This window comes from Phaseolus vulgaris, chromosome 8 (genome assembly GCF_000499845.2).
Source record: "Phaseolus vulgaris cultivar G19833 chromosome 8, P. vulgaris v2.0, whole genome shotgun sequence".
Taxonomy (NCBI): domain Eukaryota; kingdom Viridiplantae; phylum Streptophyta; class Magnoliopsida; order Fabales; family Fabaceae; genus Phaseolus; species Phaseolus vulgaris.
In genome coordinates this window covers 45,366,843-45,438,931 of record NC_023752.2, presented here as the reverse complement: position 1 = coordinate 45,438,931, position 72,089 = coordinate 45,366,843, and the positions used below count along the sequence as shown (strand labels likewise).

Sequence of the window (72,089 nt, the reverse complement as noted above, 5' to 3'; positions counted from 1 at the left end):
ATTAATTAAATTTAACACATGAAGAAGCCAAATTCAAAGAGTGTTAAAGTGTTGTAGGTGTCAAAACTCAAAAATGCACTCACTAATCTTACGAGACCCCAATTTCATGGAGGAAAAAATGATGCATAGATTGTTTTATCCATTTGGTATGGTGTTAATTAGAAATAAAAAACCTTAAAAACCTCTTCATAATATAATAATAAAATAAAATATTATATAAAAATAAAATACAAACAAATTTATATACACAAAAATATATAATGAGAATCTCCTTATTTATTTTAAGAAACAAAATAAAAAATGTAATTAATGCACCAATAAGATTTAATCATCATTCATTTGTGTGCTTCAAAATAATATTAGAATGATCTTTTATTAAAATGAAAATACAAATATTTCTTTAAATTTAAAAAATAATTGTTTTCATAAAACCTTTTTCAAATCTTTTCTTTCATACAAATAAAAATAAAGACATTTTCCTAATTTCCGTTTTTCCATTATAAAATGTTTTCATGAATAAAAATAAGGGTCGTTCCAATTTTAATCTTACATTCGGAATCCTCTGTAATAAAAAAAAATCTCAGCTGAAGAACTCAGAAATAAATAATAAAAAAAAACAATAACTCAACTCAAATCAATGCCTTTATTACGACAAAAAAAAATATTCGAGTTCTTGAAGGTAAAATATACATTACAAATATGCAAAATTTGAAGTCATTTATTCAATTTTAATAAATCCAGCCATGCATGCACTATATACACAATTCATCTATCTTCGACCGAAATGTATTCACGCAAACAAACAGACACCGTGCATTAAAACAGATATTAGAGTTCACAATCAAGATCAAGAAATTCTAATGTTCATGAAAAAGCTTTATTAGAACACAACAATATAACAGATAATCATGTGTATATAGATCTAGACCAGATAAAATTTAAAACAAATAAAATACATAACAATTTCCTCCAAATAAATGAAAAAACTAGGATTTAATAGAATCTGGTAGAATTAGAACTGAAATTCATCAGGCTGATTGAAAGTTGGAGTAACCGCGAAGAGTTTCTTGCGGCGAAGGGAACTGGGGCTAGTGAGATTCAGGCGGGAAATAAAGCATGGAACCCCATTATCCTGGTTCAGGGGCTGATCATCATCTGGGGTGGGTAAGGATGGAGATGGTGGTGTTAGCAACAAGGCTTCATAGAGAGAAATTTTCGGTGTTCTTTCATTGTTTCTTGCTTTGATCTTGGAGTCCCTGATTTTGGCCAATGCTCCTGGTTTGAGATACTTGTGGAACAATCTAGGGCTTCTCCTTGGAGAGGGTGTGTTTGTGGGTGGTACCTTTGTCGTAGTCATGACTGCTGGGTGAATGATATTTCAGAACAAAGTTGAAGAAGAAGATACGAGGAGAGAATATAAATAGTGAATGAAAGGGTGTAAGAGAAGAATGAAAAGGTTCAAAAGAAGAATGAAAGGGTGTAAGAGAAGAACCAAAGGGTGTGAGGGTGTTTCAAGTAGAAAGTTTGTGGCGGGAAACAACGGTTAGTTCTTTCATGGATGAGCGCTGAGAATCTGTGTGATAGCAAATATGAGGAAAAAAGTTAATGTTTCATCGATTTCATTGTTTATATTTATTTCCTTTTTTCTAAATTCACTGAAACTTTCCTTCATAATTATTAATTGTTAATGAAATCACAAACCTAAATGTGTATCTATATTTATTTATTTTTGTAATTATCAAGATAAAAGTAATAATCAATGTAGACTGAATATGGACAAATTTTTACCCTGTTCACAAAAAATACGTATCTCTTTATATGTAAATTAATATATAAATAAAATATATATGTACTTATAATCAAATCAAAGCAAAAAAAAAGTGCAATAACTTTTGCAATTTTAAATAGAAATAAATAAAATAAGAGAATACTTTTTAATTTTATTAATTATTAATTATTAATTCTCTCTCTCTCTCTTCTTACTTTCTTTTTAAATATTCAAAAAGCAAATATATTTTTTCTATATTTTTCTTCCTCTCTTTACTATGTTTTCTTTTTGTACCTAAATATTCTCACCTCTCCTTTATCTCGGCGAAGTTCTTTTACCATATTTAGTCTGATTAAAAGTTGTTAATAGATAAAAAAAATTATCATTACCAAATTTAAAATTATACTAAATGTTATTTTACTCATCCAGTTTTTTTTTTATCAGCAATGAATTAATTAAATTAAGAAGGATACTTCAGGGGTATCCCAACCCGTATACATCGACCACATGTGTACTCCTCCTTATAGTTGGAGTAGAACAACCATAAAGTGAGTTACACTACAAAATACACACCCAAATAGATACCCAGGACTACATCAGATTCTTAGTAGCACCTACCCCAAAACGCAAAGCATGTGAGATTTGGCAAAGAGTATATCTAAACCACTAAGGGTAGTATTTAAATAGTGCACCGTCATGACAGGAAAAGTTACATTCATGGCAGCAACCACACCATCCGTCAAACCGGATACAACCCTTTATACTGCCAGCTTCCAAATCTTCACCTTTTTACTCACAACCAAAATACTGTCGCGATCCTATAGACAGTTATGTTGTAGCATCTTCTTGAGAAGCGAAGAGGACAAGAACAAAACACTTTGTAGCGAGTCACCCATATACGTTCCAACATCAACCCGAACCCGCTGATAATGTGCCATACAAAGGACTTTGTATATGTTTTCCGCAACGGACTTTAGCTTCCTATTGCTTGAGGCCAATGCCAGATGCATGAATGCTGGGTGGTGCGTGATCCAACACGTTTTGACATCAACCCAACCTGGACATACTGAGCATTCCATGAATTGGAGACAGGGTCAGTGCTGCTCTCTTGACTCTACCCCTACAGACACCCTGCGTTATGGCACACACCGCAGAGGCCATCTTGATCACTTTTTCATTTTATCACCCTTCGCAGCTCCAGGACCACAACCAATGCGAAAATCATCCCCAACATTCCTTTGTTCAACTACTCCCCCTTAGGTACCTACAACACAACAAAAACAGTATGTCCTACCCAATCCTCACTGCAGTAGTTTATCAACAGACCAAAGTTGGGTCGTGCAGCAGCCAACTCGGCGAAAGCCACGTTCACCAGCAGCCCAACCCATACCTCATCCACGCCAGCAGTCCCACATCACCCCTCACAACATCCACAATGACCAGTGGTGCTTACCATCTGAGGCATCAACTGTTGGCATGGCATCTGTATCCTCCAGGGCACTAGCAGAGGCATTTGGCCAAGGTTGCCAAGTACAAAAGGCAAAAAATGCAACCACACCATTCCGTCCCCCTGCTACAATTCGACCACCACTCCTCCCTGGACCCCTCACAAGAGCACCAATATTATATCCTCAAGGGAAGTATTGTTGTACTACAGTACAAAACCTTCTTAGGAAAAGGAACCGTTCCTGACCCCCTTTACTTATAACTCTTGATACAAGGCATTGGGTTCAAGATCCAGTCCACGAAGGAGTAATCAAACCTTTGTACCTTATGCTTCATCCATAGCCAAGATTTAAGTTGGGCTTTTTGAAACACCTCTTTTGCGTCTACTACTCTTTGCTTGAACACCACTGAGTTTCTGTGCTCCCAGATACACCTTACTATAGCTGTCCAAATACCTTTCCATACCATGTTTTGTTTGTTGTTGGCCTGGTTGAGCAGAAAGCTCTCAAAGTGGCTCTTTAGGACATTATTTTGTACATACAAAATACCAATCCACCTATGACACAGGCCCCATACGCGCAAAGCCAACCCACACTCCATAAACAGATGTTGACTCGATTCGATCTTGTCATGGCATAACACGCACATGGTAGATTCCAACACCACCCCTCTCCTACTCAAACACTCTCTAGTTGGTAGTCTATCCAACAGAGCTCTCCATGCAGTGATTATGACATTGGGAAAGGCCTTTGCCTTCCAGAGAAGCTTAAACACTTCGCTCTGAGGCACTTTACCACTCTTAGCTAAGCTCAGATATGCTGATTTCACAGTGAAGCACCCATTTTCTTCATTTCCCCACACCCGTAAATCTGGCTCCTCCCTATTAACAGTGGCCCTGGATATGTGAGTTGCAAGCTCTATTTCCAACTCCGATTCCCAATCAAATCTGTCACGCCTCCAGCTTAAGGTCCATCACCATACTGACCCTTCCCACACGCCTACCTCTTCCACCCTTTGTCCTTGATTATACGATAAGGACTGAAGTCTGGGGAATAACGTTTTGAGATTAGTGTTCCCAACCCACACATCCTCCCAGAATCGTGCTTTGTCACCCTGACCTAATTTCCATCCAATTTCTGCTTGGAACCATCCATCTCCTCCTCCCTCCCTACACACTCTATGGAGGTCCCTCCACCACCATGATTGCCTTTTCATAGGTGTTTGCACTGGCTCGCTTTCTACTCCATATTTTGACTCCAGCAGCTCCTTCCATCTCCCTCTCTCGTCCGAGAACCATCGCCATCTCCATTTGGCCAATAAGGCAAAATTAAACTTACAGATGTCTGTAAGTCCCAACCCTCCCTCCTCCTTTGATTTGCACAAGTTTTCCCAGCTTACCCATGAGATCGGCTTCTTCTCCTTCCCCCACCCCTACAGAAACCTCCTTTGGAAACTAGTGATACTCTTACAAACTGAGTTCGGCGCTCTGAACAGAGATAGGTAGTACAGAGGTACTGCAGTGAGTACAAACTTTATAACTCATATTCTCCCGGCCATGGATAAGAACCTCCCTTTCCACACATTGAGCCTAGCTTTCAGCTTGTTAAGAACTGGCTCCCAGAACTTCTTCTTCCTTGGGTTGCCTCCCACCTCAAGGCCCAGATATTTAAAAGGTACTTCCATCTGGGTGCAGTTCAAGGTCTTCGTGTAGCAAAGGAGATTATTTCTATGGACATTAATGCCTGCTAACTTTGACTTATGAAAATTAATCTTCAGCCCGGATGCTACCTCGAAGCCCCTAAGGATAGCCTTTAGGGTTGTCACGTTCCTAAAGGAGTCCTCACATACAAACAAAGTGTCATCAGCGAATTGGAGGATGCATAGCTGAAGCTCATTCCTACCAATCATAAGACCTGAGAGTAAATTAGCCTTTACTGCTTGCCTTACTAGCCCAGCCAATCCTTCAGCTACTACTAGAAAGAGAAACGGGGCTAGCGGATCTCCCTGCCTCAGCCTCCTTTTAGGTTTGAATTCTTCCGTTGGACTTCCATTGACAAGTACGGACACAGTAGCACTTTCCATACAACCTCAGATCCATCTTATCCACTTACTATGGAAGCCCATCTTATGTAGCATGTCATAGAGAAACTCCCATCGAACCGAATCGTGGGCCTTTTCAAAATCCACCTTCAGGCATAACCCACTTCTTCTGCCCTTTCTAAGATCCTCCACAACTTCATTAGCCATAAACACGCTGTCTAGGATTCCTCTATCCTTTAAGAAAGCCGATTGGCAGTCGTCAATAACCGTAGGAAGAACCTTCTTGATCCTTCCAGCCAACACCTTGGATATAATTTTGTATATGGCACTTACTAAGGATATGGGTCTATATTGGTCAAGGTGGACAAGGTTCCTTACTTTGGGCACTAATGCTATGAATGACGCATTGCACCCCTTCGGTATACAACCTGTTTCATGAAGAGGCACATCACTGCCATGACCTCCTCCTTTAAGAAGTTCCAACTCTTCTTAAGAAAATTGAAGTTGAATCCGTCGGGTCCTGGACTTTTTGAGCCTTCACATTGCCACACTGCTTCCCTTATTTCCTCCTCAGAAAACCTTTCTAACAGACACAGGTTGTCAGAAGTAGATAAGGACTTGAACTCTACCGCGTCAAGTCTTACACCTAAGTCTTTAGTCGCTTCAAATCTGTTCTGAAACAGCTTCTTTGCTTCCGCACGAACAATGCTAGGCTCCTCACTCCACAGTCCCATAACCTCCACTCCCTTCACTTCATTTCTGATTCTTCTCCATCTCAATGAAGAATGGAATTTTTTTGTACAAGAGTCCCCATTCTTGAACCAGCTAACTCTGGCCTTTTCGCGGAGGAGGGATTCAAGCTTAAAATTAGTTTCCTTTAGCCGACTGACCAATTCAACCCTTCTTAGCCTTTCTCTTTCCACTAAGGTACCATTGCAATCTTGACTATCCAAGTCCTCAATTTCCTGCAGGATCCTCCTCTTACAAGTCTCGATATTGCTAAATACTTCCCTGTTCCATACCTTTAAGTCACCCTTCAAGCATTTCATTTTTTCTTTGACCTTCGTGAACCCACTCCCCTGAACTGAGTATGAGGACCATCTGTCCTTCACCATCTCCATAAACCCTTTCTCTGACAGCCAAGCATCAATGGTTCTGAAAGGTTTAGGCCCCCAGTCCTTTTCCACAGACTTAACAACCAGTGCACAGTGGTTTGAGACTTCCCTACGTTGCACATATTGTTTACACATAGGCCATATTTGCAGCCATTCTTCAGAGACAAGCACCCTGTCTAGTCTGCTCTTTGTCGATCCTTTAGAGTTGAACCATGTGAATTTCTTGCCAACAAAAGGGAGCTCGATCAGTAGGTTTGCATCAATGAAGCAGTTGAAATCTACTATTTCGCTTGACTGGTTTTCCCTTGCCCTCACGCCTTTCCTTTCACTTTGGCTTCTTACGGCATTAAAGTCACCACAAAAGCACCAGTTCTGAACTTGGGATGCCATTTTGATACGAGTTAGCTCTCCCCACAGTGTCTTCTTCTCTCTCAGGGAGCAAGCAACGTACACATTGACCACAACACACATGCTGTTAGATTTAATGTTCTGCCCAAACACGGCTATGTACCCTTTTCCCACTTCATGACTTTCGTAAATGAAGGCGTCTGTGTGCCACATAGAGAGTAGGCTACCTCCACCATTTTCACCTTCATAGTGTACCCATCCTGCCTTATTATCCCCCATAGTGCGAAACACCTTGCATCTGAAACCTGGGTAGCCTTAGTAGACAAACAAATTCCACTACCTCTCTAGCTATGATCTGATTCAGGTACCTAGATTTTGTACTTCCCCCAACCCTCGTATGTTCAAATTTAAGATTATCATGAGGAACCATCCTTATCACCCTCCTCAACACCTTTCGCAAACTCTGTGTCTCTCTCTTCCATACAAAGGTATTCTTTGATAACTTCCTCTTCGTCCCATAAATCAGGAGATTCCACCCCAGTGCCTTGATCACAGATTCGTAGGTTACAGTTATTTATATCCCCATCCGAAATTGGAGGAGAATTCATACCTCCTCTAATGTGCGGGAGGGGTCCAGAGAGGGATTGTCTCTTACTGATTCTCTCAGACTTTCTAGGCATCGAGAACGAATCCCCCAAATCAATGAGCCCTTTCACCTTTCACTGGCGGGGTGGGGATGAAGTCAGCTCTGGGATGTGCGTCACTTCACTGTCTGTGGTGGTTCCCCCTTTAGTGTCATCACCTTTACTGGACCTTTGGGGCGCTGCTTTATCGTCCTTTGCGAGGTCCTCCCTCTTCTTTGTCACCAAGTTACTCTCCACTGGTGAGTTCCTCGTCCAAATCCCTTCAGGGGAGGCATTGCACTCTTCCTTTTGTTTGTTTCCCTCCGTTCGTGCCCCCTGAGACCCACTAGCGGGATGAGCACTACCTTCCTCGCATATAGCGAGCTCCATCATAGGCCCTGACCCACACGCACCCGCATCAACCTGCACGTGGCCTGGATTGGGAACCCGCTCCTTACCAAGTTGGGCCTCCCTTATCTATTCTTGGCCCAACCCATAACGGGTAATCGTATAGGCCAAATTGGATTCAATTTCCACCACGACTTTGGCCAGGTCAGTATAAGCATGGCTGCTTTTGCAGGCATGAGCGCATGCATTGGCAGAGAGAACCCGTAAATCAAATTCTGTTACAACCGTCTGACCCATGCATTCCTCTTCCGTGATAGGAGGATAACTTTTCCCCGGCTATCACTGCTACCTATAGGTGTTTCCTTAAAAAACGTCTTTGTCGTATGTGCTCCCTCTGTACTACGTGCCTCTGGCTGGCCGTCGTCCTCCACCCCTTTTGATCGGGAACACTCTCCTCCCCATTGCCTGAGCTCTTCCTCACAACTCTTGACCGATAACAAAGATTCTTCAATGTAAGTTTCTGATGATGAGATGCTATCAGACGAGTCATAGAGGTTACACTTACAATTACCATCATACCCAGATGGGGGCTCCTCCTCCATGACAATGTTGTACGTGTAGTCATTGATCCTCATATTCTTCATCCATGTACAACTGCGGTTCTGAAAAGTGCGTACTTGCAATCTTGCGAATTCTAGGTTTTCCCACGATAATGTAGCCATATCAATTGACACCAGCGATGACTCCTCCCCCACCACCTTATCGAAGCAGTCCTTGTTCCACAAGGAGATAGGTAAGCCATAGCACCTGGTCCAGAAAACTCTGTGATCCGCTATAGTGGTTTCCGTCCATGGTTGAGCGCTGACAAAAGACACTATCGAACCAATCTTTATTATGCAAGATCAAAGCTTCCATATCCACCCCTTCCTTTGGGGTTAATAATGCTTGGTTATCCCCCATGTACCTCGCTCGTAGCATATTCATACCCCCTTTCACAAGCTCCTTTCCCAGTTGGTCAAAACAGATAACTTCCTTGAGCTGGCCAACGACACTTCTTTTCATCTAGGACAGGGCATGCTGTTGCACTCTGGCTGCTGGTCCTCTCCACCTCTCTTTAACAACGCCTTTCACAGCTTCAACGTAGGATTTTTGGCTTTTCTTCTCCACCCATACCTCCTTCGTATTCTTCTTCCCGAGTAAGCCGTGCTCCTTCTGCTTCGCCTCCCTGTTATCCTTCTTGCTCCCCGACGCGTGGTTCCACAGATCCCTCCTCTCATAACTTTTAGGCTCCAACTGATTCCTACGGTACTTCGGTACATTCACAAAGAGCTTTCTGTTTCCAACATAGATTTGGTCTAACTCACTCTCCAAATGCCTCACATTTCTCACTGCAAAGAATCTCACGAAGCCAAACCTTCTCCCCCATTTGTTAGGTCTTCGAGCAATAAAGACTTCTTTCACCCTGACCCATCTCTGAAAAACCTTAAACGTGTCTACTTCTCCATAATCGTTTGGGAAATTAGAAAAAAAAAACGTTGTGAAGTCCTGTGATGAGTCGTGGTCACCATGCCATCTGCTGGTATTTGCTCTGTTATTAGCTCTCGTGGCAGCCATTAAGGAGAGATGAAAAGCAACGTTATTATACAAATAGCCAAGGAAAGCAATGGTTGGAGCTAATTGGCAACTATGAATGCTGCGTCATCACCTCTTCATCCTCAAGCTCTATTAAGCTCTCGATGATGATATCAGAAGCACTAGTCACAATACCGGAGAAGTTCCTACGTTTTACAGGAACAAAACATATGTATATACTGATCCAACTTCTTATTTGTTTAATATTTATAAAATACAAATTCTTAATATTATCAAAGTTTGGATTTATTCTTCTACGTACAATTGACAACTTTTTCAATTTAATTTGAATTAAGAAGTACAAAATTATAAATTTCCTAAGCATTCCCTAATGAACGTTCAAATTCCTGTTTAAAAAAGTACCCATATTTCTATACATCATCACATGAAGGATACACCTGAGAACAAAAATAATAATTTATTAAAACATGAACTTATAAATAAGAAAATCTATATAAATTATGGCTAATCCTAAAGGTATTTTCTTTTCCTCTCATGTTCTATATACATATGATGTATTTGTCTTTTGGAGGGTTTAATATAAGCATTTATCAATCTAATGCAATTCCTTCATTCTTATGAGATGGCTTATGCAATGCTTGAACATTGAGAAAAGTCATTTTAATATTATTGATAATTATATTTCTTATGATAAAAGAATTAAAAGGTTGTTTGAATGTAATAGACGTTGTGTGTTTTTCACTTATTTGGATGTTTCTATTTTTTTAGGTGTTCCTAGAACAGATTGCGGATAAGATTTGACTTAAACTTGCTTCATTGAAAAGTAAATCTCTTAGTATGATAAAAAAAATCTAATTGATTAATTTTTTTTATTCATGATTCTTTGTCATTAAATTTTCAGATTTATAAAGATCAGCTAATATATTTTAAAGAGGTTGATAGATGGACTAGAAATTTCTTTTAAACAGAATATTAATAAGCAATATCTACTTACTATTAAATGGAGTTTGTTGTCTTCTAGTAAATTTGAAGGTGTTCTTCAAGTTATGAATATACACGTTGAAAACAAATTTTATCTGCTTAGGCTTGCATATGGAATTTTTCTTATAGCCATATGTCATGGGTTGTGCTCATGAGATCTAAATTCCTAAATACCAAGTATAAAAGGTTGCTTTATATAAATCTTCTTCCATTCTGTCTAGTTTGATACAATTTTAGATAATACTCATTGGATGGTGGGGGAATAGAGAGCAAATTAAGTTTTGAAATAATAATTGGTGTTCTAATATATATATATATCTCAATTGGCTAGAGTTCCAATGAGAGAGAGGTATAAACTTTCCTGTAAATTGGGGGCAGACTCGGAATGGTAATATATCTTTAGATCTCTATTCTCTTTGCATAATATTATTCATGGATTGGATAGTATTGGTAATTTATATTCTCACTGAGTTACCTCATATTTCTTATTCGTCTTTATATGACTTATGAATACTTAGTTAGAAAGTGACGAGAGTTTTCTTCATTAATTCTCATAGTTCCTCTTATTGGATAAGGTTGATTTGGGTGAATTTCATACCTCTTATTAAGACTCTTGTTCTTTGGAAGCTTTTGCGTGATAAATTTCTTTAGATAAGGATATTCAGTTTAGAGGCATTTCCATTTGTTTTATGTGTTCTATATGCATGCAACACGGGGCACTACAAGAAACATTGACAATAGCCTCCCACAAATACGAACTCAAACGCTGGAAAGTGGAAGCTAAATGTCTTTTAGCATGGACATTGATGACTTTTTACGGTAAATGTATCGTGTTGTGAGAAGTAATAATGTGTCCCTAAGGACGAATATTGAACCCACAAGGAACAGTTGAATATTCAAGTAAAAAAATCGCTAATTATAAAGCAACATAATAAAAGTTTGTTGAAAGTTGTTGTGATGACAATGGTTAATCAGCAAACAAGTCAAAGAATTTGTTGCTTCAAGTTGGAAAAATAGGGATTGAGTTTCATCTTTCTCACTCTTTTGTATTTTGATTAGCATGGTAACATTATATCCTTTCATTGATATTGATGCCCATATAAAATTCATTTATATCAATTCCTCGGATATAAAATTATTAAGATGCTTCCTAAATATTGATTACTCGCATATTTATAAAAACAACTTAGTATTCAGATCAAACGTTGATAGCAATTAACATTTCAAGTCTATTCTTAGCACTCAAATATGTTAAGTATTATCGATTAGGTCAGAACCCTAAAAATACTTTCCAGTCAAATTTAAGACTATAGATCAAGAATTAGAAGCAAAACAATAATATCAATAATCAATTAAGAACATAATATTATATTCCGATATCACCTCAATACATAAGAGTTTAAACAAATTACTCCCAATCTCAAAAGGTAGAATTAGCCACTCATGATGACTATTACATGCAAGGATGACATGAAAAGAAGATCCAGAATGTTTCTCCTTGACGGTTGCCTCCTATAATGTTTCCCACACCTCCTATTCTACCAATTGGGTTACAAGTCACTCAATGGTGTTTTTCTCTCAATCTTGCACACTAGGGTTATGCCTCAAGCCCCCTATTTAACCTAATTTGATTGAGCTTAAGTGGATTCTCGCTCAAGCTAGATTTACTGAGTACAACGTCGATTTTGTCTAATGCTGCTGGAGCATTCTCGCTCAAGCGAGAATGGGCTCGCTTGAGCGAGATGCTCTGATGCTAAGTTGGGCTTTTTGTGAGCTTGTGCGTTCCGGGGCCTTCCAAAGCTTTCCCTTTTTAGCTTATATTATTCTCATATTGCCCAATCATCTCCATTCTCTCATAGAAACCTGAAATTAACACAAAATTTGGGAATAAATCGTTCCTATTCAAATTAAAATCATAAAATATGTAAAAATGTATAAATTCATAAATTAGGAATTATTTTATATTTATTTTAACAATTAATACTCATAAGTGCCTAATAATAAATAAATCCATTTTTTAATTAATATTCATATAATTTGGTTTATTTAGGCTTTAACTATTATTTTTGTTAATTTTGTGTTTTTAGAGTAAATGGCCTGAAGGAAGTGTCTACCTTTGTGAATGAGCCAAATATGCAAAAGTCCAAGTTGCTTCTTTGAATCAAAAAAAAAAAAAATTATGAGGAGAAGAAGAAGAAAATAAAATCTACAATATCTTAGAAACAGAATTGGAAGCAAATCATCTACAAAATACCAGAATTCTAGAAAATTGGAAATTGAGAAACTGTTAACAAAATCTAGACCAGGATATTTTCCCAAGATCCTTGGACCAAAAAAACCTATAAAAAGACACAAGCTTCAAGTAGAAAGGGGGAAATTTCATAGGGCTTTCTTAGTTTCTTTTCTTCTTTGTAATTCTTTTGTTTTGCCTCCACATGAAAGGCTAAACATTTTTGCTTGATTTCTTTGTAATTCTCCATTGAGTTGTGAGGTTTTGATCAATTAAAATTTTGTTTGTTTTTAATTCTATAGCAGTTGTTTTTATATTCTAATCTCCTGGAAAACTGGTTTTTGTGAGAGGTTGATTGAGAGTTCCAGAAGATTAAAATATTAAAACAAATGCTATAGAGAATTAAAAAAACAAAACTTTTATTGATAAAAACCTCATAACTCAAAGGGGAATTACAAAGGAATCAACCAAAAATGTTTAGTCTTCCATGTGGAGGCAAAACATAAGTATTACAAAGAAGAAAATAAAACTAGGTTTACAACGTGTTTGCTCTTATGAAATGCGATCCAAAAAGCTCCCTTTTCCTTTGAAGTATTTTTTATAATCTTCTTTTCCTTGCACAAAATCAAATTAAAAATTTGCCTTATGATATTGTTTTACAATTATAAGATGTTTCCTTTCCTGTTTAAAATTATTAAACATATATATTCATTCCCAAATAGTCTCAGATTTTATTCTTGCTTCTCTTCCAGAAGTATTCTTTCCAATTTTCTTGAGATTTGTGCATTGATTGTAATTGATTCCAACATTGCTGTGAGAGATATTGCAAAAGATTTTCTTGAATAATTTCTTCAAAAGTATATTTGCTATATTTTTGAAGGATTTTGCAAAGGAATTTTAATTGCATGATTTTTAGAGAATATCCCTGTAGAAATTTGCATTCAATTCCTTTTCTGAGATATTTGCAGGTTTAGTTCTCTAATTCTTCATTTCATATTTTTTCTACTGTTTTGATCCAAAAGAAGAAACTTAGGTTTAAACTACAAAATTAACAAAAATAATAATAAAGGCCCAAATAAACCAATTAGAAAAATATTAATTAAAACAATGGATTTATTTATTATTACATTTCAATAATTTATGATTAAATTTAATAAGTGTGAATAAAATTATGTTCATAAACTACTTCACCACTGCCACTTCGATAACAATGGAAACTACAACACACCATTAAAGGCACAAAGAAAGAAAATCAAAGACAAATTAAGATGAGATGGACAATGAATGAGAGGGAGTGTGAAATAAGAGCAAAATTCTTTACAGATTTCACCAGCCAACCACCAAAAACTCCCGCTAACGAGTTGCAACTTTGAAGAGGAAGAGAGAAAAATGAGAGCGAGGGTGAAATGAGAGCTCAATGCGAGGGTAACTGAAATTAAATGGCACAATACGAATTTGGTAAAGTTACTTTAAGCATGACGCGTTGCAGGCATTCCAGACCTTCCACTCTCCAAAATAGTATAGACTTCGCCCGATGCTTGCCAAAGCCTTCACCTTTGTTTATGAGTATTTCTTTAAAGAGTTAGACATTTCGTTTCCTTTATCTGGCTTTGAAGGTTGTATGCTCATCGTAATGAATGTGGCGCCTACCTTCTCTTCCCCGATGAAAGAAGAAGTGTTGAGCTCATCAAGTCACTGCTGAGGCCTATAAAGTGCAAGGGTCTCTTAAACATTCCTCTGGCCGAGGACCCTACGACATTCTTCATAGGTAATCGTTTGTATGAGTTGGTTTTATTTTTACATGATTTGATCATCTTTTTAATTTTCTTTGTTTCTTTTGGGAGATATCATGGGGAAAGGATTTGATCTAAAGATGTTGTGGGCGATGTCCGGAGCAGGAGCTTCAAAAGACTCTAGGGTCTCTCAAAGGGTGGTTCTCAAACGTCTGAGGATAAAATCTACAAGAGTTGACCCTAGTGTGTTAAAGAAAACAATAAAGGTGCTAGAGAACAAAATGATCCAAGTAACACCCCAAAATACCTCAACCCAAATACATTAGGTGCAAGCACATTATTTACCTTTTGCAGCTTATTGCATATTACAGCTAGCCTATTTGCTTCATCATGAGTTTCCTTGAAAGCAGCAAGCAATTGATCATAATTATCTGAATCCACAGAGAAATCACTTACTGAATCAGAGATTGACTCCTCATCCTTCATCATGAATCACAAATTGTTTTCCTCATCTTCTGTTGAAGAGCTGCTGGTTGAAGATACTTCATTTTCCTCTCATGAAATGTAAGCCCTTCTTCCCTTGCTCCTTTCAACTCTCTTGCTGGAAGATTTGTCCTTTGCTTGATTATCTGGACAATCTGTTTTGATATGCCCTGTTTTGTCACAGCCAAAGCAAGTATATTTGGAGGAATTTGAATCATTGGGTTTAGGATACCTTCTTTTCTGCTGGTTCCTATTTCTGCTTTTCTTCCTCAGGAATTTGCTGAATCTTTTTGTAAGAAGGCTGATTGTGTCATCATCTTTAGCATCTTCTTTTTCCTCCTTGATCTCATCCATTTCAGTTGCTTTCAGTGCAAGACCTTTGGGTTTTCTCTCTGTTGTTTCCTGCTCTTTGAGTCTTTTGAGCTCTAGCTCATGCTCCATTAGCTTTCCAAACAGTGCAGCAGTTCCCAGCTTTGACAGATCACGATTTCAAATATGGCAGTCACCTTTGGTTGCCAGCTTCTGTCGAGGCACTTCAATATCTTTATGTTGAGTTCCTCTCTGTCAAATTCTTTTCCCAAACCAGTGAGGTGATTCACAATATGGGTGAACCTTTTCTGCACATCAGCAATGCTCTCCTCGGGTTGCATTTTGAACAGTTCATATTCTTGGATGAGAGCATGTTTTCTTGACCTCTTCACATCTTCAGTACCCTCATGAGTCACTTATAAGACTTCCCACATCTCCTTAGCTGACTTACATTGAGATATCTTGAAGAACTCATCCATTGTCAATGCAGAGGTTATGATGTTCTTGGCCACAAGATCATGTTGAGCCTTCCTCCTTTCGGTCTCATTCCATTCTGATCTTGGCTTTACCACTTCTTCATCCTTGACAACCTGCATTGGCACATAAGGTCCATGGACCACAGCTTCCCAAATTAATGCATAAATAGATTCCATGAAAATTCTCATTCTAACTTTCCAAAATGCATAATTCATTCCATTGAACATAGGTGGTCTATTAACAGCAGATCCCTCAGCAAAAAACACATTAAACTCAAACATTATTACAAACAAACTTGATTAAAATACAAGTCCTAGCTCTTGATACCAGTTGTTGTGTTTAATAGTGCCAAAGTTCAAGAGGGGGGGTGAATTGACCTTTTAAAACTTTCTCGCAGAAACAATGTTTAACACAGTTTACAGAAAATAAATCGATTTATGTGAAAATGAACAGATTTATTTCGGCACTGTTTTTGTTTGAAAAGCGTTTATACAGCAAGGTTAATCACAAGATTATGCAGATAGATTTTCCAGATGCACACACACTGATATTAGAACGAAAACCAGTGAAACACACAACAACAAACTTCAATTTCAAGCAAGTGATTAAGATTCGATTGATAGCATGTCAATTAATTGATTAACCTTTACAATCAACCTGTTCCAGTGGCTTTTAACAAATTATGAGTGTTCTTCTTGATATCAAACAGTTTTCCAGAAATTAAGAATAGTGAATCACAGAACAGCAAGCTTCAATTTTAAGCAATTGATTAAGGTTCAATTAATAACTTTGACAATTTCTTGAGCAAGCTATCACAATCAATCTGTTCCAGTGGCTTTCAACAAATTTTATATGTTCTTATCAGAAACAAACAACTTTTCCAGAAATTAAGAACAGGATGAAACGAGCCCAGAAAAAACAGATTTATTAATGAATGAACAGATTTATTTCTTTGCTGTTTTATCAATTATGCAGAAACTTAATTGCAGAGATTGAGAGAAAATGAACACAGGGCAGTTATATTGGTTCACTCAACTGAGCTACATCCAGTCTTCACCTAAAACCAAGGTGAAATTCACTAAATCACAATACAAACAAACACAATTCCCACTGTTCTTGAAACCTATAAGAACTTAGGTACTCTTGCTGAAAAAACCTATTTCAGCTCACACACACTCTTTAAGAAAACCTATCAAGAAGAGTGTTCAACCAAACTGTTACAAGAAATGAAAAGTGAAACGACTACACCTGATTGAGGATACAAAGATCTGCCTTAAACCAGTAGGCAAGATTGCTAGAACAGTAGCAGCACCTCACACCAAGCTTTTGGAACCAAACCAAGAACAAGCACTTTGTGATTTTCGAAATCTTTGAAGAACAAATGCTAATCCTTTGTAAACTCTTAATTCTCTGCTGTAAAACTTGTTTTTGCAAATGTATGAACGATGTTTAAACTCAGAAACAAGTTTTCATTTTATAGAAAACCACCTTATAACAGAATTTTGAAAAACAGTTAAAGTTGTTATAAAATGAACAGATTGAAAATAAAATGAACATATTTATTTTCAAAAGCAGTTAGAGAATTTGTTATGTGAGGAGACTTAGTCAACCAGTCTGGTGCAGAGATAAAACTGAAAAACGTTTAAGCTAGATATGGCACCAGAGACAAAAAGAATCTATTCATTTACAGATGAACAAATTTATTTTTCAAAACGAAAGCAGAAAAGCTTAACTATTTGAAACACAGTCGTTTTGAAAGATAGAAGACTTAGTCAAAATACATGATGCACAGAATCTAATTTTCACAAGACTTAGCCAAGGCATCAGTGTAAAAATGAATCTGTTTATTTAGAAAAGAACAGATTTATTTTTATGCAGTAAACGTTTTTTTTGTAAAACATGTGATAAACAGTTTAAGAAAACTTATGCTTGTTCTTATCACATGGCCAGTGGTTATGAGGTGAGTTACTCAGCAAAAAGCCCACTCTTAGACAACCTCCAAGCACTACCTAAGACACACTTAAAGCAAAGCAAAAATACACATGAAATGTACATAGAAGTCTTCATCAAACACAATCTTGAAGGGGCAGCAACCATCTTCAACAAATAGGAGACTCAACTCACTAAACACTCTAACAGAGATTCTTTTCTTTCAAAATTCAATGTGTATTACATGAGGCAAGACACCCTTTATATAAGAGAGATTGACTTGGAGAACAAGAGTGAGAGGGGTAAGGGTGTCATTTGTGAGAAACCTTTTATAAGGTAGATCAAAGAAACCCTAAACGTATGTGCACATGTCATGAAATGTGGGCTTCACACATACCCAAATTACTAAACACACCCTACTCTAGCTTATTCTTCTTTTTGAACCCCCAAAAAGAGCCAAAATTATTTACATAAACTTGTTTTGTAAAAAGACCAGAAGAAAGAACATATGATGCTCTGGCCTATGTCCAGTTCTTCCACTGAGGTCCTTCTGATGTTTGGTGGGGCCTGGTCTTGTTGTATCACCATGTCTTCCCAAATTCCAACTGGGGTTATCTATCATCTCGTAAAAATCTCCTAGGACCATAAATCATATGGTTTTCACCAGAAGACAAGCAACCAATACATCTCAATCTACCACTAGTGCAAAATGTAGAAACAACTATTGTTTATTAAGTGCGACTTTACGATCAGACACAATTTTTAAAAATGTGGTGCCATTTTTGAAATTAAGTTCTGATCCTGCCGGCAACTCGAACGTGGAGGAATCGCTTCGTAGCACTTTCTGCCCTGTCTACGCGACTGCGTCTTCTGCAGAATCACCCTCAGAACCTTCTCTTGCTTCTCCAAACGTGACCTGCAAAACACACAGACGGCGCCTCTAGCGGCCGTTTGCACTCCGACGATCAAGTTAGTCCACAGAACCACCAAAGACTAGAAAACTAGTAGTGTGTGTGTAAGAACTCTTGCACTCTGTTTTTGTCTCTTCCCCTCACTCTCACCCTGATTCTCTCTTTTATCTCTCTTTCCCTGCTTCTGGGCATAACAGAATTCTGTTATGCTTTTCTGGCATGTGTCAGAACCCTGTTATGCTTTTCAGAGAAAGCGTACCTTCAGAATCAGCAGTGGGGAGCGTGAGAGTCTGTGCATGTCTGCGCGTCTCTGCGCTTGGCTGCGCCTGTCTGTACCTTTAGTGGTACGGAGTGCTCTTTTGTCTGGACCGCACCCCTCTCAGATGATGACACGTGGAGGCCTGCAACTCACATCTAACCACACACATGTCACTTACTGGAAGGGCTCTAGCGTTTCTCTTTGTGTGCCTAAGTTACGCCCTTGCGGAGTAACTTAGGATGTTTCTCTTATCTGGGCAGATCGCATACTCTTGGGAGAACGTCGGGTGTGGCTGGTCTAGGCACACTCACCAAACGTTGCTCTCTGCGTATACAGCTTACCCTTCGCGATGCCATGCACGTAATGGGTTGAGGGAATCACCAACCACTGACTGGTTTACTAGTTCCCTCAGGCCACTCTCATGCATGATTCCCTGAGGTGTGCTCATGCGAGATCCGTGCGTAACGCTCTCGCTGGGAACCTCATTCCCAGTTTAACTGCGTGTAACACGAGACCCCGATGGCTATACCCCGATGACTGATCAGTGTTTATCTGTTTCTCGCGTTCTGCCTTCAGGCGTTAGTCTGAGAACTGGTCTGTTGGTGGCCACTTGGCTACTGACCACCGATCACCATTCTGGATGATCTGTCCCCCGAACTCTCTGCTGCCTGATCTGTCGGTGGTCACCTGGTTACTGACCACCGATCACCTCTCTTGGCGATCGTCCCCCTGACCTCTCTGCCACCTGGTCCACGTGTCACCCTGTGAGTGGTCCACGTGGTTCTCTGATGCTGACGTCATCGACTACCGATGACCGATCGGATGACAAGCCCCCAGTCTCGAGTCGAGAACTCGTTCTCAGCGAAGAGACTAAGTGGTCGTGCCCTCAGTCCACGTGGCAAGTGGGGCCGCCTCACGTGCTGCTTCTTTAACGTTTGGACTCCCTCTCTTAATCTCGCGACACGTGGCCCCATCAACGGCCAGTGTTGTGCGTCGCTAGCGCTTCTCTTATTCAAATTGGCGCGCCCTTTCACTGTTCCTCCATCTTCTTCATTCGACTCCCAGACTCTCTGCGAACTTCTCCTCTGCGCACCCATCTTTCTTCGAGTTTTCTGCTTCAAATCTCTTGCGATCATCCAAAGGTATGGTTTTTCTTCCTCCTGGCCCTTTTTTGGTCATCTTTACCGATTGCATTTACCTTTCTCGTCATCATGCATTCATCTTCTCCTTTTCCTCTCTCTCGACCCGCGCTAGGGTTTTTTCACACTCTCACTCTGGCTCCTGCTTCTTCTTCTTCCTCTTTTCACCTGGGCATCTCCTTCTCTTTTCCCCCTCTGTTTTCACCGAAGCATTCATCATTCCCTCTTCTTCCATTGATTCTGACTTTTTCGGTTTTCCTCCATTTGCAGCTATCTCGCGATGGCTCGCTTGAAACAAACTGCGCGCATCCTTGCCTCTTCTTCTGGTGCACAGCCTTCCGCGAGTGCGCCAGCTCCACCACCGCCTGTGGCCACCTCCTTCCACGACAATGGCAGGGTCTACGAATGGGCTCCCCTGGCATTGCTCGCCGAAACCTCCACTCTACTTCCCGAGGGCCATCTCAAGTCCCTGCTAAGTCGCAATCCTGATGAGCCTTCCTGCTCCATCGAAAGGGAGAACGACTTCAACATTCAAATCCGCATCCCTCCTCGAGGGATGCCTATCTGCGCGGATGACAGGCCACCAATGGGGTGCCCTTCGTCTTTGTCTACTCCGCTATCTTCAAGAGGTTGAAGCTGCGCCTCCCTTTCACCTTCTTCGAAAAGGAGCTGATGATGGAGTTAAACGTCGCGCCCTGCCAACTCCATCCAAATGCCTGGGCCTTCATCCGGGCATTTCAAATCCTCTGCAGCTATTTCGGGCACAACGCCTCTGTGGATGTGTTCCTCTACTTCTTCGAAGCGAAGAACCCTGGGGACAGGTCTTGGGTCAGCCTGAACGGGGTTGCTGGGCGGGTGCTCCTGGGCCTGTACCAGCAATCCTTCAAAGATTGGAAGGGCAGATTCTACATGATATCTGCTACCCCTCAAAGTCCAAGTCTGCTCGAGGGGTACCCCCTCTACTAGGTTCCTGGAGTTGAGTTCAAGAAATCCAGGGACCTCGAAGCTATGGCCCCCTATGAGCGCGAGCTGTGCGGGCTGCTCCTGGGGGCCAAATACAGTTCTGCTCGTCTCATCAAAGACGAGTTCGATGTGGTGGCCTTAAAGAAGTACATAGGTAGCTCTTCCTTTCCCTCTTAGGATACCTGCACCTTTCCATGCATGCTTTTATGTGTTTTTTAACTTACTTGCATACCTTGATCATCTAACTCTTCCTTTTTCCATCTATGCAGACTCAATGTCGGGGAAAGACAGGAAGCTAGCTTTACTGGAGATTGCCAAACGTAGGGGAGCCAAGGGCACTGGCTCCTCTTCCTCTACAACTGAGCCCATCGCAGCCCCCCCACTCTCGGTCGCGCCAGCTGGAGGCCCCGAGCAAGGGAAGAAAAGGAAAAGGCTGGTGAAGGCTTCCATCTCAACTGCTGCTGCTGCTGCTTCAACTGAAGAGGAGAGCTCAGGCTCTCCTCTTGTACACCGCCAAAGGAAAAGAGGGGCAGTCGAGGGGGCCTCATCTCTCCAGCCTGGAGAGATTGAGGTGGTGGAAGTAGAGGAAGGGTCTTCCCCTCCTCCCTGCGCTCAAACTGCCTCAGAGCCTACCAACCTTCCTTCTCCAGGCCAGCAGTTGCCTCCAATTGCCAAACTGCCATCTTCCCCCCCAGCAGGCCAATCACCTGGTCCATCCGCACATCCTGCTGGGGGTGCCTCTGCCCAAACTGGGGGTGCACCACCACCACTGCTGCCAATCCCTACCGCCACTGCTGAATGTGGTGGGTCTAGCTCGCGCCCAAGCGCTTCTGGGGCCACCCACGAGAATTTCAGCAGGGTCATCACCCTAGTTCGACAGCTCATAAGTAACCGGGAGCTCGTCGAGTGGAATGGTGATGAGGTTGACATGCACCTGGCAAGGCAGGTGGTGCTCTCTCTAGAATTCTCCACCCAGCATCGCAAACAAATAGCCCTGGAGAAGAGGGTGAAGGAGCTTGAGCACGACAAAGAGTCACTGCGAAGTGACTTCGAGGCTGCTCAAGGGTCCGTTGAACTGATGCGGGGCATGGTGGAGAAGGCTAGGAGGGAATACCTAGCGCAGGTCCAAGAGACCATCAAGACGGAGATCTTGATGGGCAGATGGTGAGCTCTTTGGACTGCGAGGTGGTGGAGCTTAAGGCCGAGACTTCCTCCCTGCGCCAACAGAACACCCAGCTATTGGGGGAGCTCGAGTCCACCAAAGAAGCAGTTGCTGCTGGGGAGAAAAGACTTGAGGAGGTGGTGGGCAAACTGTCTGAAGCTGCCTCCTCCCTTGCTGCTGTCACCACTGAGAGAGATGCTGCGGAGGCTTCAAAGCAAGAACTGGAGGTGGAGAAGGCTGATTTGATGAACGTGGGTGCTGATGCCCTTACAGATGGATTCGAGCTAGCACTCGAGCAAATCAGATGCGTTCTCCCGGACCTGGACCTCTCGCAGTTCAGCATCTACCATGAAGTGGTGGATGGAAAGCTCATCCCTCCTGCCCCTTAAACCTTTCTCTTCTCTGTAAATTTATCTTCTGCACAACTTTTCTTTGTACTTTAAAATTGTATAAGACTTGGCTATGAATGTAATATCTCAATGCTTATTTTCTTGCATAAGTTTCTTCTTTTGCATTTTCTTTGAACTTCACTTATCTTTATGTGCGCGACTAACTGTTAGCTAGCTTAGGTTCAGCGCGATCTTGGGCTTTACCTTTCCTTTCGCACACGACTAAGCGTTAACCAGCTTAGGCTCAGCGCGATCTTGAGCTTCGTCTTTCACTTTGCGCACGACTAAGTGTTAACCAGCTTAGGTTTAGCGCGATCTGCTTCTCTTATTCTTTCCCTTCTACTTGATCACGACTGGCTATTCCCTCAGCTTGGTGTTTAACAGTCCTCGTGCGCTGCTTTGCACCACTAGCCAATTACTGACGACTCATCAGTGATCGTTCCTTAGTCTTTACTTAGCTTTCTCTGTCGCTTTAGCGCTAAGTGCATAGAGGACTTCGACATCGATCGGTCAAGGTGATGCCTCGTCTTGGGGAAAGAAAAGTGTTTCTCGCTAACCCCTCTTACTTTCCCCAAGGTCATCACCCTTTGGCGGGTTGAGTCGCTCATTCCCTGCCTCACTCCTGGGGTGAGAAGGGTTTCGGACTAAGAGTCTTACTGGGCCAATATTGGTGTATGCCAAGTGGGTAAGGACGTTTTGTCAAAACCTTTCCTTTCCCTCCCTTGGTCTTACTAGCACCCCTGGCTTTTCAAACCTTTAACTGCTTGCGCTCACACCTGGGGTGAGGAAGACTTAGATCGGTGCCTGTACTCGCGCCTAGGGCAAGTAGGGCCCAACCAATCACCTGCACTTGCACCTGGGGCAAGGAGGATTTCAACTTTAATACTTGAGCACACTTGATATGCTGGAAATTTTTCTTTAATTGGGTGGCCTCGTTAAAAACCCTCCTTAGGGAAAAGAGTGCCCCCTTGTCTGTTCAACTGTTTCCACCATATACAAAGCATGTATCTTTTAGCGCGAGAACGCCATTACTGTACAACTTTAACTGAAATAAAATTTTAAATGGGTGGCGTTCCACGTTCTGGGGATTGCTCCTCCTTCCAAAGTCTCTAGGCGATAGGCTCCGTTTTTCAACGTCTCCACCACTCTGTACGGGCCTGTCCACTTTGGGGATAACTTGTTCTGCAAGTCATTCTGATGCGCCTTTCTCATCACCAGATCACCTTCCTGGAAGCGCCTGGGCCTCACTTTAGAGTTGTGCCTCCGCTCTACTCTTCTCTTCACAGCTTCAGCACTGACTCTGGCCTCTTCTCGCACTTCGTCTAGCAAATCCAGATTTACCTTACGCTCTTCGTTGGACTCTTCAACAACGAAGTTCAGGAATCTGGGGGAGCTCTCCTGTATCTCCACAGGAATCATGGCGTCTGTCCCATAGACAAGGCTGAAGGGTGTCTCATGGGTGCTGGACTGTGGGGTGGTGTGATAAGACCATACAATTCTGGGGACCTCCTCTGCCCAGCCTCCTTTGGCCTTGTCTAGTCTTCGCTTCAGCCCCCTGAGCAACACTCGGTTTGCTGACTCCACCTGCCCATTGGTTTGCGGGTGCTCCACTGATGCGAAGACCTGTTGTATCTTTAACTCTTCACACATCTTCCTCAGCTGATGACTTGTGAACTGGGTGCCATTGTCGGAAACCAGCCTCTTGGGTATTCCGAAGCGGCAGACAATGTTCTTCCAGACGAAGTGTTCAACTTTCTGTGCGGTGATGTGTGCGACTGGCTCTGCCTCCACCCACTTGGTGAAATACTCGATGGCCACGATGAGGAACTTCATCTGCCTTGTCGCCAGGGGAAAGGGTCCTAAGATGTCAATCCCCCATGTATGGAATGGCCACGGGCTATGGATGGACCTCAACTCCTCAGGGGGTGCCTTGTGCCAGTCTGCATGCAGTTGACACTGTTTGCATCGCTGAGCAAACCTTATGCAATCTTCCTTCAGCTTTGGCCAGTAGTACCCCGCGCGGAGTACTCTACTTGCCAAAGCGCGACCACCTACGTGGCTTCCGCACACCCCCTCGTGCAGCTCAGACATGAGTCTGGTGCATTGCTCGCCGTGTACATAGATCTGCACAGGGTGAGAAAATCCAAATCTAAATAGGTTTCCATCTATAAGAGTAAACTTACTTGAACCCCTTTTTATTCTTTTTGCTTCTGCCAGATCGAGCGGGAGTACAGCATCTTCTAAGTATAGCTGGTATGGCGTCATCCAGGTGTCGGGTTCCTTCTCCGCATGGACCTCCATCAACTCATCGGTCTTTGAGGGTCGCGATCTCACCCTCGGTGCTCTTAGCGTTTCTTGGGTCAACGACCGATGACCGATCGTTAGACGCTCCATTGACTTGTATACATGAAGCACCTGGTTGTCTGATACGAATGCGCGCGGCGCCTTCAGGGTCTCCTGAATGACAGTCCTCTGCTTCCCCCCGTTGCCTGAGCTAGCCAGCTTGGCAAGCAGGTCTGCTCGGGCATTTTGCTCTCTTGGCACGTGCACTAACTCAAACTCGGTGAAGGACGTCTTCAGGAGCTGCACATACTCCAGGTAGGCTGCCATCTGGGGATCCTTTGCTTGGAACTCCCCCGTAACCTGCCCGGTGACCAGTAACGAATCGCTCTTGGCCAGCAGATTTCTTGCTCCCATTTCTCTTGCTAGCAACATTCCTGCGATCAGGGCCTCATACTCCGCCTGATTGTTGCTAGCTTTGAAGGCAAAGCGGAGGGACTGCTCGATCAGTACCCCATTTGGTCCTTCCAGGATGACTCCAGCGCCGCTTTCCTGCTGATTAGAGGAGCCATCCACCGATAACACCCATCGGAAATCTAGCCCTTCTGCAGGTGTCGCGATTGATGATAGCTCGACTACAAAGTCTGCGAACACCTGCCCCTTGATCGGTCCTCGGGGCTCGTACTGAATATCAAATTCTGACAATTCTACTGCCCATTTGACCATCCTGCCTGCTACATCAGGTTTCTTCAATACGTTCTGGATAGGCAGATCAGTCATTACCACCACTGTGAAGCTGTGGAAGTAATGCCTGAGTCTTCTGGCTGAAAACACTACCGCCAGAGCAGCCTTTTCGAAGGGCTTGGTACCTCGTTTCAGGGCCTTGCAGCACTTTACTCACGAAGTAAATAGGCCTCTGGGCCTGGCTCTGCTCTTGCACCAGGACCGAGCTGACTGGTCTCTCCGTCACAGCAAAATATAGACGAAGAGGGATGCCTACCTGGGGTTTCCGCAAGACTGGTGGGCTCGCCAGGTACCCTTTTAACTTGACGAAGGCCTCCTCGCACTCCTGTGTCCAGAGAAATCTGCTTTTGCGTTTGAGACACTGGAAGTATGGGTGGCCTTTCTCCCCTCCAGCGGACATAAACCGGGTCAGAGCTGCCAAGCGACCGGTGAGCTGCTGCACCTCCTTCACCGTCGTTGGGCTCCTCATTGCCACGATCGCCGCACACTTCTCCGGGTTAGCTTCGATTCCCCGCTCTGTCAAGAGGAAACCCAAGAACTTCCCAGCCTCCACACCGAAAATGCATTTCTCAGGGTTGAGCTTCAGCCTGTACTTGGCAATGGTAGTGAATAGCTCTTCCAGATCAGTTGCATGATGCTTTTTCTCTACGGACGTAACCACCATATCATCTACATAGGCGTGTACGTTCCTTCCCAGCATGGGCGAGAGCACCCTGTCCATGAGCCGCTGGTAGGTGGCCCCCGCATTCTTTAACCCGAATGGCATGACCTTGTAGCAATAGCAAGACCGTTCCGTCATAAACGCAGTCTTGCATTCATCCATTGGGTGCATCCTGATCTGGTTATACCCCGAGAAAGCGTCCAAGAAGCTGAGTAGCTTTCCCCCGATGCGCTATCGACTAGAGCGTCTATACTGGGTAAGGGGTAAGAATCCTTGGGACACGCCTTGTTGAGGTCAGTGAAGTCCACGCACATTCTCCACTTGCCGCTTGCCTTCTGAACTAGTACCACATTCGCTAGCCACTCGGGGTACTGGATATCTCTGATATGCCCTGCGGCAAGGAGCTTCTGCGCTTCGTCGTGGATCACCTTCCTCTTCTCCTCGTTGAACTTCCGTCGCCTCTGACGCACAGGTCGAACCATGGGGTCCATCGACAGACGATGGCAGAGGAAATCGGGGTCGATTCCTGGCATGTCGGATGCTGACCATGCAAAGGCATTCATGTGCTTCTCAATCACACCCATGATCAGCATTCGCTCTTCTTCAGCGAGGGATCCCCCTAACTTGAACTTTCTTCCCCCGACGTCCACTTCGACCCATCCCTCAGCTGGGTGGGGCCTTCTTTCGCTGGCGATGACCACCCTCGCGATCCCTGACTCGCGAGGGGTGATCGCGCCTTCCTCTTCTTCTTCAACTTGGGCTACCTGGGAGCCCCCCACCGCAGCATCCTCCATCCTTTGAGCGCCCTGTGTCTCCCTGACCACCAATCGCTCTTCGCGCACGCCTGGTGGTGGTTTTGTGGTGACGTGGCACACACTTCTCTTTTGCTTCAAGCTGTTCTCATAACAGCGTCTTGCCTTAGCCTGATCTGACCTGATGGTTATCACGGTTCCCTCCATCGACGGCAGCTTCAACTTCATGTGCCTCGTTGATGGTATTGCGCCCAACCTATTGAGTGTTGGCCTACCCAACAAAACGTTGTACGCAGAAGGGGCATTCACCACCAGGTACTTTATCTTTTCAGTGCGGGCTGTCGTTCCGTCAGTGAACGTTGTCCTCAGCTCGATGTATCCCCGCACCTCTACCTGATCCCCTGCAAAACCGTAGAGACAACCAGTATACGGTCTTAGCTGGTCAGGGGATAACTGTAACTTGTTGAACGTTGGCCAGAACATGACGTCTGCCGAACTTCCTTGATCTACGAGTACTCGGTGCACTCGCCTTCCCGCAGTGATGAGAGAAATGACCACAGGGTCGTTGTCGTGTGGGACAACGTCCCGTAGATCAGCTTTCCTGAAGATGATGTCCACTTCGGGGTACTGACTCTCATTTACCGCATCTACCGCCATTACTGATCGAGCGTATCTCCTTCTCTGTGAAGCTGTGCATCCCCCACCCGAGAAGCCTCCCGCGATCGTCTGCACTTCCCCATGCACAGGGACTTCATGCTGCTGTTCTCCAGTCTGGGATCCTGACGCGCGATCACCTTGCGGCTCACGCAGGTAATCTGCTAGGAAACCAGACTTCACCAACTCTGCCAATTGGTGTCCCAGGGCCAAACAAGAATGAAGTGTATGGCCAAAAGCCTGATGAAACTCACACCACTCATTCTTTTTTCTTCCAAGTACCTTATCTGTCTTCTCTGGTACTCGTAGTCTTGCTGCTACAGCGGGAAGGGCGATGAGATCCGCCAATCCTACCATGAAGTTGTACCTCGGGGGTGCATTATTCTCCCTTGCGCGCCCCTTGTTCTGGTCTTTGCCTGGTGCATAGGGACGAGGTTTTTCCCGCACCTTCTTCTCCTCCTTGGCCTCATGCACCCTTGCTTGCTGTGGCTTTCCTTGCCCTCCACGCGGTCTTGGTGGTGCAACACTTCCTCTCTTCTCAGAAACCTCTGTTTCTGCCACTATGTGCGCCACCGCACGTCGTCGGATCTCTGCAAAGGTGCTGGGATGACTCCTGATGAGAGACTCGCTGAAGGGGCCAGGCAACACTCCCTTCTTGAACGCGTGCACCAGCATATCTTCATCTTTGCTGGGCAATCTAACTACTTGTGCCCCAAAGCGGTTAAGGTAGTCCTTCAGCGACTCCCCCTGGTATTGGCGCACGTCGAACAGATCGTAGGACACCACTGCAGGTGCCTTGTTGACGATGTATTGCTCAGTGAAGAGCTTCGAGAACTGGGAGAAAGACGTGATGTGTCCTTCTGGTAGGCTTACGAACCACTCCATGGCGATTCCGCTGAGCGTACTCATAAACATTTTGCAGTAGACAGCGTCTGAACCCCCAAACAACATCATCTGGGTGTGGAACGCCGTCAGATGCGCCTCCGGGTCTTCTACCCCCTTGAACGATGCCTTCACCCCCACCAGGTTGGGAGGCACCATGGTTCCCATGATCTCAGGGGAGAATAGCATGGGGAACGCTCTTGGAGCTGAGGGCTGCCTAGACACCCTTTCGTCAACCATGTGTTCCCTCTGCGCCTGCAGCGTCCTTCTCAACTCCTCGTTGACGCGATTCAGCTCGTCGTTCCTGCTTTGCGACGCAGCTAACTCCGTCTGCATCCTCTCTTGTTCAACCTTTGACGCTGCGGCGTTATCCTGCAGCGTGCGCACCATTTCCAGGACCTGCCCAATTGTCACAGCTCCTTCGTCAGCGGATGGCGCAGGTGATGGTTGTCTGTTTCTAGGCATCTTTCTCTATCAATTGAAACTGATAAGACTCTGGTAAGTCTTTAAAACTGTGGTATATATGGGACAACGATTCACACGAGCCCCACGGTGGGCGCCAAATGATCTTGCCGGCAACTCGAACGTGGAGGAATCGCTTTGTAGCACTTTCTGCCCTGTCTACGCGACTGCGTCTTCTGCAGAATCACCCTCAGAACCTTCTCTTGCTTCTCCAAACGTGACCTGCAAAACACACAGACGGCGCCTCTAGCGGCCGTTTGCACTCCGACGATCAAGTTAGTCCACAGAACCACCAAAGACTAGAAAACTAGTAGTGTGTGTGTAAGAACTCTTGCACTCTGTTTTTGTCTCTTCCCTTCACTCTCACCCTGATTCTCTCTTTTATCTCTCTTTCCCTGCTTCTGGGCATAACAGAATTCTGTTATGCTTTTCTGGCATGTGTCAGAACCCTGTTATGCTTTTCAGAGAAAGCGTACCTTCGAAATCAGCAGTGGGGAGCGTGAGAGTCTGTGCATGTCTGCGCGTCTCTGCGCTTGGCTGCGCCTGTCTGTACCTTTAGTGGTACGGAGTGCTCTTTTGTCTGGACCGCACCCCTCTCAGATGATGACACGTGGAGGCCTGCAACTCACATCTAACCACACACGTGTCACTTACTGGAAGGGCTCTAGCGTTTCTCTTTGTGTGCCTAAGTTACGCCCTTGCGGAGTAACTTAGGATGTTTCTCTTATCTGGGCAGATCGCATACTCTTGGGAGAACGTCGGGTGTGGCTGGTCTAGGCACACTCACCAAACGTTGCTCTCTGCGTATACAGCTTATCCTTCGCGATGCCATGCACGTAATGGGTTGAGGGAATCACCAACCACTGACTGGTTTACTAGTTCCCTCAGGCCACTCTCATGCATGATTCCCTGAGGTGTGCTCATGCGAGATCCGTGCGTAACGCTCTCGCTGGGAACCTCATTCCCAGTTTAACTGCGTGTAACACGAGACCCCGATGACTATACCCCGATGACTGATCAGTGTTTATCTGTTTCTCGCGTTCTGCCTTCAGGCGTTAGTCTGAGAACTGGTCTGTTGGTGGCCACTTGGCTACTGACCACCGATCACCATTCTGGATGATCTGTCCCCCGACCTCTCTGCCGCCTGATCTGTCGGTGGTCACCTGGTTACTGACCACCGATCACCTCTCTTGGCGATCGTCCCCCTGACCTCTCTGCCACCTGGTCCACGTGTTACCCTGCGAGTGGTCCACGTGGTTCTCTGATGCTGACGTCATCGACTACCGATGACCGATCGGATCAAGTTCATTTACAAATGTGCCTATTAGAAATAGTTGCATTCTTAAATTATTTTTTACCCTAATTTCTGAAACGCGCCACTTACGCTTTCTTATTTTCTTTCTCCTCTTTGTGTTTCGCATTTACACTCCTGCTCGCATTTGCGCTTAGTGTTCATCTCTTCTTCTGCTACTTCATCGCCTTTGTAAGTTTCTCCATGCTCTCTTTCTTCTTCACCAATCTATATAAATCTTTTTCCTTTATCTTACTTTGTTTGGTTTCTTGCACTCGAGGTATTGTTGCATTGCCTTCGTGGGTTCTTCTGTGGTTTCTGGTTTGCTTCGTTGCTGCTTCCGCGTCCATCGCTGCGTCTGCTGTCGATGCGTGCCACTCTTGATCAACGTTTCCTTCACACACAAGGTTAGTGATGTTTAAATTTTTTTTGAATTTTTTTAATGTAATGATTTTTTTTTTATGTATTATAATTTTTATTTTTTTAAATTTATATTATTTAGTATTTATTATAATTTGTATTTATATTATTTAGTATTTATTATAATTTGTATTTATATAATGTTAGTTGTTAGTTTAGAATAGAATTATCGTGTTCGTATTGAGTCTGAGGGTGTTCACCCTCGGCAAACGGATAAAACACTTATTAGAAAACTCCTTAATAACTATTTCAGAATATAATGGATCGAAATTGGATTAATTCTCTTTGCATAAGTGATGAGCACGAAAGAGGAGTAGAAGAATTTATACAATTTTCGCAACGTAACGCGATTAATAATGGTCATGATGGAGCAAATATCAAGTGTCCCTTTGTTAACTGTTTAAATGGAAGGATACTGGATGTTAAGATAATGAGGGAGCATCTGCTATGTGATGGGTTTCTTCGATCTTATAAAACTTGGAATGGCATGGTGAATTGTTAAATTTACCACGTGCTTCTGTAACTGAAGAATATGTGGGGTCCACCATGGATGATGCAGTACATGATGATGTAGATGATGATCGATTGAATGACATGACTCGTGATGTGGGAGCTTAGTCTTTTGCAGAAGTGCATGGATATGGAAGTATGTCAAGCGATGTAGAGACTCCATTGTATCTTGGAGCAACTAACTTCACACGGTTGTCAGCGATGTTAAGATTGATGAATTTGAAGGCAATAAATGGATGGACTGATAAAAGCTTCATGGAATTGCTTCAGTTGTTGAAGGATATGCTTCCAGAGGGAAATACTCTACCTAATCGTAATTATGAGGCCAAAAAGATTCTTTGTCCAATGGGCATGGAGTATAAAATGATACATGCATGTCCTAATGATTGTATACTATACCAGAAAGATTTTGAATTGTTGAAAAGTTGTCCGAGGTGTGGCTTATCACGTTATAAGTTGAAACAAAAAGATGATGATACTATTGAAGATATAGAAAACCATGGACCCCCAATGAAGGTTATGTGGTATCTTCCTATCATTTCAAGGATGAAGTGTGTACCGACCAGTCCTCAGGCGTTGTTGACCACTAGTAATGTTGGGTCACGTAAGCAGGGACTCACAAACGGCATGGTCAGTGTCTTGCGAGGCACGTGTGCCAAGGAACCAAAGAGTGGTCAGGCATCGGTCACCAGGATGTCCCGACGTGCCACTAGACAGTGTGGAGAGGTCGGACATCGGGACCCGAACAACAGAGCTGGGCCACGAGAGGTGGATCACAGACTACACACAAGTTATCAGTAAGGGAAGAACCTAGGTCAAGAGAGCCATGCGTGTGGAGTGGATGACGCGTTCATGCGTAACACGAGTATAAAGCCACTGGAAAAGATACGACCTTCGAGGTCCACGTTCTAGGGGCGAGCTACATGCATGGCACGTGAACAACTAGGGCGCTCCCAAGGCGGGTGAACCAAGAGATCAGGTGCACGAGGAGGCATCCAGGTGGTCACCCCGTCAGAGGTTGCACTCCAGTTAGGGAACCCACACCCTAGGTTATCCTAAGAGTGGGTAACGACAGTGTTGGGCCTACCCCCTCAGAAAGCCCATTTTGGGTAAAGTGGAAACCCTCGTTTCAGTCTATATAAAGGGAAATAACAAACTTAGCAAGGTACGCTATTCATTTGCGCCGCTTAACACACACAGTTACAGTCTTACGTTAAACAGTTTTGGTGTTTCCTAGCCCTAAGATTGACTTGAGCGTCGGAGTGCAAACGAACTCTAGGGCGCCCTTTGTCTTTGTGTTTTCAGGCATTCATCAAAGGAAAAACACGTGCAAACGCAAAGATTCTGGACGTGAGAGTGACGTAGACGCACGAAGACATTTTAGGTCAACTGGCAGGAACATTTGGCGCCCACCGTGGGGCACGATACAAAACATTGTCCCACCAGCAAGAATCAGACAGATCCAGGAGATGAGAAGTACAAGGCAAGGACCTGTTGCACCAAATGGAGGCGAAGGCCTCACCCTGCAACAGGTTATGGAGACGATGCAGGCCCTTCGAGAAGAGGTGGTTGCATCAAGAGCGAAGAGCTGCGCCATTTGAATGAGGAACTGTGCAGGGATCTGCAAAATCACGCAAGCGAACGTGAGGAGGAAGATCACGAACCTGTGATGCCGCCCAAGGAGTTCCCGATGTCGTTCTCGTAAGAGATCGTGGATGTCGTAATACCAACCACACTTGTAGGACCCAAAGTTACCTTCACCGGAACAGAGGACCCAGAGGCCCATCTCATGGCTTTCCATACGAAGATTATGCTGGTTGGGGGCTCCGATGCGGTGAGATGCAAGCTGTTCATGAGCACCCTGGTGGGAACAGCGATGGACTGGTTCATCAGCCTCCCTGATGGCCATGTGATGTTGTTCCCATAACTTACAAAGTTTTTCAAGGCACAGTACATCGCGAATCGGGCTCCCCCATCTATCTCTTATGATCTCTTTGACATAAGACAATATCAGGGAGAGTCTTTGAAGGAATTCCTCCACCGCTTTGGAGCACCGGTAGTGAGGTTGAACCTCAAGGACGAAAGGATGATGGTGCACGCGTTCAGGAAGGGCATTATGCCAGGCCCCTTTAGTGAATCACTTAACACAAACCACCATAAGACCTTCGCCGAGATAAGGCGCCGAGCGGTGGCTCATATTGCGACAGAATGGGAAGTTAACAAGAAGCGCACGTGCGTGGTTCCCACGCGCCCGCGTGCATCAGGTCGACCTCAAGCCCTAAGGGTGCATGAGGCAACGACAGAGAAGAAGACCCCCGCGAAGTAGCAATCCTATCAACCAAGGAAGCCTCAAACCAGGGGGCGTGAGGGGGAGAACGTGCCACCGAGGCACGACTTCATGGTAGAATTGAAGGACCTCATCACTATCCCCAACGTAGCGGAGAAGCTGAAGGTACCCCTCAAGACCGACAAGAGGCTCAGGCCCAACAAGAACGTCTGGTGTGAGTTCCACCAAGCATTCAACCATCCCATACGCAACTGTTTAGCACTGGGACACCAGCTAGATGAGTTGGTAAAGAATGGTTTCCTGAGGGATTACTTGCAAGAAAAGCAGATGACCGAGGACGTGGCGGTGACAGGCGGTGGCCCGGGGCATGAAGTTCCCGTGCATGTGAGATTCACACCATCCCAGGTGGTTTTTCGGGAGGAGGTTGTACCGCCTCTCAGCGAAGGAGATACGCACGGGCGGTGATGTCGGTAGAAGCACAAAGGGTCAATGATGCTTTTGATGTCGACCTTGTCTTCACCAAGGCCGACCTTCAAGATGTTGTTCCCCGTGACAACGACCCGGTGGTGATCTCAGTGGTAACTGCAGGAAGGAAGGTGCATCGTGTGCTAGTGGATCAGGGAAGCTCGGTAGACGTAATGTTCTGGACGATTTTCAACAAGCCGCAATTGTCCCCTGACATGCTAAGGCCCTATGATGGCTGCCTGTACGGTTTCGTGGGAGATCAGGTGGAGGTGTGCGGGCACTTAGAGCTGAGGACCACCTTCACAGATGGGACTGCATCCCGTACAGAAAACATCAGGTATCTGGTCGTCAATGCCTCCTCCGCTTATAACATGATGTTGGGTAGACCTACGCTGAATAGGTTGGGGGCTGTGTCGTCGACGAGGCACATGAAGATAAAGCTCTCTGACTTGGTAGGAAATGTGATAACCATCAAGTCAGATCAGAAGGAGGTCAAGAGATGTTACGAGAACATCCTCAAAACGAAGAGATGGGTATTCATGGTCACTACACGACCACTGTACATAGAGGAGGTCGCCCAGCCCGAGGTTAATTGCACCGAAAATGCTTGGACAAAGCAGAGATTGCCCGCGAAAAGATAGCCCGGGAGAGTAGACCTGATCCATTTGGCGATCCAGGGGAAAGAGACATTGGAGGAAAGGTCTCCAAACTTAGCAACACCCTCGACCAAACGGCACAGGATCTGAATACCGAGGTCTAACCTATCCACCAGAGGGCGAAGGAATGACACCTAATTGACTTAGAAGGTATGTTCGTAAAGATAGTTGAGTACAGGCTGAAGCCGGACTTTGAGAAGCATGTGTCCGGAATAGAAGTAGGGAAGTTTCTGGGTTTTTTGCTCACTAAGTGCGGTATAAAAGCGAACCCAGAAAGGTGCGCACTGACTTGGCGCATGTCTGTCTTGTTTGGATTTGCACTAGTTGGAGGAGTGGGCGACCTCCCTTACCAAGAGGGTAAAAAGGTGTTCATCAAGTTGAAGGAGTACTTAGCCAACCCTCTAGTCCTGTGCAAACCACAACCAAGCACGCCATTTAGTTTGTATCTAGCACCGATCGATCAGGCGACTAGTTCAGTCCTTGTTCAAGAACTGGATTAGTTTCAAAAACTCATATGCTTAGTGGGAGGAGTATGGCAGGGACCTAAGGAAAGATACCAGGAACTGGAGAAGGCGGCCCCATTGGCCTCTGATGAGCATATATTTATTCACACACAATAGCCTTAATCATAGATTATTGGATTATAATAATAAATAAATCCATTGTTTTAATTAATATTCATATAATTGGGTTTATTTGGGCCTTAACTATTATCTTTGGTAATTTTGTGTTTTTAAGGTAAATTATCTGAAGCATCTACCTTTGTGAATGGGCCAAACATGCAAAAGTCCAAGTTGCTTCTTTGAATCAAAACAGAAAACAAATTCTGAGGAGAAGAAATAGAAAATAAAAGCTACAAGATTCCAGAAACAGAATTGGAAGCAAATCTTCCGCAAAATAAAAAGAATTATGGAAAGTGGAAATTGTTTACAAAATCTAAACTGCAATATTTTCCCAAGATCCTTGGAGCAGAAAAGCCTTATAAAAGGACACAAGCATCAAGTAGAAAGAGAGAGCTTCATAGGGTTTTCTTAGTTTATTTTCTTCTTAGTAATTCTTTTGTTTTGCCTCCGCATGGAAGGCTAAATCTTTTTGGTTGATTCCTTTGTAATTTCCCATTGAGTTCTAACGTTTTGTTCAATAAAAGTTTCGATTTTTAATTCTCTATAGCAGTTGTTTTAATAGTCTAATCTCCTGGAACACTGGTTTTTGTGAGAGGTTGTACTTGAACGCATGATTGAGAGTCTTCCTTGTCTTAAACTTTGGTTTCTTAGTTAGTTCGCATTGTTCTAATTAATTTCTTGGGCGCATGATTCGAGAGAGAGGAGGTAAGCATTCCCATGGAGTATACGCATGCAACAAAATGGGTATTGATTAAACCAATAGACGCATGCTTTACTGGTGAGTTTCAGTTGAATCAAATCGGCGCATGTTCAATATGGTTTAGCTCTGTTGGAGGATTGAGAAAGGATTAATCTTTAGAGAACCTGTGAAAAATTCAATGGTGGAAGAACTTGGGGATCAACCGCTTTTTATTTGTTATTTCAAATCTTTTTTATATTTTTCTGCACAACTATCTAAACCCCTTTTTATTATTATTGTTATTGCTAACTTTTATTGCTTACAGATAGATTTTAAACACTGATTTACTGATTTCACTATTGGATTCGTTGGGAGACGACTTGGGGTCATTTGACCACAATTATACTATCATCTTTCTAGTGTTAGACAAGTCTACGCTAGAATCATATTAATTTGACAGCAAACGACAGCTATCAGTCTCACGTAAGCTCTCCCCCATATGGACTAGTTCTTTCAGAGTAACAAAGGTCCTCGGGAACAAAGCATGCAGACTTGAGACGCTGAAACGAGGCCCAATTCCTCGCACATGGAATGCGACCAACTTCAAGTTTTATTTCAGTTAAGCAATAACACTGTACATTATATTAGGGGACACTCTTTTTCCCTTACAAGAGTTTTTTAATGAGGTCACCCAATAAATTTCGATTGAAATATTTTCTCGAGTTGTGTACAATTCAGTTAAGAACTTGTTTTCCTTGCGTTAGAGGTCTCGTGAGTGGAAAGGTAGGTGATGTGAATGTAACTACAAGAACACATGATTCTTGACATTCTTAGGAACAACTTGAGCTGGATTTGAAAGGCACTTTACTTTAGAATTGGATCAATGTTCTAAATTCAAGAACTCACCAAAACTAAGCACCAACCAAGACTCATATTGAAGTCCATGTATTGTCAAATTGAATCAAAACAAAAGGAAAGAAGAACAAGAATTAAAACTGGACAGAAATGAAATAATAAACTACTGCACCGAACAAAAACTAGAAGCAAAGCTGGAAAACAGAAATTCAAACGGTAGAAATGAAAGTAAACTCTAGGAATCAAAACTACCGAATGGAAAATTGAAGAAAAGGGAAGAAGAACACTTATAGAATAAGATGCTTGCTGGATTTTGAGGATTGGAAGAAGCCATTCACGCCACTTGGAACCTTGAACCAAGATAAGTGATGGAGTGCCACCACTTAAAGCTCACCATAGCTCACAAGATAAGGTAAAGAAGAGGAAGACTCAAAACTCACAAATTCTCTCCAAAATTGAGTATAGTCTCTCTACTATAAAATTCCAATCTGAATTTTACAAGCTAAGCACCTTTATTTATAGCCTAGAGGTGCTGAAAAATAGGTGGGAAAATTCAAATAAAACTCATTTGAAATTCCCACCAAAAACAAGCCACATGGGAGGTGTGACCTTTTTCTACTATGACACCTCTTAAAAACTACACCTACACCCCCCCTACTAAGTCACATGGACAAAGTGACTCTCTCTAATACATTCACACCTATTTATTTAATATCCACACCTCCTACAAGAGTCATTCAAATGATGCTCTTTTATTTAATGCTTGGCCTTGCCCCTCATGGTTTGGACTTGGGCTTCTTGGGCTTGGGCTTTGGGCTTGGGCCTCATCTTTTGCAAAGACTAATAAGAAGAACTTTAAATGCTTTGGCCCTTGTCCATTTCTTCTATTGATAACATCTTTTTGATTCTCATCAGTAGGTTCGTAGAGAACACCTTCCCTTTGAGTGAGAACGCCAAGGTTGAACGAAAAAGTTCACCAGATAAATCCTCCTCGCCCTTGAGTGAAGTTGAGGTCAGTTAAGAACTTGTTTCCTTGTGTTAGAGCTCTCGTGAGTGGAAAGGTAGGTGTTAGAATGTATGGCCTTAAACGAGAGAGGGGGGGGGGGTGAATTGTTTAAGAGGGATTTTCGAAAACTTTTTAAGCTAGAATGAAATTCTTTGCATGAAACCAGATTAGGAATTCAGTTAGCCAAAAAACAAAGCTCAAAACAGCAAAGCACCAGAAAAACAATCGGTTGTTTCTTCAAAACAATCGGTTGTTTATACCAGCAAAACAACAACAACTAAATTTAAAAGAGTTTAAGGGAAGAAAGAGATACACAAACAATTTATACTGGTTCACTCTTAAACCAAGAGCTACATCTAATCCCCAAAATCCACTAAGCAATCAATTACAAATTACACACAAACACCATCAAAGAAGTGACCTTGATCCCCTCAAGAAACACACTTCCTTTGGCTCAACACACCCATCAAGAATGTTGATCTTGACAACCTCAAAAGCACACAACCCTTCTTGGCTTTACAACACCAAAATGTACACAATATTCAGAACGAATTACACTTGTTACAGAATGAACTGAAATCAATACAAATGTAATCATATTCCACTCTCTCTTGAGAAAACCAAAGCTCAAAGGTGAAAACTCAAATATTGAAAGCAATCTCTGAAAAATTCAAATATGTTTTTCTCTTTTCTTGTTTTTTTATAAAACATTAACAAACTATTTATAGCTTTCAAATATTGGTCAAAGCATTTAAAACAGGAGTGCATTCAATTTCAAAATCATTTAAAGCACACTTAAGTAACAAAACAGGTTCTGTTAAGATTTTCAAACAAACAATCGATTGATTTCATGAAACAATCGATTGTTTTGGTTTGACAGCAAATCAACCAACCAAAACAGTTTTCAACCTTTTCAAAAACTCCTAAGAGTAAAACAATCGGTTGTTTCGACAAAACAACAGGTTGTTTTTCACTTAGTTTGAAAAACACTTTAAACTTAAAAGATTTGAAAATACTTAAGCTTTAAATTCAACAAAGAGTGGATTACAAAGATAAACTACCCAGATCCTACTCTAAAACACAACAGCAACTTCAAGCAATTTCAGCCTTCCACCAAACACTAGGATTTGGATTCTTCAAAGCTTTTGATCACACTTGATTCAACAATCTCTCCCTATTTGATGAAGACAAAACCCTGGTTGTTTGTGTTGGACTTGTTTGAATTTGAAGCAGTTCATGCAAAACAATTTTTAAGCAATATATAGCATCTATGGTAGCGTATTAGAATATCACATAAATCTTGTGTTTTGCTTAACCAAAACAGCAGAAAAACCAGCCAAAAAGGCAGCACACCATAAAGCATCAACAGCAGCAAGCAACAGAAACATTAATCACTTAAACAGATAGAGTTTGCTGACCTTAAGACAACACAACATAAAATCTCCCCCTATTTGTATGCACAAATAAACTATAAGAAGAGATAAAACAAAAATTGTTCCAGATAAAATAGAATTTTAAAGAAATAACATTTTAATTGTTACAGAGCAAAAACAATCGGTTGTTTTTCTTCAGTCATCCTTGCCATATTGCAACTCAAAGATCTGGTTCTGAACAGCTTCAATCTGTTCATCCAGGGTCTGAAAGCGAGTGTCCATGTTCTGGAATCTGTTGTCAATGCTCTGGAAATTGGTCACACAAAGATCATGGAGATTTCTTTGATTTTCAGCAAAGCCATCACGTCTATCCACCATGTATCTTTCAAAAGAAGACATAGAAGGAATCTCATCCCCTTGATGTCCTACACTTGTTCCAACATCAAAGTTAGTTGTAGGTGTTAGAATGGATGGCTTTAAACTAGAGGGGGTGAATTGTTTAAAGAAGATTTTCTCAAACTTTTAAAACAATAATGAATTTATCTCAGGAAACAATTGATAAGAAATTCAGATTACCAAAAACAGCAAACAAAACAGCACAACCAGAAAAACAATTGGTTGTTTCATAGAAACAATCGGTTGTTTCTACCAGCAAACAACAAACAAAGCTGAAATTAAAGAGTTAAGGATAGAGAGATTTCACACAAATGTTTATACTGGTTCACTCCAAACCCAGAGCTACATCCAGTCTTCTCAGAAACCCTGAGGAAATCCACTAAGCAATCAAAACTTGATCACTTACACAACAACCAAGAGAATGACCTCGAACACCTCAAGACACACACTCTCCTTGGCCAACACACCAACACCAAGATTGCTGATCTTGATCCCCTCAAGAACACACAGCCAATCTCAGCAAACACATAAACGAAACTTGTTTCACAGAGTACAAGGATTAAACTTGTTACAGAAGATAATCTGAAATCAATACAAGCAGAATCCTATTCCACAACTATGATCAATCACAAACTTTCAGCAATCTCAGCTCTTTGAAAAACTCAAAAACTCATAGCAAAAACTTGTCAAAGATTTATTCTCAAATCTGTTTTTCTGAATTTATTCAAAGATGTAGTTTTTTATCAAATCTTAACAAACTCTTAAATTGCATTAAAAGATTGGTCAAAGCATTTAATGACTGGAGCGTAATCAGTTAAATCATTTAATGCTCAGTCAAAGATAAAACAGTTTTTCTGTTATGGTCCCAAAACAAACAATCGGTTGTTTCTTCGAATCAATCGGTTGTTTTGGTTCTTAACAGTTCAACCATTTTAAAAACAGTTTTCAATCTTTTTCTCAAAACATCTAAGTATAAACAATCGGTTGTTTCGACAAAACAATCGGTTGTTTTAACTTAGTTTGAAAACATTTTACTTTCACAAAGATTGAGATGCTTATGCTTTAGATTCGATCAAGGGGTGGATTACAATACTCAAACTACCCCAGAATTATACTAAATCAACACAGCAACACCAAGCACAACAAAGGCTTCAACATCCTTCAAAGGGTTTGGATTCTTCAAAGCTTGAACACCACTTGGTTCAACAGTAGGTTTTTCTTCATTGTGGATATCCATATCAGCAGCTTGATCTTCATCATCAAAATCAGCAGTTGCAGCACCAGAGGAACCACCATGATCACCATCTTTGCTCACCCATCTTCCATTAATCTTGGTGAATCCCATTTTGCTTAGTGAACCATTGTTCACTTCTTGTGTTGATTTAACCAACTCAGAGGTTTCATCTTCAAGATTCACTTCAAAATAGAGCAAGAATTTAAAGATTAAAACAACATATGGATAATGGTAGTCACTTAACCTCATGGATTTTTGCATATGTTCTTTGATGATATGAATCCAATTGATCTTGATCTTGATCTTCTTCATGATGCAGTAGATATAAACAAGATCTTCTTCTATTAAAACATAATGGTTGCTCCCCCTTGGAGTTAGGATCCAAGTGACAATGAGAGCTAACACCCTTTCATCTAACTTTAACCCTCCAACAGAACAAGTTCTCACTTGTGCTTGTTGATTCTTCAAACAACTTTTGTAGTATTGGACCTTGTTGAAATCTTCCACAACTCCAAGATTACCTTTATTGATTCTATAAACAACATATTTCAATCCAGTTATAGCAGCCCATACATCATGGGTAATCTCCATGTCTACACCTTTAACATGTGAAACAAGGTTGTTTCCTTCAAACTTTAGGTTTGTGTAGAATACTCGAATCAAATCCTCATAAATTTTTCCCTTCATCTCCAAGAATATTTTTAGTAGTTGATCCTTGAGAAGCTTTCTCACATTGTCCAGCTTTTGGCTTTTCAACCAATCAAAGGAGACAACTTTTGGAATGTTGATCACTTTTGTGCTTGTCTCAAAGCGATACCTCTCAATAAGCTCATTATCCCCTGAAAACCAGCCCTCAAGCCTCCCTCCTAACCTTACAGGCCTTGTTTTGATCGTCTTTGATGTAGGTGGAGTGGACTCCATGACAGCAGAAAAAAGAGGCAAAGGCTCACACACAAAGAGAGAAAGAGATGTTGCAAGAGATGACTCAATTGGTTGTTTTTGTGAAAGAAAACAGCTGCAACTGATTTTATAGAAAATCAAATACTTTCTTTGATCCTTTGGTGATTGTGGGTTTCAGTCTTCAAGATGTGAGACTGGTCCAAGCACTGCACAAAAAACGTTAGAAAAGAGCAGAAAAACACATGGTCAACACATGTGATCTTTAACTAGATATAAAGGCTCTTGAATTTCCAATATATGGAATATATTCCTTTATGATATCTTGTAACTTTCTCCATAACACAATCAGGCTTCCAAGACTGCTTTATTGACTCAAGATCCTTTCATTATTGAGATTTGCAACAGACATAATGCATAGAGAAATTAATTCAATTCTTTCATAGTGTTGTCAGAGAAGAAACAATCGGTTGTTTCGAGGAAACAATCGATTGTTTTTCTGCAACATGTTGTCAGAATGTGATTTTCAAGGATAGACTGAGAAAGGTTCAAAAATAGATGTAAATTCTCATTTGAAAAATAAAATTAAACATGATTCAGTAATTAAAAAACAGAGGCAAAGTTAAGGAAGGTCTTATCCTTTTATGAAGTCCCTTCAATGAGCCATTGTTTGTGATCAAGAAACTTCTTTTGACTTTTGAAAAGGCTTGGACTGATACACACCCTCAATTCAGTTCTAGTCTTAATCCTTTCTTTCCAAGAATCTGATTAGATGACTCAGAGCTTCATGTTCTTCTAGTATCCCTGCATAAAAATGAATTCAAGTAACAAGGTTTGGTCCCCTAACATTTGTGGCTCCATTTGATTTATTTTTATCATTTGAAACCTCACAGCCTTTGGGAATCCATTTCATAAAACCTCTGGGAACAAAATATTTCCTTATTTTGCAGAATCTGAGATGCAATAAAAGCATGTAACAACCGGTTGTTTCGACTTAACAATTGGTTGTTTTACTGGCAATTTTGAAAATCTCTTTGAAAAATTATATTGCTTGTTCTGTGGATTAAAACCTAATCCAACTCTTCCAAAAACGCAATTTTGAGATGCCAAAACATTCTCAAAGTTGGATTTTCCATTTGAAAGCTTATCCATAGTTCTAACAAGATAATGATTTTTCTTTTCAAGATTTTCACAATTTTCACAAACAAGAGAGTCACACACATGATAAGAGTTTTTGCAATGTTTTTCAAGCTTTTCAAAATCAATTTTTGATTTTTCCATCTCTTCTTCAAGTGTCTTAACCCTCTTTTCAAACCAATTGTTAAGCCCTTTCAATCGATTGTTTGAGAGAACCAATTGATTAGCTTCTTCATGAGTTTCTTGAAAAGCTTGAAGTGATTTACTATAAATTTTAGCACTTAGGGAAGCACATGAACTTACATTGCTTGAGCTACATGACTCATCATCTCCTTCTGAAATCAAGCATATGTTTGCCTTTTCATCTTAACTTGATGAGGAGTTTGATGAGGAAACTTCATTTTCATCCCAAGCAATATATGCTCTTCTTGATTTTCCCTTGATATGAATCCACTAGCAAAGAAGAGATGATTCTTTGACATTCTATGGACTCAACTTGAGTTGGAGATAGCTTAGGCACTTATAGTAGAATTGGACCAAGGTTCTATGTTTCAAGAACTCACCAAGACTTGCACCAAACACCAAACTCATATGGAGGAGCCATCTATTGTCAATTGAACCGAACAAATTGTGTAAAAAGGCAAAGGCACCGATTAAAACTCTTAAGAAAGCAAATGAACCGAACAGAATTATGAAAAGAAGCTATTGAACTCGATTAAAACAGAATCAAATGAAAACAGCCAAACAAAAGTGCAAGGAAAGGAAGATGAACCGAACAAAAGAAACTAAGACATGTTTAAGCTTCATATAAAATGGAGATGAAAGAAAGAAGAACTTATGGAGATGGATGCTTTGGTTTGATGATCATGCCACTTAGAGGATGAAGGCTCCAAGATGAGTGAGCTAGTGCCGCCACTTGAGAGAACCAAATGCACTCAAGATAAGACAAGGTGTAGGAGAAGACAAGCTCTCACAAATTCTCTCTCAATTTGAGTAGAGTTTCTCTATTGCTAATTTCCAATATGAATTTTACAAGAGTCCACACCTCTATTTATAGTGTGAGGGTGGTGGAAAATAGGTGGGAAAATTCAAATAAAACTCATTTGAAATTCCCACCAAAAACAAGTCACATGGGAGGTGTGACCTTTTTCTACTATGACACCTCCTAAAAACTACACCTGCACATACTCTCCTAAGTCACATGGACAATGTGACTTTATTTTACATATTCATACTCCTTTATTTAATATCCACACCTCCTATAAGAGTAAATCAAATGATACTCTTTTATTTAATGTTTGGCCTTGCCCCTCATGGGATGGACTTGGGCTTTTTGGGCTTTGGCCTTCTTGGGCTTGGGCTTGGGCTTTGGGCTTGGGCCTCATCTTTATTTTATGTCTTCTTTTAATTTTGAGAAGACTAGAAGGATGAACTTCAAATGTGAAGGCGAATGTCCTCTTCCTTCATTAATAAAAGCCTCATTTATTTGATTCTCATCATACTCCTCGAGTTGGAGAGAATTCGTCCACGAATTCTGAATCCCTGCATATAACAAAGTCAATTTACTTTTACACTTAAAAGTGGAAGAAAAAGGTAAACATGACTTAGCATTTGGAAACAAAGGAATTTCAGAAAAGGAGGTTCTAGAAATCGACAAAGTTGGAAAAATTTGTTTGGGAATGACGATATGTTTTGGAAAAAGACCTCTTAAATGGTGAGAACCATTAGGAGGTATAAAATCATCCCTAACAGTTTTTGACCAAGATGGTGTTGAAATAGGAACCTTGGGTAATGAAAAAGATAAGGAAGGAAAACACCTTGGAGGTGAAAGGATAAGACCCATGTCAACTTGGCCTTCTTTGTCGTTTTTATAGTTACTTGTGGTAGGTGGGTGAGTTAGGTCTTGTTTTACCTTGTTTATCATTAAGGTTTTTTGTGGACAATGAAGAGCTATGTGCCCAAAACCTAAACATTTAAAACATTTTATTTTTGAAGTTTTGGTAGGTGACTTAGGAGTAGAAGGATTTATAGTAGAAACTCTTTTTGTAGACGTGGTTTTCAAAAGATATAATTCCATCTTGATGGCTATGCGAAGCACTTGCTTTAAAGAAGAGTACTCATTTAATTCTATAAATGCTCTAATATCGCTTCTCAAACCACGTATAAACCATTTTATCTTTGACTCTTCATTAGCATGCATATTCATTTTAGTCAAAGTTGTTTCAAAATCTTTAAAGTATTCATCTACCATCCTATGTCCTTGAGGAAGCCTTTGGAACTTCAACAAGTGTTCCTTCCTAGAAGGAGGAACAAACCTCGCGCGCATACACTCTTTCAAATCATTCCAAGAAACCACGGGAGGTCTCTTGCGATATATAATGTCCATTACAAGTTTATGCCCCCATTCTTTGGCAAAATCTAAAAATTCTAAAGTGGCTAGCTTATATTTGTGCTCATCTAGGATCTTATGGAGGTCAAAAATCTGTTCACATTTAGCCTCCCAATCTAGATACACATTAGGATCACTATCCCCATTGAAACTAGGAATGTTGACCGAAGGGAGCTTGGCCTTTGCATCTCGGTAGTAGCCATCTTCACGTTTATCTTCATGAGCATGATGGTGATGCCTCCTTCTTCTATGTTCCTCTTCACGACCATCATCATTGGAAGAACCTCTAGAAGAAGGTGTATGAGAATGACGTTCTCCATTGAGTGATTTAGAGGACCTAGTTTGCTTCATTTCAACTCTTTGTATTCTTTCCTCCAACTTTCTTATAGCTTCATCTTGGAGATTAATGGTTCGTTTTGCTTTTTTCAATTCATCAAGAGCAGAAGCTTTGCTAGAATAATGCTGTTTGGAAGAAACACTACTGGAATATGAAGTCATTGGTAAAAGAAAACAGCAAACAACAAAACAGCAAACAAAGTTAAGAAAACAAAGTTAGCAAAAATAAATTGGAACCAAACTGACGAAGTGAAGTGTCACTTAAATCACTCCAAAGAAAGAATGCTCCCTTTACCAAGCTGATCTTGAGGCCTTGAGTAATCTCAAATGAAATATGTCAAAGCAAGAGCCACAATCTTCAAAGCACTTCACCACAAAAACCAAAGAATAATGAAAGACAAGCAAGAAAAGGTATAAGCAATAAAAGGTTATAACAAAAGGAATACTAGATGTATGACAAACTCAAAGATTAAAGAACAAAAGACAAGCACGAAAATAAGGTACTCAATGAAAAAGAAGGCACACAAAAGATACCTAAAGAAAAGTACTAGAGTAGATGAAGAAAACAAAAACAGAGCTACTGGAAAATATTTTTTATGCAAATTGTGCTTGATGCTCACTGATTTAACTGGAACGATATAAAGTGAACTGGATTATGAAATTTTAACCACAGAAAGTTCAAGATCTTAGCTCAACAATGGCATTGGAATTACTCAAAAACAGTAAGCCAATTAATTGAGATAAATTTTTCAAAATCACTTCCAAATTACCGTAATTTTTTCGGCAGAATTGCACACTTTTTGTTTTTGATTTATCATTTTTTTGTACTTTGAATTTTTGAGTAATTTTTTTTCTACTCTTTTATAACACTTTAAAGAACACAAATCCAGAATTTCAGAAATTTCCAGTGAGTAAATCAATTGCAATAAATCGAAACAGTAAGCACGTTTTCAGAAAAACAGAGGAATCCTAACAGGAATGACAAACAGAATTAATAACTAACAAAGACATAATGGAAATGATGTATATGAACTTGTATAGGTCTAAAATACAAGTATGAACTCAAAACTAAAACAGAAAATGCACAAAGGATCAAGTATCAAACTCAGAAAATTGTATTACATTAAAGCAAGAAACAAAAAATTCAATAAAAGTACTACAAGAAGTGATGACATACTTGGAAAAACATGACTATGACAAAACATGTATGCATTCAAAAAGGAAAAGACACAAACACATGATAGGCACAATTAAGAAAACAGCAATAAAACTCAAAATAAGCCTAAAAACAGAAATGTAAACAAAAGAATTATAGAGCTCTTGAATTAAAAGTGCAACACAACTCAAAATTAAACAAGAACACACCTAAACTCTAGATACCACATGATATGAATCCACTAGCAAAGAAGAGATGATTCTTTGACATTCTATGGACTCAACTTGAGTTGGAGATAGCTTAGGCACTCATAATAGAATTGGATCAAGGTTCTATGTTTCAAGAACTCACCAAGACTTGCACCAAACACCAAACTCATATGGAGGAGCCATCTATTGTCAATTGAACCGAACAAATTGTGTAAAAAGGCAAAGGCACCGATTAAAACTCTTAAGAAAGAAAATGAACCGAACAGAATTATGAAAAGAAGCTATTGAACTGGATTAAAACAGAATCAAATGAAAACAGCCAAACAAAAGTGCAAGGAAAGGAAGATGAACCGAACAAAAGAAACTAAGACATGTTTAAGCTTCATATAAAATGGAGATGAAAGAAAGAAGAACTAATGGAGATGGATGCTTTGGTTTGATGATCACGCCACTTAGAGGATGAAGGCTCCAAGATGAGTGAGCTAGTGCCGCCACTTGAGAGAACCAAATGCACTCAAGATAAGACAAGGTGTAGGAGAAGACAAGCTCTCACAAATTCTCTCTCAATTTGAGTAGAGTTTCTCTATTGCTAATTCCCAATCTGAATTTTACAAGAGTCCACACCTCTATTTATAGTGTGAGGGTGCTGGAAAATAGGTGGGAAAATTCAAATAAAACTCATTTGAAATTCCCACCAAAAACAAGTCACATGGGAGGTGTGACCTTTTTCTACTATGACACCTCCTAAAAACTACACCTACACCTACTCTCCTAAGTCACATGGACAATGTGACTTTATTTTACATATTCATACTCCTTTATTTAATATCCACACCTCCTATAAGAGTAAATCAAATGATACTCTTTTATTTAATGCTTGGCCTTGCCCCTCATGGGATGGACTTGGGCTTTTTGGGCTTTGGCCTTCTTGGGCTTGGGCTTGGGCTTTGGGCTAATAAAAGAGATGTGGGAGGTTGACTATACTAAGTTTTTCGTTCCAGTTTTCAAGTGTAAATTGGTTGACAATAAAAGTGGGGTTAAAATTAATGAATCAGGATTCACACAAGTGGACTTTTGAAAGATAGGGTATCGAGATGAGCCATTTATAATGGTTCAACAAGCATATCAGGTTTTCTACGTGAAAGATCCTACGTCAAAACATTGGTATGTCGTATTACAAGGGAAAAAATACGAGGAGGCCATAGATGATATTTAAAATGGTGACCCCCGTTCATTCACACCAATGATAATTAATAAAGATGACGATGTACTTGATGATGTACATGAAACCCGTAAAAATCACAGTGAAGGAATTTACATATGAACATTCAACCCACTATGGTAGTAAATTTCGAAATATTTTTGATAATACACATTTAAAATTTTAAGTATTTATTTATATGATTTTAATTCGATGCAGATTAATTACTGTTTGTTACCTAATATTTTTAACACAAATATGGATGACAATTAGACTCCAATTAGATCCTGATCCGGACGAGGTAGCAGAGGACCTACTAGATTGAAGTGTCTTGCATTGAAACATGTTTCTGGTGAGACAACACGTGTTGACATTGGTGTCAACATTGGAGTGGCTTTTAGTCCTAATGCATATGAGTTTAATAGCTATCTTGGAGTTATTTCTCGTGAGAGGCTTTCCATTTTGATTAATTCATGGGATGACGTGTCAGAGGTCGATCGAAAGATGCTCTGGAAGGATGTTCGGGTAAGCTTTACATTATTATTGTTATCATATAATGCTTTTTAATATTCATTGATTAATTTTAATTTGGTGATGTTATTTTGCAGGCAAATTTTGAAATTCCTAATGTGGAACCGTTTCGATCAAAGATTTTATCCAATATTGAACTTAAATTTCGTCACTTTAAGTCAAGACTGACGAAGAAATATATTTTTGGCAAGCTTAAAGGCGAAAGTCCTTGTTTAAAGTACAAACATATTGATGAAGAGACATGACGTCTTTTTAAAGAAAGTCGTGAAAATGAAGCTTGGATGGTAAGTGAAGTTACTTAACTATTTTTATTTATATAACATTAATAAGTTAATATTATTTAATTCACTTTGTTTATTTCAATTATGACATAATCATCAGAAGAAAGCTCAAGAGATAGCTTTAAAGAATGTTACCCCGCACGTACTGTCTCACTCGGGGTATAGAAATCTTGAGCAATCACTGATGCTGGAAAAGGAGAAATCTAGATAGGGGACTACGTATGAGAATGTGGAAACAGGGGTCACTTCTCATCCATGACCACCTTATCGCCATGTAAAATTTGAGGGCCCGAATTAAAAAGTCAGGTGGACCAAGTTCTGAGAAATCAAGTGTTATCATCGAAAAAATTCTAAGTTATTTTTAGCATTTTTTTCATTTATTTTAAATCATTAATTATATTAAAAACTAATATGATTTTTTTCTCTTGCAGGATTCCTTAAGCTCCCAAGGTAATTTTGTTCCTGAAGGTCGTCACGATATCCTAGTTGAAGTAATTGGACGACCTGAGCACTATGATCGTGTTCGTGCAGCTGAACAAGGGGTTGGAATTAAATTATATTTTGGAGTTTCACAACGACACTCATCCTCCTCTCCCCAAGAGACCAAAGCAGAAATGACGAGTAAGATACGTAGGAATTAATGGAGGAGATGAGAAAGGAGACTGATCGGATGCGGCTAGAGTTGCGACAAGAGTTTCTATCGCAACAAGTTTGTGTTGAGCCAATTCAACCCCTTGTTAGTCCTGCTCCCAAGAGCACAAAGGGGAGTTGTGCGGCTCCTACAACATCAGAGGAGGATATCATTGGCCAAACAAGGCAATGTGAGCTACTGTTAGAGGGCGACATGCTTCCTCAGGTGGTGGCCATTGGAAAAGTCTATGAAGAGACCACCACCTTACATAACGTTCCTCTCTCCCCTGATGTGGCGAAGGTAACAGTTGAAAGAGTACGAGTACCTGATGCTCGTGTTCCACTACCTTCAGATGAGGTAACCACTGTAGTCAATGCATTTCAGACATCCGTTGCCTGGCCCAAACACCTCATTTGAATTATGCCAGAACCTTTGGTAATAATTTCATTTCATTATATTGATTTTATATTTATATATTACATCTAATTTAATACTTATGTTCTTTATTTTGTAGAAACCTTGTTGGAAACCAAATCCGAAAAGGAAGCATGAGGTTCCGATTGACGATCCTATAGCTTCCTTAGTTGTAGTTGCTAAACAGATTGGACGAGACCCTCTAGAAGTTCCATGAGATGATACTTGTTTTGAAACAAACACTATCTGCCATTGTACATATACATGTCAGATTTGTTAGAATTTGTAGCAGGGGATCAGGAGCTCAATATACATATAATTCAATTTTTTATGAGGTAAGTATCTTTACCTATATTTCAATTTAATTTATGTTAAATTAGCATTCATTATGCTTTAACTAATTACTTGTTGGTTTTTGAATGGTGTCTCTATCACTAAGGAGAAGGAAAATGTGTATGGTGTTGAAGATCGTTGCTGCCCCTTCAAGATTGTGTTTGATGAAGGCTTACATGTAGTGTTTGATGAAGACCTATATGCACATTTCATTTGTTTTTTGCTTTGCTTTAAGTATGTCTTAGGTAGTGCTTAGAGGTTGTCTAAGAGTGGGCTTTTTGCTGAGTAACTCACCTCATAACTACTGGCCATGTGATAAGAACAAGCATAAGTTTTCCTAAACTATTTTTCACATGTTTTACAAAAAACACGTTTACTGCATAAAAATAAATCTGTTCTTTCCTAAATAAACAGAGTCATTTTTACACTGATGCCTTGGCTAAGTCTTGTGAAAATTGGATTTTGTGCATCATGTATTTTGACTAAGTCTTCTATCTTTCAAAACGACTGAGTTTTAAATAGTTAAACTTTCTCTGTTTTCGTTTTGAAAAATAAATCTGTTCATCTGTAAATGAATAGATTCTTTTTTGTCTCTGGTGCCATGTCAAGCTTAAACATTTTCAGTTTTATCTCAGCACCAGAATGGTTGACTAAGTCTCCTCACTTAACAAATTCTCTAACTGCTTTTGAAAATAAATCTGTTCATTTTATTTTCAATTTGTTCATTTTATAACAGCTTTAACTGTTTTTCAAAAATCTGTTATAAGTTGGTTTTCTATAAAATGCAAACTTGTTTCTGAGTTTAATAACAGTTCATACATTTGCAAAAACGAGTTTAACAGCAGAGAATCAAAAGTTTACAAAGGATTAGCATTTGTTCTTCAAAGATTTCAAAAAATCACAAAGTGCTTGTTCTTGGTTTGGTTCCAAAAGCTTGGTGTGAGGTGCTGCTACTGTTCTAGCAATCTTGCCTACTGGTTTAAGGCAGATCTTTGTATCCTCAATCAGGTGTAGTCGTTTCACTTCTCATTTCTTGTAATAGTTTGGTTGAACATTCTTCTTGATAGGTGTTCTTGAAGAGTGGGTGTGTGTGTGCTGAAATAGGTTTTTTCAGCAAGAGTACCTAAGTTCTTGTAGGTTTCAAGAACAGTGGGAATTGTACTTGGTTGTACTGTGTGTTAGTGATTTCCACCTGTTGTTGGTGAAGACTGGATGTAGCTCAGTTGAGTGAACCAGTATAACTGCTTGTGTTTATTCTCTCTCACTCTCTGCAATTTCGTTTCTGCATAATTGATAAAACAACAAAGAAATAAATCTGTTCAATTGAAAATAAATTTGTTCTTTCTGGGCGCTGTGCATATTGTTCTTAATTTTTGGAAAACTGTCTGATTTCAATAAGAACACTGATAATCTGTTAAAGGCTAATAAAACAGGTTGTATGTGATAGATTGTCTCACGAATTGTCAAGCCCTTAACTGAACCTAAATCACATTAAGTGGAATTAAGGTTTGTTGTTTTCTGTGTTTCACTGTTTTTCAATCTGATATCTGTGTGTGTGCATCTGGAAAACCTATCTGCATAATCTTGTGATTAACCTTGCTATATTAAAAGCTTTTCAAACAAAAAACAGTGCTGAAATAAATCTGTTCATTTTTACATAAATCGATTTATTTTCTGTAAAACTGTGTTAAACACTGTTTCTGCGAGAAAGTTTTAAAAGGTCAATTCACCCCCCTCTTGAACTTTGGCACTATTAAACCCAACAATTGGTATCAAGAGCTAGAACTTGTATTTTAATCAAGTTTGTTTGTAATAATGTCTGAGTTTAATGTGCTTTTTGCTGAGGGTTCTGCTGTAAATAGACGACCTATGTTTAATGGAATGAATTATGCATTTTGGAAAGTTAGAATGAGAATTTTCATGGAATCCATTGATGCATTAATTTGGGAAGTTGTGGTCAATGGACCTTATGTGCCAATGCAGGGGTTCAAGGATGAAGAAAAGGTAAAGCCAAGATCAGAATGGAATGAGACCGAAAGGAGGAAGGCTCAACATGATCTTGTGGCCAAGAACATCATAACCTCTGCATTGACAATGGATGAGTTCTTCAGGATATCTCAATGTAAGTCAGCTAAGGAGATGTGGGAAGTCTTAGAAGTGACTCATGAAGGTACTGAAGATGTGAAGAGGTCAAGGAAACATGCTCTCATCCAGGAATATGAACTGTTCAGAATGCAACCCGAGGAGAGCATTGCTGATGTGCAGAAAAGATTCACCCATATTGTGAATCACCTCACTGGCTTGGGAAAAGAATTTGACAGAGAGGAGCTCAACATAAAGATATTGAAGTGCCTCGACAGAAGAATTGGGAACTGCTGCACTGTTTGGAAAGCTGATGGAGCATGAGCTAGAGCTTAAAAGACTTAAAGAGCAGGAAACAACAGAGAGAAAACCCAAAGGTCTTGCACTGAAAGCAACTGAACTAAATGAGATCAAGGAAGAAAAAGAAGATGCTGAAGATGATGATACAATCAGCCTTCTTACAAAAAGATTCAGCAAATTCCTGAGGAAGAAAAGCAAAAATAGGAACCAGCAGAAAAGAAGGTATCCTAAACCCAATGATTCAAATTCCTCTAAATATACTTGCTTTGGATGTAGCAAAACAGGGCATATCAAAACAGATTGTCCAAACAATCAAACTAAGGACAAATCTGCCAGCAAGAAATTTGAAAGGAACAAAGGAAGAAGAGCTTACATCTCATGGGAGGAAAATGAAGTATCCTCAACCAGCAGCTCTTCAACAGAAGATGAGGAGAACAATTTGTGTTTCATGATGAAGGATGAGGAGTCAAGCTCTGAATCAGTAAGTAATTTTTCTGCTGATTCTGATAACTATGATGATTTGCTTGCTGCCTTCAAGGAAACACATGATGAAGCCAAATGGCTAGCTGTAATATGCAATAAGCTGCAAAAGGTAAATAATGTGCTTGCACCTAAAGTAAAAACACTTGAGGAAGAATTGCATAAAGCCAAAACAAATTTGGTAAGCCTTGAACTAACTTGCTTGCATGCCTCTATTAAATCCTGTGAAAACTGCAAAAAATTGGAAAAACAAGTGGAGTATTTGCTGAAAACCCTTTCCAATTTCACCAAGGGAAGAGAAAACCTTGAGTCTCTCCTTGGATCACAGAATGCTGTTTTCAATAAGAATGGACTTGGTTATACCCCTGGAAATGTAACCAATGTCAAAAAGCTTTCAAGTTTTTTTGTTCCAGCAAAATCAGTTTTTTCAGCTTTTAACAGTGGCAAAAAGGCATCTCATGTAACCTGTTTTTACTGCATGAAATCTGGTCATACATCTAGGTCTTGCATTGCTAGAAAACATCTTGTGCCTAAGAACTTAGCAAAATGGCTACCAAAGAGAAGGTTTTAATCTGTGCTAGACCCTATACTGAAAAGGGTACCATTTGTATCACTTTTATTCTGTTTTGCAGATTGGGAGCAAGAAAAACCAGTGGTACTTGGACAGTGGCTGTTCCAAGCATTTGACTGGAGATCTTACAAAGTTCACCATCTTAAAGCTCAAAGCAGAAGGACATGTAACCTATGGTGATAATAACCGAGGGAGGATTTTGGGCAGAGGAACTGTTGGAACAAGGAACTCAACAACCATTGAGAATGTGCTGTATGTAGAAGGACTTAAGCATAGTCTTCTCGGCATAAGTCAGCTTTGTGACAAAGGATACAAAGTGAATTTTGAGTCAAAAGGCTGCACAATATCAAGTAATTCATCTAGTAAGGTACTGTTTACTGGTAAGAGAGTGAATAACATATATCTGCTGAATATCATGGAAACTAACTCCTCAAATGAGTGTTTGCTGTCCAGAAGTGATGAGTCTTGGTTGTGGCACAGGAGGTTGGCTCACATACACACAAATGACTTGAATAAATTGAAATCTAAAGATTTAGTTTCTGGTTTACCTAACATTAAATTTCAGGACAACAGGTTTTGTGATGCTTGTGTGAAAGGTAAACAAATCAAATCCTCTTTCAAGTTAAAGGATATTGTCTCTACAAAAAATCCATTGGATGTGTTACATATGGACTTATTTGGTCCATCTAGAGTTGCTAGCTTGGTTGGAAATTTGTATGCTTTAGTTGTTGTGGATGATTACTCTAGATTTACATGGACTCTATTTCTTGCACATAAACATGATGCTTATTCTGCCTTTAAGAGATTAGCAAAAATTCTGCAAAATGAAAATGGTTGCTGCATAAAATCTATTCGAAGTGATCATGGGGGAGAGTTTCAAAATGCTAAGTTTGAGAGGTTCTGTGAGAAGCATGGGATAGCTCATACCTTTTCAGCCCCTAGGACACCCCAACAAAATGGTGTAGTTGAAAGGAAAAATAGATCACTAGAGGAACTAGCTAGAACTATGTTAAATGAATCTAAGCTTCCTAAGTATTTTTGGGCTGATGCTGTTTATACTGCAGGTTATGTCTTAAATAGGACCTTAATAAGACCAATTCTTAAGAAAACCCCATATGAATTGTATAAGGGCAGAAAACCTAGTGTAAGCCACCTTAGAGTTTTTGGGTGTAAATGTTTTGTACTGAATAATGGCAAAGAAAATCTTGGTAAGTTTGATGCTAAATCTGATGAAGGTGTGCACATTGGTTATGCTTTGAATGGTCATGCATATAGAGTCTTCAATAAAAGGTTGCTTATAGTAGAAGAATCAATGCATGTTGTTTTTTATGAAACTGATCATAGCCTATCTAAAACTGCTGATGACCTTGACAGTAATGAATTTAAATCTGTTTTAAATCAAAATGAATCGATTCATTTTGATACTGCTGATACACATGCTATACAAGAATCTACTGCAGCTGCAGGTTTGCCAAAAGAGTGGAAAACCCCAAGAGATTTAACACTTGATAATGTCATTGGGAACATTGAGAAAGGAGTGTCAACTAGAAAATCCTTGAACAATTTCTGTGAAGCAATGGCCTTTGTATCTCAAGTTGAACCCAAGAATTTGAATGAAGCTCTCAAGGACAGCAACTGGATTTTAGCTATGCAAGAGGAACTAAATCAGTTTGCTCTTAATGAGGTCTGGACTCTTGTTCCTAGAATACCTGAGATGAATGTAATTGGAACAAAATGGGTATTTAGAAACAAGATGGATGAGCATGGAGTGATCACCAGAAACAAGGCTAGGCTTGTAGCTAAAGGGTACAATCAAGAAGAAGGAATAGACTATGATGAGACATATGCACCAGTGGCTCGGTTAGAAGCTGTTAGACTGCTGCTTGCCTTCTCATGCATCAAAGGGTTCAAGCTATTTCAAATGGATGTGAAAAGTGCCTTTCTAAATGGCTATATAAATGAAGAGGTATTTGTTTCACAACCACCAGGTTTTGAAGACCATCAACATCCAGAATATGTGTTCAAACTCCAAAAAGCTCTCTATGGACCCAAGCAAGCTCCTGGGCAATGGTATGAGAGGCTAAGTGATTTTCTCACCTCACAAGGCTATGACAGAGGCACATCAGATAAGAACTTGTTCATTAAGAAGAAAGGAGATGACTCAATTCTAGTCCAAGTATATGTGGATGACATCATTTTTGGATCAAACAATGGAGAATTGTGTGAAGCTTTCGTGAAAGTCATGAAAAGTGAGTTTGAAGTGTCAATGATGGGTGAGTTGAACTATTTTCTAGGCTTGCAGGTCAAACAACTCAAGGATGGCATTTTCTTAAGTCAAGCTAAATATTGCAAGGATCTGCTGAAGAAATTTGAAATGGACAAGTGTAAACCAATCAGCACACCCTTCTCAACAAGCTGTCATTTGGATCATGATGAAGCTGGAATTTCTGTTGATGAAACCAAATACAGGGGACTCATAGGATCACTACTGTATCTCACTGCCAGCAGGCCAGATATAATGTTTGCAGTGTGCATGTGTGCAAGGTTTCAATCTGCTCCTAAAGAATCACACTACAATGCTGTCAAAAGGATTCTGAACTATTTGCAAGGAACTAAAGAAGTTGGCTTGTGGTATCCAGGTAATATTGCATTAAGCTTAACTGGATATTCTGATTCAGATTTTGCAGGTTGCAAAATTGATAGGAATAGCACAAGTGGAACCTGTCATTTGCTTGGATCAAGCTTGATCTCATGGCAATGCAAAAAGCAGGCTTGTGTAGCTCTTTCCACTGCTGAAGCAGAATACATTGCAGCAGGGAGTTGTTGTGCTCAAACTATATGGCTAAGACAACAATTGAATGATTTTGGTATCTTACTTAACCATATACCTCTGCTGTGTGATAATACAAGTGCAATCAACTTAACCAAAAATCCTGTTATGCATTCAAGAACCAAACACATTGAAATTAGGCATCATTTTCTAAGGGAACACATATCTAATGGAACATGTGATATTAAGTTCATTGGTACTGATTTACAACTTGCTGATTTGTTCACAAAACCATTAGCCAAAGATAGGTTTAATTTTCTGCTTAATGAATTGGGTATTATAAATGTCAATTGTGCCTAGCAGTGAAAAATTAAATCTGTTTATTCGTAATTGAATGTGTTTATTTTCTGCACTGATATGCATTGTGACTAGGAAAGAGAATCTCTGATCTTTGATTGCTTGACTGACTTAGTGGGCATTAACCTCTGTACCTTTGACGATTTTGGTCATGGTTATGTAACCGATTTGATGGTTTGGGTGCTCAATAAGAGTTTGAGTGTATGCATCGTGACCCTAAATATTTGGTGCATATTTTCAAAGATTCTCTGCACAAATTCAGAGCTGATCCGATCGGTCATCGGTAGTCGATGACATCAGCATCAGAGAACCACGTGGACCACTCACAGGGTGACACGTGGACCAGGTGGCAGAGAGGTAGGGGGACGATCGCCAAGAGAGGTGATCGGTGGTCAGTAACCAAGTTACCACCGACAGATCAGGCGGCAGAGAGGTCGGGGGACAGATCACCCAGAATGGTGATCGGTGGTCAGTAGCCAAGTGACCACCAGCAGACCAGTTCCCAGACTCGCGCCTGGAGGCAGAGCGCGAGTAGCGAATAAACACTGATCAGTCATCGGGTGTATTGTCATCGGGGTCTCGTGTTACACGCAGTTAAACTGGGACTAAGGTTCCCAGCGAGAGCGTTACGCATGGACCTCGCATGGGCACACCTCAAGGAATCATGCACGAGAGTGGCCTGAGGGAACTAGTAAGCCAGTCGGTGATTGGTGATTCCCTCAACCCATTACGTGCGTGTCATCCTGAAGGGTAAGTCGCCTACGCAGAGAGTAACGTTTGGTGAGTGCGCCTAGACCAGCCACACCCGACGTTCTCCTAAGAGTATGCAATTTGCCCAGATAAGAGAAGCATCCTAAGTTATTCCGCAAGGGTGTAGCTTAGGCAGACAAAGAGAGGCGCTAGAGCCCTTCCAGTAAGTGACACGTGTGTGGTTAGATGTGAGTTGCAGGCCTCCACGTGTCACCATCTGAGAGGGGTGCGGTCCAGACAAAAGAGCACTCCGTACCGCTAAAGGTACAGACAGGCGCAGCCAAGCGCAGACATGCGCAGACTCTCACGCTCCCCATTGCTGATTCTGAAGGTACGCTTTCTCTGAAAAGCACGACAGGGTTCTGACACATGCCAGAAAAGCATAACAGAATTCTGTTATGCCCAGAAGCAGGGAAAGAGGGATAAAAGACAGAATCAGAGGGAGAGTGAGGGGGGAGAAAAAAAGATAGAGGGAAAAACAGAGTGCAAGTTTTTCTGATACACACGCATTTTTACTAAGTTTCCAGTTTTCTGGTGGTTCTGTTGAACTAACTTGATCGTCGGAGTGCAAACGGCCGCTAGAGGCGCCGTCTGTGTATTTTGCAGGTCACATTTTGAAGACATCTGAGAGAGAGAGTTCAGAAGGTGATTCTTCAGGAGACACAGTCGCGAAGACGGGGCAGAAAGTGTTACGAAGCGATTCACCCACGTTCAAGTTGCCGACAGGATCATTTGGCGCCCACCGTGGGGCCCGAGTGAATCGTTGTCCCACATATACCATAGTTTTTAAGTTCACCAGAGTTTCATCAGTTTCTCTGATAGAGAAGATGCCTAGAAACAGACAGCCATCACCTGCGCCGTCCGCTGACGAAGGAGCTGTGACAATGGCGCAGGTCCTGGAAATGGTGCGCACGCTGCAGGACAACGCTGCAGCGTCGAAAGTCGAACAAGAAAGGATGCAGGCGGAGTTGGCTGCGTCGCAAAGCAGGAACGACGAACTGAATCGTGTCAACGAAGAGTTGAGAAGAACGCTGCAGGCGCAGAGGGAGCACGTCGTTGACGAAAGGGTGTCTAGGCAGCCTTCACCTCCAAGGGCATTTCCCATGCCATTCTCCCCCGAGATTATGGGAACCATGGTGCCTTCCAACCTGGTGGGGGTAAAAGCGTCGTTCAAAGGGGTAGAAGACCCGGAGGCGCATCTGACGGCATTCCACACCCAGATGATGTTGTCTGGGGGCTCAGACGCTGTATACTGCAAGATGTTCATGAGCACACTGAGCAGAATCGCCATGGAGTGGTTCGTGAGTTTACCAGAAGGGCATATCACGTCTTTCTCTCAGTTCTCGAAGCTCTTCATTGAACAATACATCGTCAACAAGGCACCTGCAGTGGTGTCCTACGACCTGTTCGATGTGCGCCAATACCAGGGGGAGTCGCTGAAAGATTACCTCAACCGTTTTGGAGCACAAGTGGTTAGACTACCCAGCAAAGATGAAGATATGCTTGTGCACGCGTTTAAGAAGGGAGTGCTGCCTGGCCCTTTCAGTGAGTCTCTCATCAGGAGCCATCCCAGCACTTTTGCAGAGATCCGACGGCGTGCGGTGGCGCACATAGTGGCAGAAACAGAAGTTTCTGAGAAGAGGGGAAGTGCTGCACCACCCAGACCGCGTGGAGGGCAAGGAAAACCACAGCAAGCGAGGGTGCATGAGGCCAAAGAAGGGAAGAAGGTGCGGGAAAAACCTCGTCCCTATGCACCAGGAAAAGACCAGAGTAAGGGGCGTGCAAGGGAGAATAACGCACCCCCGAGATACAACTTCATGGTGGGATTGGCGGATCTCATCGCCCTTCCTGCCGTAGTAGCAAGACTACGAGTACCAGAGAAGACAGACAAGGTACTCGGAAGGAAGAAGAATGAATGGTGTGAGTTTCACCAGGCCTTTGGCCATACACTTCATTCCTGTTTGGCGCTGGGACACCAACTGGCAGAGTTGGTGAAGTCTGGCTTTCTAGCAGATTACCTGCGTGAGCCGCAGGGTGATCGCGCGTCAGGATCCCAAACTGGAGAGCAACAGCATGAAGTCCCTGTGCATGGGGAAGTGCAGACGATCGCTGGAGGCTTCTCTGGTGGGGGATGCACAGCTTCACAAAGAAGGAGATACACTCGATCTGTGATGGCGGTAGATGCAGTGAATGAGAGTCATTACCCTGAGGTGGACATTGTCTTCAGGAAAGCAGACCTACGAGACGTTGTCCCGCACGACAACGACCCTGTGGTCATTTCTCTCATCACAGCAGGAAGACGGGTGCATAGAGTACTCGTAGATCAAGGGAGCTCGGCGGATGTCATGTTCTGGCCAACATTCAACAAGCTACAGTTGTCCCCTGATCAGTTGAGACCGTATGCTGGTTGTCTCTACGGTTTTGCAGGGGATCAGGTAGAAGTGCGGGGATACATCGAGCTGAGGACAACGTTCACTGACGGAACGACAGCCCGCACGGAAAAGATAAAGTACCTGGTGGTGAACGCCCCTTCTGCGTACAATGTCCTGTTGGGAAGGCCAACGCTCAATAGACTGGGCGCAATACCATCGACAAGGCATATGAAGTTGAAGCTGCCATCGATGGAAGGGGCCGTGATAACCATCAAATCGGATCAGGCTGAGGCAAGACGCTGTTATGAGAACAGCTTGAAACAAAAAAGAAGTGTGTGCCATGTCACCACAAAACCACCACCAGGCGTGCGCGAAGAGCGATTGGCGGTTAGGGAGACACAAGGCGCTCAGAGGATGGAGAGCGCTGCGGTGGGGGGCTCCCAGGTGGCCCAAGTTGAGGAAGAAGATGAAGGCACGATCACTCCTCGCGAGTCAGGGATCGCGAGAGCGGTCATTGCCAGTGAGAGGAGGCCCCACCCAGCTGAAGGATGGGCCGAGGTGGACATCAGGGGAAGAAAATTCAAGTTGGGGGAATCCCTCGTTGAAGAAGAGCGAAGGCTGATCATGGGTGTGATTGAGAAGCACATGAATGCCTTTGCATGGTCATCATCCGACATGCCAGGAATCGACCCCGATTTCCTCTGCCATCGTCTTTCAATGGACCCCATGGTTCGACCGGTGCGACAGAGAAGAAGGAAATTCAACGAGGAGAAGAGGAAGGTGATCCACGACGAAGCGCAGAAGCTCCTTGTCGCAGGGCATATCAGAGAAATCCAGTACCCCGAGTGGCTAGCGAACGTGGTACTGGTGCAGAAGGCAAGCGGCAAGTGGAGAATGTGCGTGGACTTCACTGACCTCAACAAGGCGTGCCCCAAGGATTCTTACCCCTTACCCAGCATAGATGCTCTAGTCGATAGCGCCTCGGGGGGAAAGCTACTCAGCTTCTTGGACGCTTTCTCGGGGTATAACCAGATCAGGATGCACCCAATGGACGAATGCAAGACCGCGTTTATGACGGAACGGTCTTGCTATTGCTACAAGGTCATGCCATTTGGGTTGAAGAATGCAGGGGCTACCTACCAGCGGCTCATGGATAGGGTGCTCTCGCCCATGCTGGGAAGGAACGTACACGCCTATGTAGATGACATGGTGGTTACGTCCCAAGAGAAGAAGCATCATGCAGCTGATCTGGAAGAGCTATTCACCACCATTGCAAAGTATAGGCTGAAGCTCAACCCTGAGAAATGCATATTCGGAGTGGAGGCTGGGAAGTTCTTGGGTTTCCTCTTGACAGAGCGGGGAATTGAAGCCAACCCGGAGAAGTGTGCGGCGATCGTGGCAATGAGGAGCCCAACGACGGTAAAGGAGGTGCAGCAGCTCACCGGTCGCTTGGCAGCACTGTCCCGATTTATGTCTGCTGGAGGGGAGAAAGGTCACCCATACTTCCAGTGTCTCAAGCGCAACAGCAGATTTCTCTGGACGCAGGAGTGCGAGGAGGCCTTCATTAAGTTAAAGGGATATCTGGCAAGCCCACTAGTCTTGCGAAAGCCCCAGGTAGGCATCCCTCTCCGTCTATACTTTGCTGTTACGGAGAGGGCAGTCAGTTCAGTCCTGGTGCAAGAGCTGGACCAGGCCCAGAGGCCTGTTTATTTCGTCAGCAAGGTGCTGCAAGGCCCTGAAACCAGGTACCAGGCCCTCGAGAAGGCTGCTCTAGCGGTGGTATTCTCAGCCAGAAGACTCAGGCATTATTTCCACAGCTTCACAGTGGTGGTGATGACGGATCTGCCCATCCAGAATGTATTGAAGAAACCTGATGTGGCAGGAAGGATGGTCAAGTGGGCAGTAGAATTATCGAAATTCGATATTCAGTACGAGCCCCGAGGACCGATCAAGGGGCAGGTGTTCGCGGACTTCGTAGTCGAGCTATCATCCATCGCGACACCTGCAGAAGGGCTAGATTTTCGATGGGTGTTATCGGTGGATGGCTCCTCTAATCAGCAAGGAAGCGGTGCTGGGGTCATCCTGGAAGGGCCAAACGGAGTACTGATTGAGCAGTCCCTCCGTTTCGCCTTCAAGGCTAGCAACAATCAGGCGGAGTACGAGGCCCTGATCGCGGGAATGTTGCTAGCAAGGGAAATGGGAGCAAGAAATCTGCTGGCCAAGAGCGATTCGTTACTGGTCACCGGGCAAGTTACCGGGGAGTTCCAAGCAAAGGACCCCCAGATGGCAGCCTACCTGGAGTATGTGCAGCTCCTGAAGACGTCTTTCGCCGAGTTTGAGTTAGTGCATGTACCAAGAGAGCAGAACGCCCGAGCAGACCTGCTTGCCAAGCTGGCCAGCTCAGGCAAAGGGGGGAAGCAGAGGATTGTCATTCAGGAGACCCTGAAGGTGCCGCGCGCGTTTGTATCAGACAACCAGGTGCTTCATGTATACAAGTCAATGGAGCGTCTAACGATCGGTCATCGGTCGTTGACTCAAGAGACGCTGAGAGCGCCGAGGGTGAGATCGCGACCCTTAAAGATCGGTGAGTCGATGGAGGTCCACGCGGAGAAGGAACCCCACACCTGGATGACGCCATACCGGCTATACTTAGAAGATGGTGTACTCCCGCTCGATCTGGCAGAGGCAAAAAGAATAAAGAGGGGTTCAAGTAAGTTTACTCTCATAGATGGAAGCCTATTTAGATTTGGATTTTCTCACCCTGTGCAGATCTGTGTACACGGCGAGCAATGCACCAGACTCATGTCTGAGCTGCACGAGGGGGTGTGCGGAAGCCATGTAGGTGGTCGTGCTTTGGCAAGTAGAGTACTCCGCGCGGGGTACTACTGGCCAAAGCTGAAGGAAGATTGCATAAGGTTTGCTCAGCGATGCAAACAATGTCAGCTACATGCAGACTGGCACAAGGCACCCCCTGAGGAGTTGAGGTCCATCCATAGCCCGTGGCCATTCCATACATGGGGGATTGACATCCTAGGACCTTTTCCCCTGGCGACAAGGCAGATGAAGTTCCTCATTGTGGCCATTGAATATTTCACTAAGTGGGTGGAGGCAGAGCCAGTTGCACACATCACCGCACAGAAAGTCGAACACTTCGTCTGGAAGAACATTGTCTGCCGCTTCGGAATACCCAAGAGGCTGGTTTCCGACAATGGCACCCAGTTCACCAGTCATCAGTTGAGGAAGATGTGTGAAGAGCTAAAGATACAACAGGTTTTCGCATCTGTGGAGCACCCACAAACAAATAGGCAGGTGGAGTCAGCAAATCGAGTGCTGCTCAGGGGGCTGAAGCGGAGGCTAGACAAGGCCAAAGGAGGCTGGGCAGAGGAGGTCCCCAGAATTGTGTGGTCTTACCACACCACCCCACAGTCCAGCACCCATGAGACACCCTTCAGCCTTGTCTATGGGACAGACGCCATGATTCCTGTGGAGATACAGGAGAGCTCCCCCAGATTCTTGAACTTCGTTGCTGAAGAGTCCAATGAAGAGCGTAAGGTGAATTTGGACCTGCTAGACGAAGTGCGAGAAGAGGCCAGAGTCAGTGCTGAAGCTGTGAAGAGAAGAGTAGAGCGGAGGCACAACTCTAAAGTGAGGCCCAGGCGCTTCCAGGAAGGTGATCTGGTGATGAGAAAGGCGCATCAGAATGACATGCAGAATAAGTTATCCCCGAAGTGGACAGGCCCGTACAGAGTGGTGGAGACATTAGAGAACGGAGCCTATCGCCTAGAGACTTTGGAGGGAGGAGCAATCCCCAGAACGTGGAACGCCACCCATTTAAAATTTTATTTCAGTTAAAATTGTACGGTAATGGCGTTCTCACGCTAAAAGGCACATGCTTTGTTTATGGTGGAAACAGTTGAACAGACAAGGGGGCACTCTTTTCCCTAAAGAGGGTTTTTAACGAGGCCACCCAATTAAAGAAAAATTTCCAGCATATAAAGTGTTCTCAAGTATTAAAGTTAAAATCCTCCTTGCCCCAGGTGCAAGTGCAGGTGATTGGTTAGGCCCTACTTGCCCTAGGCGCAAGTACTGGCACCGATCTAAGTCTTCCTCACCCCAGGTGTGAGCGCAAGCAGAAAGGTTTGAAAGGCCAGGGGTGCTAGTAAGACCAAGAGAAGGAAAGGAAAGGTTTTGACAAAACGTCCTTACCCACTTGGCATGCACCAATATTGGCCCAGTAAAACTCTCAGTCAGAAAACCTTTCTCACCCCAGGAGTGAGACAGGGAGTGATCGACTCAACCCGCCAAAGGGTGATGACCTCGAGGAAAGGGAAAGGGGTTAGCGAGAAACACTTCCTTTTCCCCAAGATGAGGCCTCACTTTGAGCAATCGATGTCAAGGTCCTTTATGCACTTAGCGCTAGAGCGACAGAGAAAGCTAAGTAAGGACTAAAGAGCGATCACCGATGAGTCGTCAGTAATTGGCTAGTAGTACAAAGCAGCGCACGAGGACTGTTAAACACCAAGCTGAGGGAACAGCCAGTCGAGATCATGCAGATCGCGCTAAGCCTGAGTTGGTTAACACTTAGTCGCGCGCAAAGAGAAGAGAAACAGATCGCGCTAAGCCTGAGTTGGTTAACACTTAGTCGCGCGCAAAGAGTAAGAGAAGCAGATCGCGCTAAGCCTAAGCTGGTTGACACTTAGTCGTGTGCGAAAGGAAAGGCAAAGCCCAAGATCGCGCTGAACCTAAACTAGCTAACAGTTAGTCGCGCACATAAAGGTAAGTGGAGTCCAAAGAAAATACAAAGAAAAATTGAGCAATTGAAACCAAGGTATATCACCAGAGATGTTCATACAATTGTCAGTTACAAAGAGTTGAATGGTGCAGAAACATAAGGTTACAAAATGAAACTTTGTACAGAAGAAGTCAAAATTACAGAAGGAAGAGATTCAGGGAGTAGGAGGCTTGAGCTTCCCATCTACCACCGAGTGATGAATGCTGAATTGCGCAAGGTCCAGTTCTGGAAGGACGCAGCGGACTTGCTCGAGCGCCAGCTCGAATCCATCAATGAGGGAATCGGCGCCCACGTTCATCAAGTCCTCTTTCTCTGCCTCCAGACTTCGCCTCGAAGCCTCTGCAGCATCCCTCTGCGTGGTAAGGGTAGCAAGGGAGGAGGCAGCCTCAGAGAGCTTGCCCACTGCCTCCTCAAGCTTCTTTTCGGCGGCAGCAGTTGCCTCCTTGGCGGCCTTGAGCATCTCTACCCGCTGAGAATCCTGTTGGCGTAGGGAGGAGTTCTCAGCCTCTAACTCCTCCACCATCTGACTCCGTTCGAGCAAAGAGGAATTCTCAGCCTGTAACTCTGCCACCTTCCAGTCCAGAGGACCAACAGTCTACCCCATCAAGATCTCCATCTTGATGGTCTCCTGGACCTGCAGCAAGTACTCCCTTCTGGCCTTCTCCACCATGCCTCGCATCAGCTCGACAGACCCCTGAGCGGCTTCAAGGTCACTGCGCAGCGACTCGTTGTCGTGCTCGAGTTCCCTCACCCTTTTCTCCAGGACCTTCTGCTTGCGATGCTGGTTGGAGAACTCCAGCGAGAGCACCACCTGCTTGGCAAGGTGTGCGTCAATCTCCTCCCCGCTCCAGTCGACGAGCTCCCCATTGTTGATGTGCTGTCGCACCATGGAGATAACTCTGCTGAAGTTTTCATGGTTGGCTCCAGTGTTGCTTGGGCACGAGCCAGACCCACCATGTTCAGCATTGGCGGTGGAGATTGTCATTGGAGGCGGGGCACACTCTTTTTGAGCAGAAACACCCCCAGCAGGGTGAGCGGATGGACCAGGTGATTGGCCTGCTGGGGGGGAAGTTGGTGGTTGAGAGGTTGGGGGCGATTTTTGGCCAGGAGAAGGAGGACATGCGGGCTCTGGAGCCGGTCGAGTAGAGGGAGAGGGAGGTGGTGAACCTTCTTCTACCTCTACCACCTCTATCCCTCCAGGCTGGAGAGACGAGACCCCCTCAGCCACTGCTTTCTTCCTCTGGCGGTGAATGAGGGGGGAGCCTGAGCTTTCCTCTTCCACTGAGGCAGCAGCAGCAGCAGGTACCAGCGAAGAAGCCTTCACCAGTCTCTTCCTTTTCTTCCCTTGCTCGGGGCCTTCGGCTGGCGCGACCGAGAGCGGAGGGGCTTCGATTGGCTCGGTGGTGGAAGAGGAAGAGCCAGTCCCTTTGGCCGCTCGACGTTTAGCGAGCTCCAACACCGCCAACCTCCTATCTTTCCCTGACATTGAATCTGCATAGGCAAGAAAGAGGAAAATTAGACAGCTAAGAGACGCAAGCAAGGTGGAAAGTATAAGAGCATGCATGAGGAAGTATAAATGTCCTAAGGGGCGGCAGAGAAAGAACTACCTATATATTTCTTCAGGGAAACCACATCAAACTCATCCTTGATGAGGCGAGCGGAGTCATACTTAGCCCCCAGGAGCAGCCCACACAGCTCGCGCTCGTAGGGGGCCATGGTCTCGAGATCCTTGGGTTTTTTAAATTGAACCTGGGGAACCCAGTAGAGGGGGTACCCCTCGAGCAGATGAGGGCTTTGTGGGGTGGCGGATATCATATAAAATCTGCCCTTCCAGTCTTTGAAGGACTGCTGGTACAGGCCCAGAAGCACCCGTCCAGCAACCCCGTTTAGGCTGACCCAAAACCTATCCCCTGGTTTCTTCGCCTCAAAGAAGTAGAGGAACACCTCCACCGAGGCGTTGTGCCCAAAGTAGTTGCACAGAATCTGAAACGCCCGGATGAAGGCCCAGGCATTGGGGTGGAGTTGGCAGGGCGCGACGTTCAACTCCATCATCAGCTCTTTCTCGAAGAAGGTGAAGGGGAGTCGCAACCTCAACCTTTTGAAGATCGCGGAGTAAACAAAAACGAAGGGCACCCCATTGGTGGCCCTGTCGTCAGCGCAAATGGGCATCCCTCGGGGAGGGATGCGGACTCGGATGTGGAAGTCGTTTTCCCTATCTATGGAACACGAGGGTTCATCCGGGTCGTGGCTCAGAAGCGAGTTAAGATGGTCCTCAGGTAGCAAGATGGATGTTTCAGATAGCAACGCCAGAGGGGCCCAGTCATAGACTTTGGCGTTGTCATGGAATGAGGTGACAATAGGCGGTGGCGAAGCTGGTGCACTCGCGGAGGGCTGTGCACCAGAAGAAGAGGCAAGGACGCGAGCGGTCTGCTTCAAGCGAGCCATCGTGAGATAGCTGCAATGGAGGAAAAACGAAGGGTCAGAAATAGAAAGGGAGAGAGTGATGGATGGTTCGGTGAAAAACAGAGAGGGGGAATGAGGAAGAAATGCCCAGGTAAAGGAGAAAGAAGGGGAGGCAGAAGCCAAAGCGGAAACATGGGAAAAACCCTAGCGCGGGTTGAGAAGAAGAAAAACAGGGAAGGTGAATGCATGATAACTAGAATGGTAAATGCAATCGGTAAAGATGACCAAAAAGGGGCCAGGGAAAAGAAAAACCATACCTTTGAATGATCGTAGGAGTATAGGATCACAGAGAATTCGAAGAAAGATGGGTGCGCAGAAGAAAGGTTCGCAGAGAGTTTGGGAGTCAAATGAAGAAGATGAAGGAACAGTGGAAGGGCGCGCCATTTTGAATAAGAGAAGCGCTAGCGACGCACAACGCTGGCCGTTGATGGTGCCACGTGTCGCGAGATTAAGGAAGGAAGCCCAAACGTTAAAGAAGCAGCACGTGAGGTGGCACGTGAGGCGGCCCCACTTGCCACGTGGACTGAGGGCACGACCACTTAGTCTCTTCGCTGAGAACGAGTTCTCGACTCAAGACTGGGGGGCTTGTGATCCGATCGGTCATCGGTAGTCGATGACATCAGCATCAGAGAACCACGTGGACCACTCACAGGGTGACACGTGGACCAGGTGGCAGAGAGGTAGGGGGACGATCGCCAAGAGAGGTGATCGGTGGTCAGTAACCAAGTTACCACCGACAGATCAGGCGGCAGAGAGGTCGGGGGACAGATCACCCAGAATGGTGATCGGTGGTCAGTAGCCAAGTGACCACCAGCAGACCAGTTCCCAGACTCGCGCCTGGAGGCAGAGCGCGAGTAGCGAATAAACACTGATCAGTCATCGGGTGTATTGTCATCGGGGTCTCGTGTTACACGCAGTTAAACTGGGACTAAGGTTCCCAGCGAGAGCGTTACGCATGGACCTCGCATGGGCACACCTCAAGGAATCATGCACGAGAGTGGCCTGAGGGAACTAGTAAGCCAGTCGGTGATTGGTGATTCCCTCAACCCATTACGTGCGTGTCATCCTGAAGGGTAAGTCGCCTACGCAGAGAGTAACGTTTGGTGAGTGCGCCTAGACCAGCCACACCCGACGTTCTCCTAAGAGTATGCAATTTGCCCAGATAAGAGAAGCATCCTAAGTTACTCCGCAAGGGTGTAGCTTAGGCATACAAAGAGAGGCGCTAGAGCCCTTCCAGTAAGTGACACGTGTGTGGTTAGATGTGAGTTGCAGGCCTCCACGTGTCACCATCTGAGAGGGGTGCGGTCCAGACAAAAGAGCACTCCGTACCGCTAAAGGTACAGACAGGCGCAGCCAAGCGCAGACATGCGCAGACTCTCACGCTCCCCATTGCTGATTCTGAAGGTACGCTTTCTCTGAAAAGCACGACAGGGTTCTGACACATGCCAGAAAAGCATAACAGAATTCTGTTATGCCCAGAAGCAGGGAAAGAGGGATAAAAGACAGAATCAGAGGGAGAGTGAGGGGGGAGAAAAAAAGATAGAGGGAAAAACAGAGTGCAAGTTTTTCTGATACACACACATTTTTACTAAGTTTCCAGTTTTCTGGTGGTTCTGTTGAACTAACTTGATCGTCGGAGTGCAAACGGCCGCTAGAGGCGCCGTCTGTGTATTTTGCAGGTCACATTTTGAAGACATCTGAGAGAGAGAGTTCAGAAGGTGATTCTTCAGGAGACACAGTCGCGAAGACGGGGCAGAAAGTGTTACGAAGCGATTCACCCACGTTCAAGTTGCCGACAGGATCAAGAGCATAAAATCTTCATGCATATCCACTCATAACTGCCATATCAATCCATTTATTCTGCTATAAATCTGTGTGAATATTTGCTACCCACATTGGTTGCCTCTCTTTTATTCTCACCATTAGAAACAAGAAATATTTTCTGGTTCAAACATGGCTTCGTCTTCAAGACAAAAACAGAAAAGCAAAGGAAAGCAAACCACTTCTCAAGGTGTACTAGAAGGTTGGTTCGCTGGAAACGAAGAAGGCATCAATGCCTACATTCACGAGACAAGCAGGAAGCAGATCAACATACCCAAGGTGCTACTAGATTTCAACTGGCTGAAATCTGAAAAACTGGTAGAAACCAGGGCTGTGTTGAAGCACCAGAAACTGAAAAAGCTGCTAGAATTAACGGGTAATGTATATCCTGACTTGGTTAAGGTGTTTTACACTAACCTCACATTGGATGGGAAGAATGTTGTCTCTTATGTGAAAGGAATTAAGATGAAGATCACAAGTGAGGTGTGGAACTCTGTGGCTGGAATAAAATATGCTGGATTGAAAGTAGGAAAGGGAAATACCAGTGGAATTTCAGAATTCCACAAGCTGCAATGTTATAAGAGTTGCATGAGGAATCCTACAGAGAGTATAAACAGGTTCCATGCTGGGCATTTGAACCTCACTCCACGCCTAGTTGCATACATCATAGCATGGCAACTGATTCCTAGAGGAACAAACCATGCTGTCTTACATGAAGAGGATCTCATTCTCCTATATTGCATCATGAACCAGATTAAGGTAAACTGGGTGTTCATTGTCAATGAACACATGCTCAAGTCAAAAAGGTTGGCAGATTACCGCTTTCCCTATGCTATTCTTGTTTCCAAATTAATTGATTACTTTGGTGTTGATGTTACAAATGAGAGAAATGACCCTATCAAAGCTGTAAGTGAGATTGATACTTCAACTCTCACCAAAATGGGTTTTCACAAAATTGAAGACAAGTGGGTGGTTCTCAAGGAGAAGGACCCTCAAGCAGAACATGAGGATGAGGATGAAGTTGTTCCTATGGATGATGACTCACCTGCTACCCAATCTGAACATGAGGAAGTTGCTGCAAATGCCATAGTTGCCTATCAAGGTCCAGAATACCGTGGAGAACCAATGTCTATGTTTGAGAGGCAAGTGTTGTATCGTCTTGATGTCATGTCTGCAGAACAAAGGGCACACTTTGAGACTACTCATGCAAGGTTTCAACACCTTGATGATCAGATTGAAGGGGTTCAGGCACAACTTGCAGAGCTTTACTACAAGGATCAGTAGTTTTATGCTTTTAATGCTTTCTTTATCAGTTTTCAAGTTTCTGTAATGCTGAACAATTTGGTTTTCTGTTTCTGAACTATTATGATTATGGTTTCTGCTTTATATCCCTTTATTCCCTATGCTTATATGTTGTTTGATGAATCCAAAGGGGGAGAAAAATAGCTCACCATGCTAGGTGAAGCTAGCTGAAACAGGGAGTTAATTCTGCACCCTAAAACCAATTCTGCATGTTATGCAATGTTGCTGTTTTTTTCTGGTTTAAAATCTGGTGCAGTGCAGGTACTTAAAGCAACAAAGCTATGAGGTTAGCTATGGGGATTTGTCTCCATCAAACAGGGGGAGATTGTTGAAGATGGTTGCTGCCCCTTCAAGATTGTGTTTGATGAAGGCTTATATGTAGTGTTTGATGAAAACCTATATGCACATTTCATTTGTTTTTTGCTTTGCTTTAAGTATGTCTTAGGTAGTGCTTAGAGGTTGTCTAAGAGTGGGCTTTTTGCTGAGTAACTCACCTCATAACTACTGGCCATGTGATAAGAACAAGCATAAGTTTTCCTAAACTGTTTTTCACATGTTTTACAAAAAACACGTTTACTGCATAAAAATAAATCTGTTCTTTCCTAAATAAACAGAGTCATTTTTACACTGATGCCTTGGCTAAGTCTTGTGAAAATTGGATTTTGTGCATCATGTATTTTGACTAAGTCTTCTATCTTTCAAAACGACTGAGTTTTAAATAGTTAAACTTTCTCTGTTTTCGTTTTAAAAAATAAATCTGTTCATCTGTAAATGAATAGATTATTTTTTGTCTCTGGTGCCATGTCAAGCTTAAACATTTTCAGTTTTATCTCAACACCAGAATGGTTGACTAAGTCTCCTCACTTAACAAATTCTCTAACTGCTTTTGAAAATAAATCTGTTCATTTTATTTTCAATCTGTTCATTTTATAACAGCTTTAACTGTTTTTCAAAAATCTGTTATAAGTTGGTTTTCTATAAAATGCAAACTTGTTTTTGAGTTTAATAACAGTTCATACATTTGCAAAAACGAGTTTAACAGCAGAGAATCAAAAGTTTACAAAGGATTAGCATTTGTTCTTCAAAGATTTCAAAAAATCACAAAGTGCTTGTTCTTGGTTTGGTTCCAAAAGCTTGGTGTGAGGTGCTGCTACTGTTCTAGCAATCTTGCCTACTGGTTTAAGGCAGATCTTTGTATCCTCAATCAGGTGTAGTCGTTTCACTTCTCATTTCTTGTAATAGTTTGGTTGAACATTCTTCTTGATAGGTGTTCTTGAAGAGTGGGTGTGTGTGTGCTGAAATAGGTTTTTTCAGCAAGAGTACCTAAATTCTTGTAGGTTTCAAGAACAGTGGGAATTGTACTTGGTTGTACTGTGTGTTAGTGATTTCCACCTGTTGTTGGTGAAGACTGGATGTAGCTCAGTTGAGTGAACCAGTATAACTGCTTGTGTTTATTCTCTCTCACTCTCTACAATTTCGTTTCTGCATAATTGATAAAACAGCAAAGAAATAAATCTGTTCAATTGAAAATAAATTTGTTCTTTCTGGGCGCTGTGCATATTGTTCTTAATTTTTGGAAAACTGTCTGATTTCAATAAGAACACTGATAATCTGTTAAAGGCTAATAAAACAGGTTGTATGTGATAGATTGTCTCACGAATTGTCAAGCCCTTAACTGAACCTAAATCACATTAAGTGGAATTAAGGTTTGTTGTTTTCTGTGTTTCACTGTTTTTCAATCTGATATCTGTGTGTGTGCATCTGGAAAACCTATCTGCATAATCTTGTGATTAACCTTGCTATATTAAAAGCTTTTCAAACAAAAAACAGTGCTGAAATAAATCTGTTCATTTTTACATAAATCGATTTATTTTCTGTAAAACTGTGTTAAACACTGTTTCTGCGAGAAAGTTTTAAAAGGTCAATTCACCCCCCCCTCTTGAACTTTGGCACTATTAAACCCAACATATGGATTCTAAGATCCCGCATATACTAATTCCACTGGAGCAAAGGCAAATGATACCCAATCATACATCAC

General features: G+C 42.6%; 1 protein-coding gene across 1 annotated transcript; it reads left to right on the top strand.

Annotated features, from left to right (window-relative positions):
- Positions 1–33,653: 33,653 nt before the first annotated feature.
- Positions 33,654–34,295, top strand: LOC137825214 (uncharacterized). The gene has a single exon (XM_068630887.1). The coding sequence runs from the start codon at positions 33,654–33,656 to the stop codon at positions 34,293–34,295; it is 642 nt and encodes a 213-aa protein (XP_068486988.1).
- Positions 34,296–72,089: the final 37,794 nt, after the last annotated feature.

Coding starts and splice junctions, on each gene's coding strand:
- LOC137825214 (XM_068630887.1), top strand. CDS start 33,654: ATGTCGGTAGAAGCACAAAGGGTCAATGATGCTTTTGATGTCGACCTT.